At 51.7% G+C, this 70,086-nt stretch overlaps 2 protein-coding genes across 4 annotated transcripts in view; both read left to right on the top strand.

The window, feature by feature from the left end:
* The window catches only part of ALPK3 (alpha kinase 3), a 49,868-nt gene extending 45,126 nt beyond the window's left edge, over positions 1–4,742 (top strand). For both annotated transcript variants that reach the window (XM_073882216.1, XM_025892986.2), the window contains 2 exons: positions 1,110–1,158; positions 1,760–4,742. In XM_073882216.1, coding sequence (XP_073738317.1) covers positions 1,110–1,158; positions 1,760–2,105 — 395 coding nt within the window. In that variant the 3' untranslated portion in view covers positions 2,106–4,742. The remainder of the gene's footprint in view (positions 1–1,109; positions 1,159–1,759) is intronic.
* An 11,107-nt stretch (positions 4,743–15,849) lies between these two features.
* Positions 15,850–64,472, top strand: SLC28A1 (solute carrier family 28 member 1). Of its 2 annotated transcripts, none has more exons than XM_073882215.1 (18): positions 15,850–15,924; positions 17,206–17,317; positions 18,154–18,242; positions 19,485–19,576; positions 23,314–23,497; positions 31,670–31,811; positions 32,510–32,623; positions 33,683–33,760; positions 47,013–47,093; positions 48,427–48,507; positions 50,799–50,924; positions 56,562–56,692; positions 57,778–57,946; positions 58,082–58,279; positions 62,146–62,227; positions 62,932–63,030; positions 63,178–63,289; positions 63,544–64,472. In XM_073882215.1, exons 2-18 carry the CDS (start codon positions 17,222–17,224, stop codon positions 63,614–63,616), a joined length of 1,947 nt encoding a protein of 648 aa, XP_073738316.1. In that variant the 5' UTR covers positions 15,850–15,924; positions 17,206–17,221; the 3' UTR covers positions 63,617–64,472. The 2 variants fall into 2 exon arrangements, with proteins under 2 accessions (XP_073738316.1, XP_025748924.1); XM_025893139.2 differs by lacking the exon at positions 15,850–15,924 and adding an exon at positions 16,104–16,420.
* Positions 64,473–70,086: the final 5,614 nt, after the last annotated feature.

Raw genomic sequence — 70,086 nt, 5'->3', positions numbered from 1 at the left:
TGAGCCTCGCCACATTTTCCCTCCCACGGAGTGACAGTCTCTTCCCTACCTCTCAGACCGGCTGGGAGCACTGAGTGAGGCAGGGGCTGCGAGTGCTTCTGCAGACTAAAATTCTGTGCAAACGCAGGGGACCATGGTTACCGGGGTGCAGAGCGGAAGGTGGAGCCCCCGAGAGAGAAATGACAGGGACTGACGTCTAACTGCTTGACCGCTATGCCTCAGACACTGAGCGAGAGCCCTGCACACCCCGTGAGGCTCTCACCCCCTTGCATTACCCGCCTCTGAGAGCTGAGGGCTGGAGGTGGTTCTCGTAGCCCTTCGCCGCTCGGAGGGGCCGGGGCTGACATCGGCCCACGTGTGCCCGACTCTCATCCGTCGGACCCGGCGCTGAGCCCTGGTCGCGAAAGGCAGGCCCCCAGAAGGATGTGACAGGACAGTTTGAAAGTGGGGAGAGGCTCCCACTCTAATGCGTGGACGCTGGGATGCCGGGGCAGACCAGCCAGGCTGGAGAGGCCAGTCCCCCAGGGCCCGTTTTGCCTGGCTCTGTTCTCCCAACACCGTCACCTGGTCTCGGCTTCTTGAGGTGTGGGCTTGCTGCCTGGGTGAGTCGGTAGAAGCCGGTCTTCCCCACTGTTACTTTTCTGCTGGTCCAGCCTCGTTTACGTTCCCATTCCTACCTGCTCTCCCTTGCCCAGAGAGGAAGGAGCAGATGCCAGCTCAAAGTCAGCGGCCAGCCCAGCCTGTGGCCTAATGTCTCCGGTAGAGCAGGATTGCACAGCTGGAGGGGGTTGGGATCTAGGCGTAAGAACTGAACTTGTACTTTGACTCACAGTGGCCACTGCACATGGTCAGGGCACAGTTAGCAAATGAACGAATGAATGTGACCTTGCTCCGGCCCCTGGCCTCCGAGCCTGTCTCCTCACCTGCAAAAAGGGGTATTATTACTACTAACAGTAGCAAGGCGCCCACACTGCGTGTGAGCCCGGCCGGAAGTGAGGACGTGCCCTGAACCCTGGCACGTTCCCGTCCAGCGATATACCCAGTTTGGAGAGGTGGGGGCCCTGGAACCGACCCGGGCTGCCCCAGCTTCCAGTTTTGTCTCTTTCCAGGGGTGGATTGGAAGATGACCGATGTGCAGATTGCTACGAAACTGGGAGGGTGAGTAGCTCTCGGGGCCAGAAGGCCCTCTGAGAATCTTCTCGGGGTGTAAAATTATCCAAGTTCTTCTGGGTCTCCCTCCTCGAGGTGCTGGGCCTGTGGCCAGATGGGGCCTGGGGCACCGGTGGCCGTGTAGCCATGTCCCGGGGGCCACTGACCTCCACCCACTGTGCCCCTGACCCCAGGGCTGGACCAGCAGTATCGATGCCCCCACACAGGATCACCTGCACCTCTGGGCTCCTCTTCCTTCTGGCTTGAGAAGGCTCGTCATGATGCAGATGAGCAAGGGCCCTGGGAGTAAAGTGGGGACGCAGAGTCTGCTGTAATTTGTACTGACAAGGCAGATCACCCTCACACCAGAGAATGTGGACGTGCTGAATTCCTACACCACTGTGTAATGGGGCTTTGGGGTAGAATTCAGGTTTGGGGTGCTGCTACCTGAGGTAGTTATCCATTCATTCATCCATCCACCCAGCTGGACTCCCCAGCACCCCCAAAAGGATGGGGCATAACACCCTGGCCATGCCCACCCCACCGTAGGCCCCCCCAGGGCTCTCCCTCTGGGTGGGACTCCCGCTCAGCTCTCACTGTTTGGCTGCAGATACCAAGGCCTCAAGGAGAGCTGTTTCCCTGCCCTGCTGGACCAGTTTGCCTCTTCCCACCAGTGCAACCCCTTCTGTGAGATGCTGGGGCTCAAACCCCTCAAGGGCCCTGAGGCTGCCCACCCTCAAGGCAAGGCCAAAGGCTCCAAGAGTCCATCCACTGGCAGGAAGGGCGGCCAGCTGAGTCCTCAGCCCCAGAAGAAAGGCCTCCCCAGTCCCCAGGGCACCCGGAAGAGTACTCCAAGCTCCAAGGCCACCCCTCCAGCCTCAGAGGCACTCGCCACCCAGTTGCTGGGACAGCCTCCTACCCAAGAGGGCGGCTCCAAGGCCCAGGGCCTGCGGTAGCCCCCACAGGAGGCTGGGGGCCTCCACCCAGCAGCAGACCAACAAGGAAGCAGCTCGAGGCGATGGAGACTTTCCAGAACTACGGAACTAACCAGAGAAGGTGCGCTGAGGAGGCGCCAGGAGGGGGGCCTCTCTGAGCAGCCTCTCCTCAATCCACTCCTCATCAGACGGCTTTTGTGCATGGTGGCACCCGGGGGGCTTCTCCTGGTGCCACCGTCAGTCGGGGCTCCCAGGACCCCCCCCGCCACGTGCCTGGTGGCCTAGGCCCTCCTTGAAGTTTACACTGGCCACTGCTGGAGGCTCCCTGAGTCCTCTGCATGAGCTCCACACCCAGCCCCCCGCCCCGCCAGACCCTGCCTTGAATGTCGTACTCTGGGAGCACACCGGCCAGTGGTTACCCTTTACCTTTGCTTGGCCCTGACCTCTCTCTGTCCTTGGGGCTTCGGGCATCCTGCGCTGTGTCTGGCCTGGTGACTCTCAGGGAGCCTTCTCCTTCCAGCTACTTGGCCTCGTGCCTCCCAGCGTGTCCTGCAACTAACCTGTCACTGAGCCCAGATGGGGCTCAGGACACTTCCAGAGCCTGTCTTGTTCTTGTGCAGTGGTCTTTGGTGATGTGTGTTCATGCCCTTCCTTCCCCCAGCACTCAGGCACTCACTCAACCTGCTTCCCACGCTCCCCTGCCCCCCCCATCTCCCATCCCCAGCTTCCAGCCTCCCGGCAGCCTGCTGCCTTTCCTTCGCTGCCTCTCTGCTTGTCCCCTTGCCCAGGCACTTCTCCAGCCTGACTCCGCACCCTGCCCACCAGTCCGCACCCCCCCTGCCTCTCCCAGGCCCTCTGCCCCTGCGGGAGAGACGGCATGAGGGTCGTGTCAGCAGCTGCGGCCAGAGGGCAGGTGTTGGCTCAGAGGGACCTTGTGCTCCTTCCTGGCAAGATGGGCAGTCACAGTGAAGTTCACATCCCCTCTAGACCAGGGATGGAGGAGGGCTAGGCCTGGTCTCCCAAGGGGAGCGCACTGGGGAGGTCGAGGAAGGATGCAGTCCACTCCCGGGCTGGGCTGAGGGTGTCCCTGTGCCCGGGAAGTAGGATGCCTGCCCCAGCCATCAGGTCTTGATCCTGGGGCTCCAGCTCTGGGGCTTCACATACGGGCTCCCAAGGAATTGCTGTGCTCGGCCCAGCACCCTGGGGCCTTCCTGAGAGCCCCTCCTGGAGGCCGGGGACGGGACGGGTCTGGTGCTAGCCTGCTCCCCTTGGAATACAATAAAGGCAGCCACTGTGTACCCTGCTCGCCCTCATCTGGTGTGGTTGTAGGTGTACGGGGTCAGGGCCCCCTCTCCCCAGGCAGGTTCTCCGGGGGTGCCCGACAGCCCCTGGGCCCACGGCAATAAATGAATCCAGGCTTTGGCTCCTGGATGGACAGTCAGTCTCAGCCTTTGTGACCACAGCGACACAGTCTGTGCTGCTTGCCCAGCTGGGCTGATGGGGATCTGGGGACTTAGGTCTTTGGAATTGTTCCTTCATTTGGAAGAGGAACACAAAGGAAGGAACCCAGGAAGGAAGAGCAGAGCTGGAGGCTCTGGGGAAATGTCCAGCGTCTCTGGCTGTCTCCACTGCCCCAAGGCCGGCCCTGGGAACAGCCAGCCTCTGCCTCCCAGCTGCTCACTGGCCCTTTCCTGCTTCCCACGCTGCAGAGGCTTCTTACTCCCCAACAGCCCCATGCCACAACTTCCCTTGCCTGACGTGTATGCCCCTCCGTTTTGACACTTCTGACTTCTCTACCTCCTCTTGTGCTCAGGGGACTCTCCCCACTTTTTCCTCTTGCCCTCATGTACCCCAGTCTGCAGATCCAGATTGCCTTGGTGAACTGGGAGTTGGAATGTTATCCATTCATTCATCCGTCCATTCAGCAGACATATGCTGAGCACCTCCTTCATGCCAGACCCCGTGTTGACAGCTGTGGGAGGCACAGATATATGAGGTGGCCTCAAAAGAGACTTTCAATAAGGTTTCTTGGGCTTTGAGCAACAGAAATGGACTCAGACCCACTTTAGCAGGGAAAAAGGGTTTGTGGGAAGGGTGTTGGGGCAGCTCCCAGAGCCAAAGGAAGAGCTGAACGATTGGGCTTGAGACGGTGGGAGCCAGTGGGGCTCTAGAGCTTGCATTCCGGGAGCTGCTGCTATGGGCTGATCAACAGCAACCAGCCACTGGGACTCCCTTCACTCGAGATTCAAATTCCTGTCCTAGAGCTCAGGGCACTCTGGAGTGGGACAGAGGCAGTTTTCCAAAGGACCGGGATTCTTTCCAGAAGAACGGTGGAGAGGGGGAGGGTAGAAAAGGACTTGGTGGCAGCAGCAAAGAGACCCCCCACACACACACACTGTTCTTCCCACCTGATGTATTACGACTGTCCCACATACAACCAAGAGTAAATCCCACTCTACTTGGGGAGACCATTCAAAGTCACGTCCAATGACTAAGTCCAGGGGCTACCATTTTCCAAAGTCCAGTGTCACGAGTGATACTCTTCCCCCTTCTATCACAATCCCATTTTGAAATTCTGCAACCTGGGGAGTAAAATTAACCATCGTCAACCAACATTCTTTTTTTTTTTTTAAGATTTTTATTTATTTATTTGACAGAGAGAGATATAGCGAGAGAGGGAACACGAGCAGGGGGAGTGGGAGAGGGAGAAGCAGGCTTCCCGCGGAGCAGGGAGCCCGATGCGGGGCTCGATCCCAGGACCCTGGGACCATGACCTGAGCCGAAGGCAGACACTTAACGCCTGAGCCACCCAGGCGCCCCATCAACCAACATTCTTGAACCCAGAAAGAAAGGAAGCACCGGTAAAGGCTGGAGTCCATTTCCAGAACAGGTCATGAGATCTAGTATTTCTGACTAGGGATTTTCTGCCTGTTGGAGTGACCCCAAGTTTCCGTCCTGAAGTGCGGCTCCTCGGTGGCCCTGCCCTGCCCCCTTCAAGCAGCATCAATCAGGTTTTCCCTCGATAGGGTTAACCATCCTACTACTCCATGACCTCTTGTTGTGTGTCACTCAGAGCTATAAGGAGCCAAAACAGCTGGGTGTGCCTCAGCTTCCAATTCACGTATTACTATGACATTTTGAGGATGTGTCTCCTTGGAGACTAACACCTCTACACCAGCCTGGTCCCAACCCTCAGGTGTGTGGGAGGCACTGAGATGGAGAGACAGCTCACCCCTCTCCACCTGCTTCCTAGCCTGTGAGGGCGAACAAACACCGGGAGATGCATGTCAGTTCCGAGCTTGTGCTATATCCTGTGGGTCGGACCCAACCTCTCAAGGTGGTGTTTCTCAGCTGGTGCCCTCACTGAGTTTTCAGCAAACCATCTCACCATATTATCAAGCTGACTGCTCCTGGACTGCTGGCATCCTGACCAGATGAGTGAATGCCACAGGCATCAACCCCTTACTTTACTTCTGCTGTAGAATGCATTCTTTGGTTGGACGCACTATGTGGGGATGCGACAGCGATGTTTACAGCATTTGATAAGTCCACGGATATTGACGGTGGGAGGCATGATGGATAAGGAAAGCAAATCCCAAATCCAGATGATGGGGCCCATGGTGGTCGAGACGGATTTCTGCCCTCTTGAAGTGATAGGTGTAGACTCAGGGGAGGCTCAGCAGCAGGTCAGGAGGAGGGGGCATGGAAGAATGAGTGAGGAATTCACACACATGGCCTACCTGTGCCTTCAGAGCCCTATCCTGGAGCCTCCCCTTGAAGATGGAGTGCTTCTGGCCATGGCTCACTATGGCTGGCTGGATCAGATAACCCCGGTTCATGAGGGGCAGCATGGCCCTCTGCTATGCTGCAGCCAAGCATTTAGGCTCCCCCAGAGCTCAGTGGTAAGCCAGAGCGCCATGTCTCAGAAGGATAGTAGTTACTTGTTGGCCAGAGAATCACTTGGTTGTGAACCCTGAGTTTCCCTGCCATACTTTTCTTATTAGGACTTGCCACAAACTTCATTAGCACTCTGCTATGCCACAGGCCCCCCACGGTTCCCCAATATGCCACAGACAGACAGACACCTCAAGCACCATTGGATCTGCCAGGTCATGGGGCCTGGTAGGAGAACCATTCTCCCAGCTGGAGAAACTTCACTTGCTCTCGGCCCAACCCAAAGCTAGGTGGTCTTCTAGGTCAGTCAGTACATGGTTTGGAACAAGATGCCCTAAATGGCATTTTTGCCTGGAATTGGGTCTTAGTGGTAAGGGATTAAAAATGTGGTAATTTGTTCTACATTATGGAGGAAATATTCTGACCTGATCAGACCCCTCAACCCCCAGGAATTTACCAAGACCCCCCCCTTTCTTTTTGCATTTTCACATGATTTATCTCCCACCTCTGACTCACAGATGTCTTATCAAGGCATCTAGAGAAACTGCTGACTCCAGGCTCGATCAGCATGATGCTGTCAGTGTGAGGGAACACTGTGGTGGCGAGGGCAGTGTCCCTGTGAGCCAGGTGGTGGCACAGAGCTGGTCAGCTATGATATTCAGCTGAAGATGAACTCTTTCTGAAGTTCTTTGTTCATCAAAATAGAAGGAAAAAAATGAATTCACTAGAGCAAAGGATTCATACCAAATGTGAGGAGCTGGATGAATTTGCTTGAGCAAGAAGACCATCTCTGGAACAGCACCTGCAGTTGGAGACATCACTTTTGAAAGCTTACAGCAATCCAGAGACTTCTTGGTGTCTTGCACTGGTCAAGCTGAGCTGTGGTAGGAATCACTATGACTTCACTCTCAAGTCTTTGATGATAGTTACACTGATTTCTACATTCCCCCTAGGAATACGGTTCTACTTTTGATTTACCATTTTGGTGGGGGGCGGGATTCCAATGGCTTGTGCTTGTCCTATCCCACTATGGTCGCTCTCACCCCACACATCAGAGTGCCATTGTGGGAGGGATGTCTCCTTCAAAATATATCCATTTCAACTATTCACTCAAAATACTTCTGGGTTGGCTTTGAGATTCCACTGTCTACTGTGGTGCAAATTTGGTCTATCAATTATCCCCATTGGTTGGGAGACCACATGCTTTTCTTTTGCCCCCAGAAATTGGACTTAGCTTGGAGCCAGTATCCTACAGAACTCCCCTCCCCAAGTTTGGGTATTTTTCTTTTCCTTCTATAGTTCCCAGATAAATGGACACAGATCCCTTTGGGGGAAGGCCAAGGAAGGTTCACGATATGCATTAAGTGTTAAAATAAGGTTTCCCTTCAGAGATATTTGGCTTACTCTCCACTGAAGGTCTGGAAATTAGTGGGAGATTTTGACTCCACCTTGGCAGCTTGAGACAGACCTGTTTGCCCAACCAGAAGTCTTTAGTTATGGTTATAGCTAGGTAATATCTTAGGGACTGTCTGGTCTTCATTCTTGGGACCCAGTGGTTGATTAGCCACAGCTTGAGGTCTGGTTTCCATGCCCATGACCACTGCGATGACTCCTCTACTTTGTTCCTTGTATCTATCTCTGCTGCTGAGATCAGGCTGCTCATTTTCACAGCAGCTCTCCCAACCAGCATTCCAGGCCTAGAGAGGAAAGCCAGCAGAGCCTCACCCATGTATGTCTCATAGCAAGGAGCAAGACCACCGTCTGGGTCCTGTTGGAGGACAGGGAGAGGGTGGATGGGCTGGATGCATGCAAGGGACCCAATAAAGCATTCTTTTCTCCTGAGATCCATGAGTTCCTGCTTTCTTGGGTATTTGGTCTTTTTAATATAATTTAGCATGGGTCAACGTTTGGTCCAGATTTGTACTATCCACCCCCTACCCCGCAATGATTAAAAACTGTATCTAGCTGTTTGAGCTTCCGCATTACATGTAGATCTCCGGTGAGCAAACATATCCATAAATATCACCTGAAGCAAAATTATATTCCACCTATCTTGGTCTGTTTAAACAGCTTTTAAAAATCTTCCACACATTTTCCCTATAGTTTCTGACAATGTGTATTAGCTAGTGCATACCGTTTCTTCCAGGTGTGACTCTTCTTTTTCCTGATCTGATTCTGCCTCTCATCCCCTGAGCTATGTTGGGTGTGGATTCTGGTTATTGGCAGATCAATAGTGTAGTGTGGGACAGGGTCTGGGTCTCAATTTTATGACTTGATGGTGCCAAAACCCTAAAACTCAGGGAGGCTGTCTCTTTCATTAAACTTATGAGAAAATGGGATTTGTGCACCAAAAACCCAACTTACTGATTTTTAATGAGAAATTGAACCATCCAGGAGACTGGACCCGTGTGTTGGCCTGAAAAGCAAATTCTTCCCTTCTTCTGAAAGGAAAAGTTGTTTGGCAAGGTTAGAACAAGGGAGACAAACTTTAGTTCAATCCCAGCTTTCCTAGCCAGAGGAGTTGGAGCTTGCTGCTTAAATTCCCCGAACTGAGCTGCCTCATCATTGTTTAAATCCTTTTGCTAGGATTTATAGACTGCCTATCACATGTAACAATTCTACATTCTGGGTACATACCCATGAACAAAACAGACATAGACTCCTCCCCCAGAGAGCTTACAGTCTAGTGGGGGAGACAAACATTAAACACACACACCAATAAATGTATAATGGCGAATATATGTGTTAAGTACTACAAAGCAGAACAACGGGAGAGAATACCAGCAGGCTGTGGGACTCGAATTAGATTGGGGCTCTCAGGAGCCAACCTGAAGGCATTGATGCTTGAGCTGAGATCAGACGGGTGTTAGAGGAAGGGGAAGAGCGTACCAGGCAGAAGGAACAATCCATGCAAGGGTCTGTGTCAGGCTGTAACAGAGGGATGGAATGAAAGCTCGTGTGGATGGTGCATGGTCAACGAGGGCACTGTGGCATCACACTACGAGGTCCAGAAGGGGGTGAGGCTAGACCATGGAAGGACATTTGCACTGAACCCCAAGAGCAGTGGTGCATCAGTTAGGATCAGTGGTTACTGGAACTGATAGAGGAGCCCTCCCATGATGGTAGTCTAAAGCAAGACAGAGTTATTTCTTCCTCAGGAAGAGGTCTGTAGGCAGTAGGAGATCTGGACATGGCCCACCTGGGGCTGGCATGACAATTCTAGGATGTTGTCAAAAGGAAGGCTCCTCTGGATCTCTGCTCTGTCCTGCCAACCCAAGCAGTAGCAGTTGACCCCAAGTGCAACATCATGAATAGAAGAACTAAAATGGTAATACAGCTGTCAAACAACAGTCAGCTGTATCCTCGTTGTAGAGAGTCAACAGAGAATAGCTGTATCCTCGTTGTAGAGAGTCAACAGAGAATGCCTAACGTTGACAATAAAAAATAGTGTCTATATATTTTTAATCTATCAATCATCTATCTATCCATCCACCCGTCTATTCATCCATTTAGCTATCATTCATTTATTTTATTTACAGAGGTTGCTACCGGAAGTGAATAGACAAGAACGGTCTGTCTGTAGGTGGGGTGGGGGGTGGGTCTGGTCTCTGGTTTTCCTGGTTCTGGTCTCCCTGAGACTGTCCAGGGGTGAGAATCCTTTAAATTTCCTTTGCTGGTCATTTATGTGGCTCTCACTTGAAACAAAAATGCCTACCGAGGGACCCCCAACTCCTTCTGTTTCAGGAACCACCTATCAGGAATTGGGTCATATCCCCTTCACCCAGGCAAATTTGAGCTCCGTTGCTGAATTACAGTGGCAAGCATGAGGATGATGGAACTCAGCCTTTAGCAGTATCTGTCTTCGGGAGGCTGTGGTTGTATGCCTGGAGCTAGCTCAGGGCAGGAGGTCCAGTCCTGGAACCCATGAGGCTCTGTCCTCTGGCCTCAGAACGGATATGGTTCACAAATGGCTCTTTCCTATTATTTCCAAAGGGTAATGAGATACGGCAGCTACTGTACCCTCCTCCTCAGAGGACATGGCACACGTGCGGACAAAGGGACGCTCCTGGCACTTGCCATACCTACCCAGGTGGTAGCGTTACGACAGGAGATGAGTCTATGGATTCCTGGCCTGACTTAATGGTGTAGTCAACTGCTCTGGCCACTGGCTTTTTAATGGCTTGAATAGTACATCCAGGTCCAGGATGGGATACGGCCCTGAGGATTCAACTGGCTGTGGTCATTTCCAACCCAATTCAACACGCTGGTTTCACACTAAACTTCTTTGGTTCTACCAAACCGCCATGAGAATTCTCATTGGAACAAGGCTGCAGACAAAGCCAGGGTCCTGTCTGAGACCCACCTGAGGCAGGCAGAGGACCTATGGAGAAGACTCTGTTTTAGCATGGGCCCAGGCCTAGGGTAGTCCACAGCAGCCAGCACCCTGCTTCCAGCAGCCTGGGAGTGAGGGGTGCCAACAGAGCCAATCACTTCTCACCTGCAGTGGAAGCTTCTGCTGCCCTGCCCAGGCCCCCTCTACCGTGAGGACCCACCTCCCAGGTGCTCTGAGTTTGTTAGCTCACAGCTGTCCCTTATCCGAAGAATTGCCCTGAGTCAAATGGAAGCCGCCTCACCTGGGAGGCAAAACGCTTCCTAATCCCTTCCCTAGTCCTTGGCCCATGACTGACTGGCCGGCCCTGGCCTCAGGGTGTGACTAACCTATGGGCAAGTTTGTGTCTCAGAGTTTCCCTGTGGAATCCAACTAAAGTCAGACTCTAGTCAAGAGCACACTCTTATTTTTACCCCTGCCTTATTCTGTATCCCTTCCTCCCCTTCCGCCAAGAGCACCCCCCTCCCTCATAAATCACTTGCACAAGAATCCCCATCTCAGACTAAGGAGCGTACCTAAGACCCTCAGGTGTCCTGCTGTGTGGACTCTGCCATTGGAAGAGAAATTTCGCTGGGGCTCTTCTTTTCTACCAGGGCAAGATGTATGGTTTTGGAACAGTTGGAGTCAAATTACTCAGGTTATGTGGGTGATTGCCCAGTACATCAGCCCCTGCAGAATAAATTGGTGGTGGGTCTTACTCAGGAAGTTGCTCAGAGACACAGTATCCCAGATTTCACGGGGTCTGACCAGAGAACACAATTCACAGCCATCGGCTTTAAGTGTGGGCCCAGAATCCATCCTGTCTGCCAAGCAGCTGGTGAGGTGGAAACACGGAGTGGGCACCTGAGAGCCAGCTCAGAACTCCCGAATACAAACAGGCAGCACAGTGGCCCATGGTTCTACTTTGGGCTGTTCAACTTCTCCATGGTTGCTCCATTTACGGCGCTGGTCCCCCCATCACACACCTCCATGGAGGAAATGGTGACCAGTATCTACCTCCTTGGGTTATCGTAAGGGTTCAATCGAGACCGCGCAGGTAGAGCTCGTAGCACAACCTGGCACACGCCAAGCTCTGAGACGCTCGGCTCTCAGCTGGTACCATGGTTGTTACCATCTCTTGGAACTAGAGGATCCATCCCAGGGCCACTCACACACGGCTCTTCTCCAAGGTGGGAGACCCTGGTATCTCTCCCTTCCCTCGAGGTGAGGTGGCCAGCACAAATCTCTACCCCTACCCCTGACAGCCATCTTGCCAACTCTCATCCTATGGGAGACAGTCAGCATGGCCTCCTGACCCACAAGCCGGCTGATGTTTAGCTCCTGGGGTGGGGCCAGGCTCTCCCCAAAGCCCCATGGCCATGGAGTGAGGGGAATTGGATGCAGCCTTTGGAACGATGAAACTTGCTTCTACAGGCATAGTGAAATGGGAAGGAAATGTTTGAAAATGAGTCACGGTGTGTAACTGGCAGGTCCACACCGGAAGAACAGTTGGTACGAGTCAGAGATGAGGCTGTGTCTTTCATTCTACAGCACGATGTTATTGGTGGAACTCCACCTGGGTGGAGGGAGGCAAGGTATGCCTGGAAAGAAAGGCCTCAATGTCTAGATGTGACACTCAGAGGTTTTCATTTTTGTTCTTCCTAACAATTGTATGTAATTTGTGATGTCCTACTGATCAGTACCTTTCCTACAGACACTACTGGTCTATGGCAGATTCATCTTATTGGCTGCTCCTAGGAAGCATAACGTCCTCCTTGTGGAAACGTCTATAAAAATATCAGGTTTGGGGCGCCTGATCGGTTGAGCGTCTGACTTTTGATTTTGGCTCAGATCATGATCTCAGGGTCCTGGGATGGAGCCCCGTGTCACACTTCATGCTCAGAGGGAAGGCTGCTAGTCCCTCTCTCTCACTCTCTCTCTCTCTCTCTGCCTCTCACCTCACTCTCTCTCAAATAAATAAATGAAAAATCTTTTTAAAAAAAATATCAGGCTCGGGCGCCTGGGTGGCTCAGTTGGTTAAGCGACTGCCTTCGGCTCAGGTCATGATCCCGGAGTCCCGGGATGGAGTCCCACATCGGGCTCCCGGCTCGGCGGGGAGTCTGCTTCTCCCTCTGACCCTCTTCCCTCTCGTGCTGTTTCTCTCTCTCTCTCTCTCTCTCAAATAAATAAATAAATAAAATCTTTAAAAAAAAATCAGGCTTTGCCCTAAAGCTTAGTGGGTGCCACATGAAACCACTTCTCTGACAGGGGGAGGGGAGGAAACAATGAAGGGCTTATTTTTGCCTAGGTAATTAACCAGGTTCTCAACTGTGACTCAGTGTCAGCTCTGGGCCAACAAGGCAAAGGAGATCCTAATTAGTACCCCCACAGCCCCTGTCGATGGCTTGTGGAAGATGGTACACCTCAGAGGGAGGTACAGCCTTTGGTATAAAACCTACCAAAACCAGGGACGTCATCCTTGAACCCAACAAGATGACGTGAATTATGACCTATCTTGGTTTGTAGAACATCTTAGCTTGATCCAACTGAAAAGGAAACATCTCAATCTCTCATTATATAAGAAGCTGATACGAGCTGGAAGGGCAAGAAGGCTAGAACATAAAAGAACAAGGGAAATAGACTTCACAAAGTAGCAACCAGTTCAATATTTGGAGACAGTGATCTCTTAACTGTTTAGGGAAACTTCCCCCTGCCTGGGTGTGGGACCAGGTGTCCTTATTTAACCAGCCCTTTATTGTTGCTGAGATAGATGAGCCCCAGAGTCATCCTCTTGTTTTCTGTTGGGTAATGGCCATTTGTGCCCATCTGTTCCCAATGAATAGCCAGGGGCAAGGGGTAGACTATATCAGGGGGGCCCTTGGAGAGTCACGCGAAGCCAGCTAGGGTGGTGGTGGGCCGGGATGGTGGGAAGAAGGGTTTTGGTCTTTGGGACATTGGACGTCTTCCTTCCCTTGTGAACACCTGGACGTGCTATACAGCTGCTAGGAAGAACACTGTGCTCTAAGTCTTGGAAGAGTCCATTCCCCAAATTTATAAAATTTATAGGAGTTACAACTAGCCTAAACTATTTCTTCAGCTTTTGTATTTTGCCCGATGTCATCAGAATTTGTATATGCTTTTGGGTTTAGACTATTTCTGCTACGACTATAGGAAGCCCATCTTTCAATGCCCCAAATAAGAAAGGAAACATCGTATGGAATTACTGGATGTCCTTTCTGTCAACCAGTGGAGGATTAAGAGACAGAAGCAGGTTTAGGAGAGAAGGATGACAAGCTCATGTTTATGGACCATGACAGCAAGAGCCTCTCTTGTTGTCTACCGCTTGGGCATGGGAAACCACGTCCAGGAGCCGAGAAGGAGCGTGAGCAAAGTCATGAGAAGAGAGTGAAGAGACTGATGAACACCCCTTCTGATAATATCTGCCTCTGACAGTTCCGAATGGATCACTCACCACCTATACAAACATTCTCTTTCTTCTCTCAGAGCCTGCCAAGGAGAAGGGATTCTCTTCCGCTCTGGCTAAGAATTGCCCCGACACAGGAAGTGGCCCCAGGAAACGGACACCAGAAACTGGTGCGTGGCTGCCTCTGACGAGGGGGATGGGGGTGGGAGAGGTGGAGCAGACCCTTCCGTACAAATCCTTCTAAGTGTTATTTTGTTTTGATTGGAGGGGAAAGTATACATATATAGACTGATACAGGCAAGTAGATAGACACGTAGATATATAGATGTGGTCCTCGCCTCTGCCCTGGACCCAGCGCTCCCCGTCACATTCCCAGCTCAGTCCTGGGCTTCCCTCACCCCCCACCCCCCCTGTGGGTGGGACCTCAGAGACCAGCTCCTCAGGAGGTGGGCACGCAGAGGGTGAGGTGACAGCTGAGGCTGAGCTGGATGGTGCACAACCAGGACCCTTGAGGTCCTCCAGCTCCGGGTCTTTCCCTGGGGGGGTGGGGGGTGGGGTGGAGGTGCTCATCCCAACCCATCCAGCCTCCCAACCGCCAGCCTGGGGCTCTCAGCCAAATTCCACCAAAAAGCATCTGGCTTCTGGGGTCCAGGATCACTTGAGGGGATCTGGGGTCACTCCTTGAGGGGAGGAGCAGGGGAGACAGTCCTCCAGGAGAGCCTGGAGGAGGAGAGTGGTGTCAAGGCATCCCCGAGATGGGCCCTGTGACAGTGGTGACCCCTGACACCGTCGGGCTGGCAGACACCGTCCCTGCCAGACACCTCACCTGCGTTAGCTCCTTGACTCCCCATCAGTATTTATTACGAGGTAGGTACTATTATCCCCCCTGTTAACTTGAAAGAAACAAGTTAACGTTCAGAGTCTTTAGGCTCTGGCTCAGGGTTCAAACCATGACACACCGCCTATGAAATCCATGTTTTAGATCAGGGCACACAAAAATGTCAAGGGTTTAAGGTGAAACATAGGGAATGTTTGGAAGCAAGCTTGGCTGCTGCTGGATGTGCTGTACCCCCTGGCTTTCCTCGGGCACCAGGAGAAACCAAGAGAGGAGGGGAGAGGTGAGGGGGCTGAGGGAAGGGGAGCGAAGGGAAGGGGAGCGAAGGGAAGGGAAGGGGAGGGAAGGGAAGGGGAGGGAAGGGAAGGGGAGGGGGAAGAGGCTAGAAGCAGGGCGAAGCAGAGAAGCAGGTGCAGCCTCACTGGGGCTTGACAAGGCCCTCTGCCAGGACGGCTCCTAGCCCATGGGGGCGGGCGCCCTTTAGGATAAACCAGGTGACACCGTGGACATTGAGTTTACAATCGAGGCCGCACAGAGTGAGTGGGGCAGCGTGCGGATCTCTGCCCCAGATTGCAAAAAAAGCTGGTGTAGTCGGAGCCTCCTTTGTAAAAGGAATAACATAAAGGGAAAGTCTGGAGAACAATTCCACAGACCCAGCGGGTCGTCTCCAGGGGGCTCAGCTTAGCGGGGTTTTTAGCCCGCTGTGTTCTGTATAGCTATCTGTGTACGGTGTTTCACGAAGCACGTGTAATGCTTTGGTAATCAGAGTGACAGACAAAAAAATGTTTTTAAAGACAAGGGGCACCGCCACCCTCCATCCATCATCCTCTCCGGACGTCTAGAACAACCAGTATCTGCAGGCAATCCCACCGCCCATGTTACCAGGAAATGTTTATGCATCACATGGGGTTTTGGCCTGAGTGCGTTATTAATTATTAAAGAGATGTCATCCACCCTGTCAGAACAGTTTAATGTTTAGTTGGAGGACTGAAACATTAAAGTTTGTCCCTTGACTTCGCACACTGTTGCTTAGGCGTCGGCTGAAAAAAGAAGATACGATTACATGGTATGTTAACTAACTGGAATTTAAATAAAAATTTGAAAAAAAAAAAGAAAGAAATTACTTATATGTGGAAGGAGGGAGGGAGGGAGGGAGGGAGGGAGGGGCCGACAGCGAGACTGTGTTCCGTTGTCCTGACGTCACCGAGGCTTGGACATGACCGTCGCTGTTTGTGACAGCTACCTGCTTTCCTTCCCTTCGAGCTCAGGGAAAGGAGGTTGTTGTCATAATCACTGATTCCGTGAGGAAGGGACACTGGTGAGATGCAAGACGAAAACTAACGTGCATGATCCTCCAGCCTGGCTAACCTCCAGGGCCGGTGGAGAAGGAGGCACGGGGCGGGGGCGAACTTAGACAGGGGGAGAATAGTGAAGACAGGCTTCCTGGAAGAGGTGGGCCCATGTGGGAGAGGGGAGAGTAGGGAGCAGGGAACCTCAGAGACGGAAGGCAGATGAAGTTCAAAGGCAGGAGCCCAATGGGCCAGGCCCAGAGTGGGGCCCACTGGCTCTGTTTACCCTTTTCCCTGAGAGAGGTTGGGGTCCCTGCCCCAGCTGCGGCCCTGGGCCCTGGGCCCTGGAGAGGGCGCTGGACTGAGCTGGGTGGGAGGCCCAACCTCCTCCCGCTCTGGACTCTGCCCGGGAATTTGCACTGAAAAGAGAAGACGGGCCAAAGTGCAAGCAGGTTGAAGCCATTTTGTCCCCGTGGAAATACGCGCTTCTGCCCTTCCCAGAGAGTGACTTGTTCACCACAATATGTGAGTAGGACAGGGGTCCTGCCTCTCCCTGGACGGTCGTGCATCTGTGTGTGTGCACAGGTAGCTAGGCGTTCTGGGCTCGGCCTGTGTGTGTACTTGCACACGTCTCCTTGCTCGCGTGTGCACCCATGTGTATGTGCCTCTGAACGCGTGAGTTTAACCAGGCCGGTGTTTGGATGGAGTAGGGTGCTCCCCAAGGGGAAGAAACAGGAGTGGGGAGAGATTTGGTCTTAGCTCAGGCTCTTATTCAGATGAGTTAGGCCTATGAACTTCAGCAAAAAAAGGACTATGTTGTCTTTCAGAATTGAAAGGCCCAGTGGTGGGACTGGTTTCAGGTCTAGCTGGATCCAGGGACTGGAAGGGTCTTTGGGATATTATTTTTCCAGCTTTCAGAGGCGGGACAGTATGATACGGTGAAGGTATCACTTAGTGGCAGTGGCTTTAACCTGCTATGGGAGTGATGCGAGCTAGAGGCTCTTCTACATGGTTCCCTCCTTGCCCTCCCTGTGACGTGGGCAGAATTTGCCCCACTTCTGCTGCCCACCCCCCACCCCCCAGATTTGTAAGGACTTGCGTCCCACGGGCTCAGAAGTGAGTGCAGGAAGGGGCGCCTTCCTCTGTGGCCCCCAGGCCCAAGGAGGGTCGAGCTCTGGGATGATCAAAGCGGCACCAGGCATCTGCTCCCCATTTCCATCCTCTCCCATCCTCCTCCCTTCTCTGGGCCCCCCACCTGGGTCCTGCCTTGCCTTCTGCTTTCAGCTTTGGGCCCCGACTTTGTCTTTCAGCTGGAAGGTCGGGCACATGGAGGCCAAGACACCAAGACAAAGAGAGTCCATCTTGCTCACATCTGTGGCCAATGGTCTGGAGAACATGGGGGCTGAGTGCTTGGAAAGCCTGGTCTGTCTCCTTCCCCTTCCCCGTTTTGGCCCCTTGGGGGGAGGGCCCTTTGTTCACCATCTTCCTTCACCCCTCCCACCTCTTTGCTTGAAAAATTAGCAACTCCCTGCCCTGCAACCGCAACGTGCCCCTTTATTTCACTCATTAACCCTGTGTTGTGTACCTGCGATGTGCCCGGAGCACCTGCCCTAGTCTGAAGGGCTGGAGGGGACGTTTGAGCTGTGATCTACAAAACAAGGAGAGACCACGTGATTGGGGGTGGGGTGGGGGGGATCTCTGGGGAGGCCTCAGCCTTTAAGGAGCTGGCCCTCTTGTCCTTGCTCCGGAATGTCCAAGTGGAGGCCCACCACCCAGAACTTTGGAGCCGAATATGACACCCTTTTCCCTCTCAACCTCCCCTGCCAAAGCCCCCTGCCCCTTCAGCACACTGAGCAACCCCAGGGTGTGCCTTTCACACTGTAATCTCTACCCCGCCGGAACACAACTCCATAGACGAATGGAGGGCAAACGGTGTCCTGGAGCCATGCCACGAGGTGGCCCCGCCTGTGGCTTCCCCAACCAGCCACCGCCAAGGCTCCAGGGTCCCCTCTGCATGCAGCCCATGAGCTCCCTGAGGGTGGGATGTGTCTGGCACTGAGTCCAGCACACAGTGGGCACTCAATGTGCACTTTGCAGAATTTAATGAAGTTGTCCTCTAATGATTTCCTGTGCAAAAGCCCAGCCCCCACCCCAACCCCCTCCCGCCGTGCCCACGGGCACACAGGGAGCAGCCAGGGTCCCTCTCCGCTCTCACTTGGGGCAGGAGGTACACTCTGGCCACTGTCTGGTACCTTTAGGAGGAAGGCCGGACCCCTGGCAACGTCTCAAGCCCTGCAGAGGGTGGGGACAGCTGGACCGAGGCCAGCCCGGGGCCCCTCTCAGGACGGTACGTGGCCTCCAGGAGGGACGTGGGTTGGCCTGGGGGGCAGGGACAGGAACCTGGCCTCCTGACAATAGGGAGGGGGCTCCCAGAACCTTTGTCACCGAAAGGAGCAAGTGTGCTTTAGCCAATGAATGCGCACTGCGGCCTGCTGCCTCAGGGGTGAGCCCCGCCGGAGGCTCCCACCTGGCCTTGAAGCGGCCACAACCAAATCCCCGCAGGAACTGCGCTCCGTACTGTGGGGCTCTTCTGACTGAAGCCGGATGGGGGCCCCGAACCTCCCTGCCTGCCTTCTACCCCACTGGGTCTCTGGGGCACCTCGGGGAACCTCGAGGCTTAGCTGGAAAAACCCTGGCCTGGGCCAGTCCCCTCGTTTCCCGTGGGGAGGCTGAAGCCCCGAGAGGAAGAGAGACCGGCCCCGGTCACACGGGCAGCAAGTGTGAGCCTAGAACTCCGTCTCTTGATGCCCAGGCTCGCTGGGGTCCCCACTGGCCAGATCCTGAGCTGGGGAGAGCACGAGGCGGAGGGGTGTGGAGGGCAGGCAGTCCATCTGTGTGCCTCGGCTGGGAGGCTGGGGAAGAAGGGCTCCCTTAGGAGGTGGGAGGTGGGGACAGGGAGGGGCCGGGTGTCCCTAACACAGCCCCCTCCCAGGGGCCGCCTTTCCTCCAGGGATAGATGGACGGTCAGGTGACCAGGCAAGACTGGCCTGTTTGCACGGGGCCAGGAAGGCGGTGGGGGTGGGGGGCAGGCTGTTCACATGCTGGAGGGGCTGCTGACTCAGGTGGTGAGTCTCCCGTCCCCCGGAGGGAGTCTCCCCTCCCCGCCGAGCTGGGAGCCTCTCCACCTGGCTCTGCAGACAGGTGGAAATGGGACCGGGGTGGGGGGATGGGGGGGTGTGGGGATGGGGGGGGAGGCGAGGCTGCCGTCCTGCTTCGCGCCCTTCTGCGGGTGGGCGGTTCTTCCTCAGCATCCGGGTTAACTCCTTCCCGAGCCCGCAGGCAGAGTTCTCAGGAGGAGGCCCGCTGCCGCTCCAGGCTGAGGCACGGCTGCCGCGGAAGGCATGGGGGGCCCTGAGGCTTTCCTCGGTTTGCTCTGGGGTGGGGTTGCCCCGGTCCTGCGATGTCGAGGCCGGCGCCCGGCTTGGCCCATGTGTCCACTGCACTGGGGATGTGCCTGAGCGGCCTCTACCTGAGGTGGTGACACTAGGAGTCTGGGGCCACTCGCGGACCCCGCCCGTCCTCTCCCCAGGCGGAGCCCGCGGCCGGCCCTGAGGGCCCGACGCTTCTGCAGGGAGCACACACAGCTGTTTCGATGCATCTGCACGGGCCTGCTCTGTACTGGTGAGACTGGGGCCCAGCCCCACCTGGCAGACAGCCATTCCCGGCCCCCACCACCCCGCCATCCATGTCTCAGGGCCTCCACTAATCCAATAATTCAGCAACTGACTCAGGGCCAGCTCCGTGCCAGAAGCTGGGACATCAGAAGGAAGTCAGAGCAGGTCTGATTCCCGGGGTCGTCTCTGATCAGTAAGGGAGAGGGGAGCTAGTATTGGCACGTGATGCAGCCAGCCGTCTAGGAACACCAGGGAAAGATGGGAGTGATCAGGGAGGACTTCCAGGAGGAGGTGACATTCAGGCCCCACCGGTCGAGCAGGAGCCAGCCAGGGAAGCAGCAGGACAATAAGGGGTGAGAAGGCACTCCATGCAGGACCCCAGGAGCGAAGGTGACACCCGGCACGGTGCCGGCTGGAATGTTACGCCAGAGCCAGAGAGAGCCATTGAGGGATTTAACAGGCAAGCGCTGGGGCCGGATCCACACTGTGGGAGCCTGGGAGAGGCAGGCAGGGGTGAGGGGGCATGGCGAGGGCGGCAGTACACGGGTGAGAAGACAAAGTATCGGGACGGAGAGACCCTCGGGAAACTACTCCAGGGACGCGCGGAGAATGAATCGCAAGGGGCGTCAGTGACCGCGGTCTGGGGACCAGCCGCGCAGGGGGCGTTGGCAGGGGGAGCAGGAGGGGGGGCCCGGGGGGGGGGGGGGGGGGGGGGGGTCAGGAGGGGTGAACAGCTCCTGTGCAGTAAGGGGAGCAGCGGAACAGCGACGGAGGAGCGGCCAGGGGATTTAGCGCCAAGCAGGTCACTAGGGAGCAGCGGGTGGAGGGGCTGGATTGAGTGAATGGGAGGTGAGGCAGTGTAGACAGCAAGTGTAGACAGCTCTTTGGAGGGATTTTTTTATGAGGACAGGTGGGAATATTAAGGAGGGTGTGACAGTGTCAGGGAAGGGGTGTGTTGGTGACAGGAGACACTTGGACTGTGTTTGTGAGCTGAGGTGGGGGGTGGGGGTATAGAGAGAAGGGGGAAGGACGAGCAGACAGATGGCAGGTGGAGGGCAGCCCCCTAGGCCCAGGGAGAGAGGGCAAGGGGCCCAGTGGAGGGACGGGTCACCTGGTCCTGCAGGTAGGAGATGGAGAGGGTGTGGGTGTGGATGCAGAGACCACCCCCGCAGGGGGCCAGGCAGGGAGAGGACGCGGAGCACCATGATGGCAATGGCCCTGGTCTCCATGATGAAAGCGAAAGCAGGGCCATCTGCTGAGATGAGCTGGTTCATGGCCCTTCAAAGCTTCCTTCTAGAGATGTCTGAGACGGTGAAGTCTTCCTTTGGCAGGATCTGAGCCCGGTCCTTCTCTGTCCCCCTTGCCTCCACCCTCACTCAGACTCAGACTGGTTCCTCCTGAAGAAATGATTGACGTAGGAGCACCTGGGGGGCTCAGTCAATCATCCAACTCTTGATTTCAGCTCAGGTCATGATCTCAGGGTCGTGAGATGGAGCCCCGTGTGGGGCTCTGCGCTCACCAGGGAGTCTGCTTGAGATTCTCTCCCTCTGCCCCTCCCCCCAATACATAAATCTTAATTTTCATGATCTTCAATCATTTTTTATCTATCTCCTCCTATCTTGCCTTTGTCCTCACTGTCAGTAAACGATCCTTTACAATGGCCAATCTCGATTTTCTCCATGTTTGTGATCTTGCTTTCCTCCAGCTCTTTGATAACTTCACTGTATTGTGTCTTTTATGGTGAGGCCCTTTGCGTACTTTCTGGGAGTAGGTGCGGCAGAACGATGGGGCTCGTGTTCTCAGCACCGTGTGCCTGAGCCATAGCCATGGTGCAAAGATAGCCCTGGCCGCTGACCAACAGAGGGCCTTGGGGTCCCCAGTCTCAGAAGAAGACCCAGATTTCTGGCCAAGTGGCCGAAAGTCTTTGATTGGGTCATGTACCCCTCCCTGGGCTCCCACTGGACCACATGGGCTCAGAGTGGGAGCAGACGAGTCCTGTCACCAGAGGGGTGAGCAGACCCTAGAAGAACACAAATAACCCCAAAGACACGTCTCTCCATGCCCTGTCTGGGGGACTTGTCCACCATGCGTCCTCTCCTGCACAGTGTGCCAGTCCCCGCCCCCCCCCGACCCGAGTCACGGGGCCCCGAAACCGACAGACCAGGCTAGGAATTTTAGCTCAATTCCCTCCCACTGTGAGTCACCCTGCTTCGCCGACCTCAGGTGCCTCGTCTCTAAATGGGGATCAGCACAGACCCGGCTGTGGGTGGTTACAAGCAGGAACCCCGCAAGGGCTGGGAGGCGCTGCGTGCAGCGCCCCTCCCTCGGCCTCCCACTGGCCCTGGGCCTGCATTCCCGGCCCCGCCCTGCAGAGCCACACCTGCGTGCCCCTCCGTGACACCTGTGCAGGTCGGAGGCCCAGCCCGCAAACCTCGGTGTGAGAGGAAGGGAGCTTGCTTTCTCAGAACTCGACTCCTGTTCTGTTTCAATTTCGTCATCCCAGCTGCGTGGTCGGAACTTAGTGTCTGTCAATGTGGAATATTCCTTCACCCCTTTCCCCAGCAGTCTCCCCCGCCCCATATCCGCTATCAGTCCTCAGCTGGGTCCTGACCCGCCCACTTCTGCAGCTGGTCCTAGGTCCTCTGCCCTTGCAGGTAGCCATGGGGACGCCCCCCGTCTCCGTTGGGGGTCTGCTCTGGTCCTTCCCATCTCCTCTTCCGAGCTCCTCACAGAGATCACTCCTGCTGCTTCAGGGCCCGCTCTGCTGTGCAGAACCTCAGAAGCTTTCTACGGCTCTGCCTGCCCACACAGCACAGGCGCTCCTCTCTCTGAAATCTCCCTCCCTGCCTCCCTGGGGCAGGGCTCCTCTGTTCCCAGGAGCCACCAGGCCCTCCAGCTAGTCTGTCCTCCAACCACTGTCCTCAACTAGTCTGTCCTCCAACTAGTCTGTCCTCAACTAGTCTGTCCTCCAGCTAGTCTGTCCTCCAACCACTGTCCTCAACTAGTCTGTCCTCCAGCTAGTCTGTCCTCCAACCACTGTCCTCAACTAGTCTGTCCTCCAATTAGCCTTTTCTCTAACCAGTGTCCCCACGTAGGCTGTCCTCCAGCTAGTCTGGCAGCGGAGGGGTAGGGTAAGACTTAACACTTATTCACAGCGCTGCAGCCCACATTTTTACCGAGTGGAAGAACTGTAAGTCCTTTCCATTCCTCAAGGGCTCTGGCTTCTGGAACTCATAAGGCAGGGAGAGACACTTGCCCCTCTGCCCTCCACTGTCATATTCCTTTCTTGAGGCAGGCGCGGGTTGGCTTAGCTACTCGAAGAGGAGAGGAGCAAGCGGGGAGAAGGAAATTCTAGGAAGACAATGGCCCATATTTTCAGAGCCGGATCCTGGCACACACGAGTGCGCGACCTGTCCCGTCCATCTCTGACCACCATGGAACCTCGTGTGGTCTGGGACAGAGCAGGCCCTCCGCTGACGCTCAGAAGCCCCTCCTTACACATTCATCCCTCACAGCTGGTCAGCAAGTTCAAGGTGTGCAAAGCCCCTCCACATACCTTCCTCAGTTACTCGGACCGACCCTCCAGCACAGCCCGGAATGATTGTCCCCAATTCCAGATGAGGCAGCTGAGGCGCAGAGGTCCCCCGTGCCCTGGATGGGACAAGGTGGAGCTGGGGGCCGGGGGGCCGGCCCGTGTCATTGTCACTGACTCCTCTCTGTTTCATTCCCCCCCCCCGCCCACAGCGTTCGCTGCCTTCGTGCTGACTGCCAGCCTCCTGGATTTCCAGAGGGCCCTGGTGCTCTTTGTTCTCACCTGTGTGTTCCTCACCTTCCTGGCCCACAGCCTGCTCAAGAGGCTGCTGGGACCCACACTGCTGAGGTGTGTCAAGCCTCTGGGGCATTACCGCCTGCGCCTATGGTTTGAGAGGTGAGTGAGCTCACAGCCCCAGGCAGGATGGGCGGGCCGTTGGCTGAGGCCTTTGAGTCGGCTCCGGGGTCACCGCCCGGCCTGGGGGAGGAAGGCCTCAGTCCTTGCCCCACCGGGGGGCTCCCGGGCAATGGGGCACCCTCCCTTCTGTTTGCCCCCTGGGAGCCCCGGGTCACCTGAGAACAAGACTCAACAGTTTCCTGAGCTCAGAGGTTCCAGCCCACCCAAACAGGGAGGGCCCATGTCAGAGCCTCCTATGGGATCAGCGGGGGCGTGAGAGACAGCTGCAGGGGACCACCCCTGGAGTCGGAGTCCGCAGGCTGGATTGGGGTCCCGGTGTCCATGAATTTAGTGAACCCCCAGGGGATTCTCATGCCGCCAGCCATGTTCCTGGACAACAGTTTGGGCTCCCCTGGTTTTCCAAACTGGGTTCCTTAGAGATCTGGAAACCTTGGAGGTGCCATAGGGCGGGAGAGATTGGAGGGGGGACCATCAGACCCCCCTCCCCAAATCCCCATTACAACCAGGAAGCTCTGTTTTATCTGTTTTATAAACTGAAGTTTGCAAAAAATAAAAATAAAAATATAAATAATTAGCTGGAAAAAAAGGTTTCTGTGGCTTAAAAAAAAAATCTGAAGACCCCCAGTCTATTTCAGGGCTCCAGTTTTTTTGATAAAGAAACTGGTGCTCAAGGAGATCCAGTGACTAACCTAGGGAGGTACCACAGCAAAATGATTTGAGCAGGACTATGGATGAGCACATTTTTTCATCTTCTTTATAAATACATGTATAATAAATAGTAATTATTATTCATAATTATAACTTAGAATTTTAAATAAATAAAATTTTTAAAAATTAATAAATTATAGGGCACCTGGGTGGCTCAGTTGGTTAAGCAACTGCCTTCGGCTCAGGTCATGATCCTGGAGTCCCGGGATCGAGTCCCACATCGGGCTCCCTGCTCAGCGGGGAGTCTGCTTCTCCCTCTGACCCTCCCCCCTCTCATGTGCTCTCTCTCTCTCTCTCTCTCTCTCTCTCATTCTCTCTGTCTCAAATAAATAAATAAAATCTTTTAAAAAAATTCATAAATTATATAAACTTTGAATAAAATTTAAAAATTTTATAATTTGTAATAATTAAATTTATAAATAGATTTTTTTTTTTACAATTGGACTTTTTTTAGACTAGTACAGTATTAACTCTAAGTAGATTATGTTATGCTAAGGATGCACATTATAATCCCTGGAGCAGCTAAAAAAACTAAAAAAACACAAAAGGGTGTCATTTAAATAGTAATAAAAGAGTTAAATAGTTTTGTGAAAGGATTTGTTTTTACAATCATCTATCTGTGACTAATCATTGATACTGGCTTTCCATTGGATGTATTGATGTAAGGTTTCCTTTAAAAAATACATGCAGATTAATTAGACTTTATGAAAAGTAAAAACTTTTTGATTCAAAGGATACCATCAAAAGAGTAAAAAGACGACCCACAGAATGGGAGAAAATATTTGCAAATTATGTATCTGATAAAGGACTTGTATCTAGAATTACAGCTCAACAATAAAAAAACAACCAAATTGAAGAATGGGAAAAGGATTTGAATAGACATTTCTCCAAAGATATACAAATAGCCACTACATGAAAACACGCTTAACATCATTAGCCATCATAAAATGCAAATCAAAACCACATGAGATACCACTTCACATTTACTGGGATGATAACAAAAAAGACAGATGATAACAAGTGTTGGCCCAGTTATGGAAGCCTCGAACTCCTCACCCACCACTGGTAGAAATGTGAAATGGTGCAGCTGCTTTAGAAAACATTAGTTTCAGGGACACGTGGTGACTCAATCGGTTAAGCGTCTGCCTTCGGCTCAGCTCATGATTCCAGTGTCCTGGGATTGAGCCCCGCATCGGTCTCCCTGCTCGGCGAGGATATGTAGCAATTCCATCCCTAGGTATATACCTAAGAGAAATGAAAACATACGTCTATTCAAAAACTTGTACACAAATGTTTATAGCAACATTATAACAGCCGAAAGGTGGAAACAACCCAAGCATCCCTCAGCTGATAAGTGGATAAGTCCAATATGTATATCCATATAATGGAATATTATTTGGCCACAGAAGGGAAAGCTACATGCTATAATAATGACAAAGCTTGAAAACATTATGCTAAGTGAAAGAAACTGGTCACAAAGAACCATTGATGTGAAACGTCCAAATTGGCAAATCTATACAGACAGAGAGTAGATTAGTGATTGACTAAGGTTGGGGGGAATGGATGGAAAGATTGGGGGTGATGGCTAGAGGTTCTCAGTTATTCTTTGGGCTGATGAAAATATTCTAAAATTGATTATAGTGATGGTCACACAACTCTGAATATACTGAGGACCCTTACACTATATACTTTATTTTTTTAAAAAAGATTTTATTTATTTATTTGGGGGGGGGGAGAAAGCATGAGCAGGGCGAGCAGCAGGCAGAGGGAGAAGGAGAAGCAGACTCTCAGCTGAGCGGGGAGCCTGATGCGGGACTCAATCCCAGGACCCTGGGATCATGACCTGAGCCGAAGGCAGACGCTTAGCCAACTGAACCACCCAGGCACCCCATACACTGTATACTTAAAATGGGCAAATTGTATGGTATGTGAATTTTGTCTCGATTTAAAAAACACATGTATTTGATATTGGCTTCCAGTCAAGATTGAGTAACAGAGACCACTTGAAACAACTAAAGAACTGGAACAAATATATGAAACAATAGCTCTTAAAATATTGGACATCAGGCAGCAGAAGACAGTGATCCTGGAGATACAGGAAGCAAAGGAGATGAGCCCTGTGATTGCTCCCCCACTTAATGCATTGAGAGAGTTTCCAGGCCACAGTGCCGGGAAAGGGAACCAAGGTGGGCCAGCAGATTTCCTGGGTTGAGGATACAGAGCTGGGAAGCCAGGGAAGCCAAGGCGGTGAGAGTTCACAATGCAGAGTATGAGAGAAGATAGTGGCACAGATAGAGATAGATAGAGAGAAAACTCCAGATATCCACAGAGGGTCCTTTTTGAGTATGCAACTGAGTTCTGATCAGTGAATGCATATGAGAAAACCATCCAAAGCCTAGGAAAGACCCACCTGAAAGGATTAGAGGGAACAGTGCCTGGAAGTCACACAGGGCCAGAAATAGTGTGTTTTCTCAACGGTCAGAGTGGAAACTTCATAATTCCACAGGGAATTGTTTAGAGTACTAAAGATCTTGGGTCAATAGTAGGGAAAAATTAACCATAGAATAAACCCTGCTCAGGCTCTGCCTAACAAATCTTAAAAACAAAACTTGAAAGAGCCCAGCAAAACATCAGTTAACCATGGCACAACTTTAAGTGGGTACATGTACCTTGAGGTCCCAGAGGAGAAAGAGGGAAGAAAAAATTACTTGAAGAAATTGTGTCCAAAATATTCCAATCTGATGAAGATTATAAACCCAAAGAAACTCCATGAACCCCCAGCACAAGAAACAAGAAGAAAACCCCACCAAGGCATATCATAATCAAATTGCTTAAAACTGGTAACAAAACAGAAAATTCTAAAAACAGCTAGAGAAGAAAACATGTGCAGAGGAACAAAGATACAGATGACAACCGATTTCCTCTCAAAAACAATACACATGGAAAAGCAATGGAAGAGTAAAAACAAAACAAAATGTGTCAATCTAGAGCTCTTCACCAGTGAAAGAACATCCTTCCAAAAAAAGGAGAAATAGGACTCTTTTAGATGTACAAAAGCTGAAAGAAGTTTTCAGACATCAAAAGCAAACCTGCACTATAAGAAATGTTGAAGGAAATTTTTCAAACAGAAGGAAACTGAGATCGGAGGGAAATCTAGTGAAGAGCATTGAAATGGCGACTATATGGGTGACTATAACAACTATTTTTATTATTGTTTAAATCTCTTTCAAAGGTAACCAACTTATAAAGCAAGAATAATAGTGTATTGTGGAATTTATATTATGTAGAAGTAAAGAGCAAGGGTTGGGAGGGAAGAAATGAAATTATATTGCTATAAGGTTTTTATACTGAACGTGAAGTAGTGTATCACTTAAAGGTAGATTGGGATAAGTTAAAGATGTATATTATAAATGCTAAAGCAACCACTAAAATAACATCACAAGGAGTTACAGCTAACAAGTTAAAAAAGTGAGTGAGAGAGAGAAAGGAGAATCGTTTTAAGATAAACACTCTGAAAGAAGGCAGAAAAATAGAAAAAGGGAAATGAATAGATGGGACAAAGAGGAAATAAATAGCAAGATGGTAGCCGCAACCCTTCCTCCAAACCAATAATCACATTAAATGTACAGACCAGAATCCCTCATGAATAAAGATGTAAAAATTGTTAACAAAATTTTAGAAAACCAAGTGCAACAATATATAAAAGGGATTTAATATGTGAATGAATGGGGTTTATCCCAGGAATCCAAAGTTGGTTTAACATTAAAAAATTAATGTGATAGGTCATATTAATAGACTAAAAGGGAAAAAAACCCCGTATGTTTATGTCAATAGACTCAGAGAAAGCATGCGACATAATTCAGCATCCATTCCTCATAAGACTTCTGAGGAAAGTAGGGATAAAAAAATAACAAAAATCCACAGCTAACATCGTACTTGACTGTGAAAAACTGAATGCTTTTCCACTGAGATCAAGATGGAAGAATGTCCCTTCTCATCACTTTTATTCAGCATTGTACTGGATGTTGTAGCTTGTGTGATAAGGTAAGAAAAAGAAATGAAAGACATGTGGATTGAAAAAGAAGTAATGCTGTCTTTATTCACAGACAACATGATTGTGTACATAGAAAATCCTATGGAATCTACCAAAAAGAGCTAATAGAACTGATTAGTGAGTTTAACAAGTTGCAGGATACAAGAGCAACATGCAAAAATATATATATATTTAAATATACTAACAATAAACAGCAACAGGTTAAAATTGTAAATGCCATTTAGAATAGCCTGAAACATAAAACACTTAAGGTAAAATCTGATAAAAGATGTGCAGATTTGCACACTGAAACTTACAAAACACTGCTGAGAGAAATTAACGAAAACTTAAATAGTGGGACCAGCTTCATGGATCAAAAGACTCAGTATTGTCAACATTATCAATTCTCCTCAAATTAATCTATAGATTTTTGTAATATCTCAGTCGAAATTAGAGCAGACTTTTGGGGTAGAAACTGATAAGATGATTCTAAAATTCATATAGAAATGCAAAGAAGAACCTAGAATAGCCAAAACACTGAAAAAGATGAACAAGTTTGATGAATTTATACTACCTGTCTTTAAGACTTACTGTAAAGCTACAGTAATCAAGACAGTATGGTATCAGCATTAAAACAGACAAATAGATCAATGGCGCTGAATAGAGTCCAGAAATAGATCTACATATATATATATAGCGGATTGACTTTTGACAAGGGTACTTAAAGCAATTCAATGTAGAAATAATCATCTCAACAAATTATGCTAAAGCAATTGTATATTCATAGTCAAAAAGAAAAAGAAGGGAAACGAAATAATAATATAATTCAGGCCTCACAGGATATGGAAAATTAACTGAAAATAGATTAAAAATGTAAATTGAAAGCCTAAAACTATAAAACTTCTATAAGAAAATGTAGGAGAAAATCTTTGTGACCTTGAGTTAAGTAAATTTCTTAGATACAAAACCAAAATCACAGTACATTAAAAAACTGGACAAATTGAATTTCAGCAGAATTAAGAACTTCTCTTCAAAAGACATGGTTAAGGGAATTAAAAGAGAAGGCATGCTTATGAGAAAAGTTTTGCAAATCACACATTTGACAAAGGCCTTGTATCCAGAATATATTAAGCTCTCCTCAAAACTTGATAAGAAAAACAACCCAATTGAAGAATAGGCTCAAGATGTGAGCAGACATTTCATTAAAGAAGAAATGTAAGTGGTAAATAACCACGTGGAAAGATGCTCAACATCATTAGGTTATTAGGGAAATGCAAACCACAAAGAGATACTACTGCATGTCTCTTAGAATGACTAGAATTTGAAAGATTGACCATATGAAGTGTGGCAAACATACAGAGAAACTGGAACTCTTACTTACTGCTGAATTGTACAATCACTTTGGAAAACAGTTCGGCAATCTCCTAAAAAGCGAGATCTACCATATGACTCACCCATTCCACTTACTGCAGTATTACCCAAGTAGTATTGACCCAAGAAAAATAAAAACGTATATCCATACAAAGACTTGCACATGAAAGTTTGAATGTTCATAGCAGCTTTATCTGTCATAGCCAAACACTGGAAACAACCTAAGTGTGCTTCAGCAGATGAACGGATAAGCCCAATGTGGTGCATCCACCCAATGAGATACTGCTCGGCAATAAAAAGGAATGACTTACTGATACATGCAAAAACATGGAGGAATCTCAAAATAGTTACGAGAGAAAGAAATCACATAAAAAAAGGATATGTATGGTATGATCCCATTTATATAAAATCCTAGAAAATGCAAACTAATCTAGTGACAGAAAACAGATCAGTTGCTGCCTGGGGACAAGGCGGGAGGCCAGGAATTACAGAGGGGCATGAAGAACCTTTTGAGGGTGATGGATATGGTAAGTCCACTGTCTTAATTGTGGTGATGGTCTCCAGGTGAGTATATACATCAAAACTTATCAAATTGTATGCTTTTTTTTTTTTTTTAAAGAAGAGGCGGGTGGCAAGGGGGGGGGGCGTGGCAGAGGGAGAAAGAGAGAGAGAATCTCAAGCAGGCTCCCCGCTGATTGCAGAGCCCGACACAGGGCTTGATCTCATGACTTTGAGAACATGACTTGAGCTGAAATCAAGAGTCGGATGCTCAATCGACTGAGCCACGCGGGCACCCTTCTTTTAAAAATTTTTTTAAATTGTACATTTCAATGTATTCTATTTATTATATGCCAATTATACCTCTGCAGAGCTGTTAAAAACAAATGACAATAACAAAAACCCAGCCCCAAACATGCTTTGTTTTTTTATTTTTTGTTTTTATTTTAAATATTTTTATATTTTTTTGTTATTTTCTTTTATTTCATTTTAAGTAGTCTTCACACTTAATGTGGGGCTTGAACTCATGACCCTGAGACTAAGAGTTGCATGCTCTACAGACTGAGCTAGCCAGGTGCCTCTGCGCTTAAGTTTTTATAAAGTAAGTTAACGTCAGGAGAAATAGCAAGGCAAGTGGCACAGAGACGGGGTGGGAACCGTGCATGTGGACCAGGGGTGTTAGGTGCTTGGAAACATGGGCAGAAGTAAGCAGTGAACTCTAGACGTGGCCTGCCTGAGCTCTGGTCCTGGGTCCGCCTCTTACGAGCTGGTGGCCGTGCACGGAGCTGGTTAAGAGGATAGACTTGCTGCCCGGGTGCCTGGGTTAAAATCTCACATCTGCTACTGTTCAGATGGGGGGGCTGTGGGCAAGTCATTTAAACTGACTGTGCCTCGGTTTCTTCACCTGTAAAATGGGCAGTGACCATACCTCTCCCAGCATCCGGCATAGCTCCTGATATTTAATAGGTGCTCAGTGAACATTAGCTGTTATCAGTAGTTCTGAGTGAGTTGATGACAGGCTCAGGGGCAGATCTCGAGCACCCAATGCCCAGCCCTCCTGGACAAGCCCAACCCAGCCCCAGGGAGGAAAGCATGGCTGTGAAGGTTGCTTCCAGGCCTCGATCTCAGGCGCTTGGCTCACCTGCCGAGACTGACATTATTGCTTCTGGAGAGCAGAGCCCACGGTGCCAACTGCCGCATCCTGGGCCGCACAGGCCTCGCCTCACCCCGGCCTGGTCAGAGGCTGGGCTGAGCATCGCTGCAGCTGTGGCAGTCCTGCCCCTTGATGGAGCCGGGTGCTCGGCACCGCGCGAAGCTCAGTACATGCATTCTCCGCTTTAGTCCTCTCAGCAGCCTGGAGACATGAGGGTCTTTGGCTTCATTTCCCCAATGAGGGCACTAGCCTCAGAGAGGCTGGGCAGTCTGTGTGAGGTCACAGGTCTCTCTCTCCTCCCACCGGCCCTAAGCACCCTTTCCCTGGGGCCGTGGGGCGGGGCGGGGGGAGATGCTGAGAGTGGTAGCTTTCTGCCTCTCCCCTGCAGGGGTCTGGCCCTTGCTGCTTTCCTGGGCTTGGTCTTGTGGCTGGTTCTGGACACCTCCCAGCGACCTGAGCAGCTAGTGTCCTTTGCAGGAATCTGCGTGTTCATCAGCCTCCTCTTTGCCTGCTCAAAGCATCACTGCGCAGTGAGTGCTTAGTGGTCAGGTCTGGGCTGGGCCGCAGCCCCTTCTGTCCCTGCCTCCTTGGACCTTGCAGCCACCCCCTGAAGCCAGGACCCCTCCCTGTTTCACAGTGTGGCCAACGTCCCCCCACAGCCTCCAGCCAAGCCTCGCAGAGATCCTCGTGTACCCCTGAGTTTGGGGATCACTGCTAAGAAATCATTAAATGCTGGGAGGTAGCAGCAACCCTCCGCTGGGGGTGTGGGCATCGAGGGAGTGGGGTCAGGGCAGCTGGGAGCCCTACCTGTGGAGGAGGGATGGGGGGAGGTCCGGGCAGACACCCCAACTCCAGCTCTGCCCACCCAGTGATGACCAGGACCGAGTACCGTGGCAGGCTGGAGGCTGCTCATGACTTGCAGGGGTCCCTAGACCTTTCCCCACCCCTGCCCACTTCCCCAGGCCCGTGGCTGCTAAGAGTGTGACCTGTTCTGACTCCAGTGGAGGTGACCATTGGCAACAGGCCCAGAGTTCTGGCTGGGTCCAGTCTCTGTTCTACAGACAGACTCAAACTCCCACAGCCCGTCAGTAGCACCATGCTCTCTGGCCTTACCCTATTTTTAGATATGAGCTGCAGAAGAGAGAGCACTCTGGCCTTACCCTATGCTGTTCCTCTGCGGATCCTCCCAAGGAGCTGAGCTCACCAGGACCTTTCTTTTGAGTGGCAGGTGTCCTGGAGGGCTGTGTCCTGGGGCCTCGGCCTACAGTTTGCACTTGGACTCTTCGTCATCAGAACAGAACCGGGATTTATCGCATTCCAGTGGATGGGCAACCAGATCCAGGTGTGTATGTGGGGCCCAGAGGCCCATGGCGTCTTGAGCTGCCAGGAAATGGAGGAGAAGCCACTCTGTCGGGGGAAGGTGGGTGGTGAGGTCATAGGGAGGGATTGAGACCGGGATGGTGGGTGTGCCCTGGGCCCCAGACCACGTGAGCGGCTGGGGCTGGGCGGTTTGGCCGCTGCTTCCTTCAGGCCTGGGGCCACCTGCCCAGACAAAGCCGTCCATTCAGAGGTTGGTCTGATGTGGGAGGGAATCTCAAGATGGGGAGTTTCTTAGGGAACCCGGGCACAAGGCAGGTGGTCTTCAGCAGTCACAAGGGATGTGGACCTTATAACAGTTAAAAGTGCTAAAAAAAAAAAAAAAATTTTCCAAATGATTTACTTTGTGTACGTGCGTGTGTACAAATAACGTTGTTTACTGAAGTCCTATTTTTTAAATTCCGTTGTGTATTGTAGTAAATACACATTCCACAAAATTTACCATTTTCATCATCTTTAAGTGTCATGAAGCTCGTTCACATTGTTGTGCAACCAGCATGAGTTACTTTTTAAAGTATATTATCGGGGGCGCGTGGCTAATCCTCTCCGCACCCCGGTCTTGCCAGCTCGGATTTCCATGTGCTGGTCTCCACTGTCACTTTAGAGATGGGACTACTGAGGTCTGGACGAGAGAAGTGACTTGTCCCTGAAGTCGCCAAGCAAGATCAGGACCTAAAACCAGCTTTGCAGAAGGGTGGCCGCAAGGCCAGCAAGGCCACCAGCCTGGGGTGGGCGCAGGATGGCGCTGGGAGGGGAGTAAGCAGGTGCACAAGGCGCCCCCTAGGAGAGTCTTCACACACATGTCTGGCTCACCATCGTCCTAGCTTTCGCAAAGCACACTGCCAGGTGCGGCCCCCGGGGAGGCCCGGGAGCCCCACTGTCTCTCCCTCTGGGCTGCCAGACAGGCCCGTGGCCAGCAGGGTCCCTCCGGCTCACCCAGCCCCGGGCTCCTGGCCACCATTTCTCCCTCCTTGCTTCCTGGCCTCCCTCCAGGCTTTTGCTTTGTTTTATGTTTTGCTTTCAGATCTTCCTGAGCTACACGGATGCCGGCTCCAGCTTCGTGTTTGGGGAGGCGATGGTCAAGGGTGTCTTTGCCTTTCAGGTCAGCTCAACTCTTGGCCCACGAGGCCTTTAGCCGGGGCTGCCCGGTGCCCCCAAGCTAGCGGGGAGTCTGGGTGAGCAGCTGGGCCAGGCCCAGGTGGAGGAGAGGGCTCTTGCGGGTGGAGCCGCGTCCTGGACCTCAGGAAGCGTAAGCGTCGGGGTGTCGAGTGGGGCCCCCACAATGTGTTCACCTGCTGGTATGTTTTCCGTGTGTTTTGTAAAATTTGCAAAGTTTTCCTTAAAAATGAACCCCCAGCTGTTGGAATTGTATGAGGCTGAGGACAAGAAGGGAGGGTAGGGGCAGGGGGCTGGTACCTGCTTTCGCCTTAGCCCCCACCATGCTGCAGGGACCCGAGGCCTGTGAAGGACACTTTCCAGGAACCCTTAGTCGCAAATGACCCTCTCAACCCTCGGGCTGCTTCTACTTCAAGGCCCTCATGGGCCACCTCTGCAGGAAGCTGGCCCTGATTATCCAGCTGCAAGCTAGGACTCCCTCCTCTGGACTCTCCTGGACCTACAGCCCCTCCCTCCCTCTCTCCTTCCCTCCTTCCAGCGGTTTATTGTGTGCCTGTTCCCGTGCAAAGTACTACAGAGGAAACTGACCGAAAGACTCCAGGGCCTTGTTGTGTATGGCAGAGCCCCGACCCTGACCCTGACCCCGACCCTGACTTGACACGGGGCAGCCTGTGCTGAGTTTGCAGGTGCGGCCGCTCCCCTATTCTGTGTCGAAATGTGCTTGTATTTCTTCTTTCTCCCATTGACTGCCCGAGCACCCACGTGCCTCCTCCCATGAGACCTCTGCCTGCCTCACACCGGAGCTGTCTAAAGACCCTGAAGCCCCCTCCAGGCTTAGGTTCCACTTGCAATGCCAGCAGAGAGAGAGAGCGAGAGAGCGAGAGAGAGAGAGAGAGGGAGAGGGAGAGAGAGACTCTGCCATTGTTCCCATGGCACCATGGACGGGATCCCATGCTGCCTACACAAGCATGCCCCAGACCACTGTCACCATGGGGCTGCTGTGCGGGATCCCACGTGTAGGTTCGGGAGGTTTCTGCTTTCTATTACTCTGGCCATTGTTTCTAGAGCCTCCCACCGCGCGGTGGGTGTTGGGCCCTGGAGGCTTCCAGCCTGAGCCATGGGCTCGGCTCTGCACTGCTGGGCTGATGTTGAGCCCAGTGGTGAGTCTGGACATCTCCAGGTCCGCTTCCCCTGCCACTGACTCGTGGTGAGGTCACCTTGTGTCACAGCATCTGTGTGTGCCACCAGCTTTCAGGGAAATGTCCCCTTTAGCCAAGGCATTCGAATAATGCCAGTGCTCGGAGGAAAGAGGGAGGGGACCCGGTTCCTGTCCTCTCAGGAGTCTTGTGTGCCCTGAGACGGGCTGACCCATCACATTCCTCAGAGACCAATTCTGTGTAGAGAGGGGAGGTGGGGGGGCAGCCTCTGTCGGTGCCCCCCAAAGGTCCCCGAACACCATTCCTGTAGGGCAAGGGCGGGGCTGCTCCCTTCACACTTGCATTTCCAAGCAGGGGCCACCCAGGGTTCCAGGGAGAGCCTGGCTGACTTCCTGTGTTCACGGGACAGAGAGACAACAGCCTGCATCCTCTTACTCTTTAAAAGACAAACACTCTACAGCTCGACCTCCCCAGGAAGCCAGGTTCAAGTGCGGTTGGCACAACCGGAAGTGCCCGGGGAGTCCGTTTAGGGAGGGATTGCTTCAACTAGGGACAGTGAGGCTAACACCCCCCGGAGGTGGTGCTTGATGTGCAGGACAAGAAAGGTTTGGAGGTGCAGAGAGGCAAGAAGGGGAAGTTCATGGGATAAGCACGGAGGTGAGAACGTGCAGGTGCGTCTCAAATACAGGGCGGAGTTCCCTCTGCTGACACGGGAGCTATTGGTAGGAAAGTACGGGCTAGGGCACAACCCGGACGTGTGGTGGGGCTGTACCTGGAAGGGTCCTAAATGCCAGGTGGAGGCACCTGGGTTTTGTCCCTAGGAAATGGGAGCTCTTGAAGATTTTTGAGCAGGGAGGGACTTTTTTTTTTGGAGCTTTGGGACAGTTATCGTGTCGATAGTGGGTAGGAAGGGTTGTAGCCAGGATGCTTGGAATAGAGGACCAGAGGAGGCTGGCTCATCCCCACGTGGTGGCCCGGGGCCACCGGACTGCGTGGTGCAGGAGAGAGACCACCTCCGGGGAACGGAGGCTGAGGGGGCCTGCAGGAAGCACGTCACTTAGCTCCACGTGTCGTAGCCGTGTTTGCGTTTAGCTGTTGGAGGTCTTACTCATCCTTGTGACCCTTGACGGACCCTGAGCCCTCCAAAGCCCCTCCCGGTGCCTGGACGCTGCCCTTTGCTGAGCAAATGGTGGTTCTTTGGTGCCTGCACGGGGGACGTCCCTCCGTGCCTGCTGGGAAGTCTGGCTCTGTGAGCCACGGCTGTGGGTCGGGCTCCTCTCCGTGGCCGGGCTGCCATTCCCATGACTGTGTGGTCCTGAGCAGCTCTCCCTTTGGCCTAAGACCAGGGCTGAGCTCTTCTTTCTCCAAACCTCCCCAGCAGAGCCCAGAGCTTCCTGACCCTCTGGAGCTAAGAGCTACACATGGGCTTTGCTGCAAGCTCCAGGGCCACCAGAAACCCCTTTGTCCCCCTCTAGACCCAAGACCTTGGTGGAACAGAGAAGAAAAGCACAGGGAGAAGGAAATCATAATAACAGCCCCTAGGTGTGGAGCCAGAACCACATGCCAGGCACTCACTTTGCTCTCCTAGCCACCCACGGGGGGACTGCTATCATTATCCTCTCTTTCACAGATGAGGATACTGAGGTTCAGAGTGGTTGTGACTTGCAGAAAGTCACAAAGCTAGTGACTGCTGGGATCAAGATTGGAACCCAGATCCAAAGCTCTTGCTTATTAGCTTCTGTGCCTTGATATTAAAGCACTTTCCTTGGTCAGCAGTGGTGACAAAGGGGCCCAGATCTTAGATGTTTGTTTTTCTCTTGGTTTGGAAGAAAAGAGTATCCTTTTTTTTTTTTTTAAGATTTTATTTATTTATTCACAAGAAATAGAGAGAGAGAGAGAGAGAGAGGAAGGAAGCAGAGGGAGAAGCAGGCTCCCTGTGGAGCAGGGAACCCAATGGGGGACTCAATCCCAAGACCCTGAGATCATGACCTGAGCCGAAGGCAGATGCTTAACCGACTGAGCCACCCGGGCACCCAGAAAAGAGTATTCTTGAGGACGATTTGGTTGCAAGTAACAGAGACCCATTTAAAACTTGCTTTAAAGACAGGAGGGACGGAGGGCTGTTTCTTGCCTCACACGCTGGAAGGCGAGGTAGAGCAGGTGCAGGCTGGACCCAGGGCAGTCAGGTTCATGGCCCTCAGCCCCACGTTTCTGCTTCTGCCAGGGCATCAGCTTCGCTCCTGCATACCAGATCTTCCCCTGACCCCCAGCAACATCAGGTGCTCATTCTTACAGCATGTGCCCCCAAACGAGGGAAACTCTTCTCTGCCAGCCCAAGATAGAAAGTCCTGGGGCAGCCTTCAGATTTCTCTGCCTCGGGTCATGTGACCAGTCCTGGACCAATCGCTAAGCCCAGGGCACGGCATACTACAATTGCCGCAACTGGGGTCTTGTGCTCCCGCCCAAAGCCAGGGAGTCGGGTGCTCTGACTGAGTGGACGCCACCCTGAGAAGCTCATCACTGCAAGGAGCATTGCCCAGGAGAGGCGGTACCGTCCCTCCACGATAGAAGACAAGGCAGGCAGCTCCCTGTGGGACCTGTGATTAGCTGCACTTTCAGGGTGTCCTTGTGTTGCAAGGGAGTGTTTGTGGTCTAGTACGGGAGCAGGGCCCCGGGTGAGAGCTATCCTCCCTGCCTGGGAGGAGCAGCAGTAGCATTGACCCTTTGATCTATGGTCCCTCTTGGCCACAATGTGGGGACACATTTGGGAGTCTAGGCTGTATTTCCTGACCAGGGTGCTTAGTTCCTGACTTTTCAGTGGTAAGTGACAGAAACACAACTCAAATGGACTTGAGCCAAAAAAAAAAAAGAAAGAAAGAAAGAAAGAAAGAAAGAAAGAAACAAAGCAGAACTAAAAAATCAAGTTTAGTTTCTGTAACTGAAGAAATCCAGGGCCTTGGATCCTACGGGATCCAGATACTGAGCATCGCGTGGGATCCACCTGGCCTGTGTCCTGCTTCTGTGTTCTTGGTGTTGGCTTTAGACTTAGTCTCGGGTAGGCTCCCTTGAGGTGGTGGCAGAGAGATACCAGGCTTACATCCAACCAACTTAGCAACCTTGCTTAGCAGGGAGAGAGAAAAAGAGAGAGCATGCCTGATTTCCACTAGCTCTAGCAGGAAACCCAGGAGTGGCCCTTCTTGGCCTGGCTTGGAGTATATGTCATCTGCAAATTATAGCCAGGGGGGGATAAGTGACTTGGATCCATCAAACCTGGAGCCCATCGAGTGAGAGTGGAGGAGGGGGTGGTTCCCAAAGGAAAAGAAAACTTTGTCACCAAAAGCCGCAGGGGAAGGGGCACAGGGCCGACCAAGCAGCCTCTGTCCACTGGTATCCCTACCTTGCTTCTCTCCCAGTCTAGCCCTGAAACGATCCCCTGGCTTGCTGCTGTGTCCATCCTCTTGCCAGTGTTAGCTCTGTGCCCTCCCATCCTTTCTCCCTTTCCGGAAGAAGACGCACACACCTGCTCCTTACCCCTCTCCCCAAATCCCCCTGTACAACCATGGCTGCAGAGATGGTTGGGCTGGAAGGGAACTCGTTGATCTTTGGGGCCCCCCCCTTTAATATTACAGATGGTCAAACCACACCCCAGAGAGGAGCGGTGACCTGGGCACAGTCACCCAGTGAGTTAGGGTGGACCCAGGGCTGGAGCGGGGTGACTGGACTACCAGCCAAGTGGTGTTTTCTTCTCGTACTGTTAAGTTGAAGTCAGTGACATCACGTCTGCCTTCCAAATACAAAGAGCAACCTTCACGCCGATAATGTTAAATTTAAAACATGTTAAATGGTTGCTAAAGACTTGGAGTTTGGATGTTCAGCCAAGAGAGAAAAAACAAGGGAGGTAGGTTTATCATTAGCCAGACTCAGCGTTTCCCAGTCAAACACTAACCGGTTCTTGGCCCCTGAGAGGCCCTGTCCTCTGGCCAAACTCGTGGTTAGTGGATTAGCCAGTGGCCTCCTTCACTAAGACAGACCAGATCAGGGAGGATTTAAATATCCTATGGCCATGGAATTCCCTTCTTCACAAGATTCATTAATCACGAAATTTCACCCACCCACCTCACCCCCTCCCTGCATCGCACACACATGCACACAAACACACACACACAATGCACACACACACGCACACAAACACGTGCACACTCACACAAACACGCGCACACACATGCACACAAACGCGCACACTCACACATGCACACAAACACGCACACACACGTGTACACTTGCACACAAATGCACGCACACTCACATGCACACAAACACGCGCACACTCACTCACACAAACACGTGCGCCCACATGCACACAAACGCGCACACTCACACATGCACACAAACACGTGCACACTCAGGCACACAAACACACACACTCACACATGCACGCAAACATGCGCGCACTCACATGCACACAAACACGCGCACACATGCGCACAAACACGTGCACACTCGCACGTGCACACAAACACACGCACACATAGGCACACAAACACACACACTCACACATGCACACAAACACGTGCACACATGCACACAAACATGTGCACACTCACACATGCACACAAACACGTGCACACATGCACACAAACGCGCACACTCACACGTGCACACAAAACACACGTGCACACACATGCACACAAACACGTGCACGCCCACATGCACTCACACATGCACACAAACACGTGCGCACACACATGTACACAAACACGCACACACACACACACAAGCACAAGCCCTTGCTAAGCTTGGGGCTGGTCCTCAAGGTGGGAGTGGTTTTGCTGGTGCTGAGTCGAACGGAAGGCTTAGGAGCTTTCCTTGCCTTCTTTCCATGGATCATGTGGCTGTGGTCCAAGGCCTTTGGCTCCTGATGGCCTGGGGAAGTCTTCTCTGAGCTCACTCAGATGTTCAGAATCCAAGCTGCTTCCTGCTGGGCCATGGTCCAGCTCATCACTTCTCCAGGAAGCTGAGTCTCTGCCCGGGGCTTCTGGGTCCCTCCACCTCCCCTGTCCTAGAGTTCAGCACCGTCGACGTGGCAGCCACCTCTTGGCTGTATCATCTTGATTAGTCATTCCACCTTGGCTCCATCTCCCTTCTGGTAATTTCCCACCCACACAGTGGCCTCACCCGAGGCTCCTGCGTCCTTCCTGGGTCTGGCTGACCCGGTCGCGCATGCTCACTTGTTCCTTCACTGTGGCTCCTGCCTCTGGAACATTCACCCACATACTGAGCTCAGCAGTGCTGCTCACATGTTCCCCCAGAGGAAGAGCGAGGGGAAAGAAAGTGTTTTCATCTCCCAAGGTTTCGGGGTGTCTGCCTGATGCAGCCTTGGCCATCCCCAATGGTCGACAGTGCGACGTTTGGCCAAAACTAAAATCAAATAAGAAAAGGGCTAAAAGGCACTGTGGTTGATTTAATCAAGGTAATCAAGGGGGCCCCGGTAACCTGGTAACCTCAGTGAGCATGATTTTCAGGGGGAGGAGTGGGAAGTAGTGGAAACTGGGGTGGGGTGGTAGAAGGAGGGAGGTGGGCGATTGGACTGGGAGAGATCTTGGGAGAATCTGGTGTTTACAAAGCTCTCTAAAGGAGACTTGGACAGGCTGTTGGGCATGAGGGAGCAGAGTGTTGAGGTCATTTGGGGGGGCGGGAGCAAGAAATCAGGAGGCATGTCCACTTTATGTGGCCATGGAGTAAGCTTCTGCCTTTCTGTAAGGCATAGTGCACCCCCCCACACACATCCGGAAGGATTGTCTAACTTTGCGTTGTTTTGTGTGTGTGTGGCTGGTTTCACACATACGTGTTCTCTTGTTTCTCCCTTTTTTTTCTTTTATTTTTATTGAAGTGTAACTGACATAACATCCTATTAGTTTCAGGTATATATCACAGTGCTGTGATATTTTTAGACATTATGAAATGATCCCCATAATAAGTCATCTTATAAGTCATCTGTCACTGTACAAAGTTATTACAAATTATCGACTGTATTCCCTATGCTGACCATTGCATCCCTGTGACTTATCTACTTTTTAAAATTTTTAAAACTTGTATTTATTTATTTTAAGCAGGCTCCATGCCCAGTGCGGAGCCCAACGTGGGGCTCCATCTCACAAACCTGAGATCATAACCCGAGCTGAGATCAAGAGTCAGACACTTAACCAACTGAGCCACCCAGGTGCCCCTCTTGTTTTTTTGATAATAGCCAATCTGACTAGTGTCAAGGGATCTCTCATTGTGGTTTCGATTTACATTTTCCTGATGATGAGTGATGTTGAGCATCTTTTCATCTGTTGGCCATCTGTATGTCTTCTTTGGGAAAATGTCTATTCAGGTCCTCTGCCCATTTCTTAATTGAGTTTTTTTGGGGGGGCATTAAGTTAATTATGTAAGTTTTCTATATATTTTTGATGTTAACACCTTATCAGATATATGGTTAGCAAATATCTTCTCCCATTCTGTAGGTTGCCTCTCTGTTTTGTTGTTGGTTTCCTTCATTGTGCAGAAACTTTTTAATTGGATGTAATCACATCTGTTTATTTTAGCTTTTGTTGCCCTTGCCTGAGGGTCCTGGCCCAAAAAACATCACTAAGACCCATGTCAGAGAGCTCACTGCCTATGTTTATGGTTTCAGGTCTTGCATTCAAATCTTGAATCCATTTGAATTTATTTTTGTGTCTGGTGTAAGAAAGTGATCCAGTTTCATTCTTCTGCATGTAGCTGTCCGGTTTTCCCAGTGCCATTTATTGAAGACATTGTCTTTTTCCCATTGGATTTTTTTGCCTCCTTGTTGTAGGTTAACTGACCATATAAACAAACATAGGTTTATTTCTGGGCTCTCTATTCCATTCCATTGATCTATGTGTCTGTTTTCGTGCCAGTACCATACTGTTCTGATTACTATAAGCTTGTAGTATAGTTTGAAAGAAGGGAGCATGCTACCTCGGGCTTTGTTCTTCTTTCTCAAGACTGCTTTGGCTGTTCAGGGTCTTTGGTGGTTCTACACAAGTTTTAGAATTATTTGTTCTGGTTCTGTGAAAAATGCCACTGGTATTTTGATGGAGATTGTATAGGATTTGTAGATAATTTTGGGTCATATGGACATTTTAACAATATTAATTCTTCCAATCCATGTGCATGGGATATCTTTGCATTTATTTGTGTCATCTTTAATTTCTTTCACCAGTGTCTTTTTTTAAGATTTATTTATTTGAGAGAGAGAGAGTGAGTGAGCCCGAATGGTGGGGGAGGGGCAGCGGGAGAGGGAGAAGCAGACTCCCCGCTGAGCAGGGAGCCTGACTCTGGACTCGATCTCAGGACCCTGGGATCTGAGGCGAAGGCAGACGCTTAACTGACTGAACCGCCAGGTGCCCCATTTCACCAGTGTCTTATAATTTTCAGAGTACAGGTCTTTCACCTCCTTGGTATTTATTCATAGATATTTTATTCTTTTTGATGCAATTGTAAATGGGATTTTTTTCTCTTAATTTGTCTTTCTGATAGCTCATTATTAGTGTATAGAAACACAACTGATTTGTGTATGTTAATTTTATATCCTGCAACTTTACTGATTCATTTATTCTAATAATCGTTTGGTGGAGTCTTTAGGGATTTTTTAATAGATAGTATCATGTTATCTACAAATAGTGACAGTTTTACTTCTTCCTTTCCAATTTGGGTACCTTTTATTTCTTTTTTCTTGACTAATTGCTCTGGCTAGAACTTCTATGTCGAATAGCAGTGGTGAGAGTGGACATCCTTGTCTTGTTCCTGACCTTAGAGGAAAAGCTCTCATCCCTTCACCACTGAGTATGGTGTTAGCTATGGGTTTGTCATATGTGGCCTTTATTATGTTGAGGTATATTCCTTCTACATCCACGTTGCTGAGAGTTTTTATCATGAATGGGTGTTGAATTTTGTCAAATGCTTTTTCTGCATTTGTTGAGATGATCGTGTATTTTTATCCTTTGTTTTGTTAATGTGGTGTATCATGTTGATTGACTTGCAGATGTTGAAGCGTCCTTGCATCCCTAGAATAAATCCCAAATGATGATGGTGTATGATCCTTTTATTTATTTTTTATTTTTTTAAAGATTTTATTTATTTATTTGACAGAGAGAGCGAGAGCAGAAACACAAGCAGGGGGTAGTGGGAGAGGGAGAAGCAGGCTCCCCGCTGAGCAGGGAACCTGATGCGGGCCTCGATCCAGGACCCCGAGATCATGACCTGAGCCGAAGGCAGACGCCCAACGACTGAGCCACCCAGGGGCCCCGGTGTATGATCCTTTTAATGTATTGTTGACTGACTTTGGATTTTGTGGTTTGGGATTTTTGTGGGGTTTTGTGGGGCTGGCGACAGGGACCTGTCTGCAGTGCTTAGGCCTTTGGGGCTGGGGGTGTGGGGGTTCATCATCAGGAAGTCATCAAGCTGACTCAGCTTCCTCCACGAAGAGGCAGCATCGTGGCCATGTCCTCAGTGGGTTTAGTCCCACCTTCAGAGCCTGCTTCTTGGTAAAAAGTTGACATTTGCTCGGAGCGTATGGTCTACACTCTAGACCAGTGGTTCTCAGACTGTGGCATCCAGGCCAGCGGCACCAGCAGCATCTGGCAATGCTCAGGCCCAAATCCTCAGCCCCTCCCCAGACCTACAGAATCTGAAACTCTGGGGATGGGGCTCAACATTGGCGTTTCTAGCAAAATCTCAGGTGCTACTCCTGGTGCAGCGACCGTACTTTGAGAACCACTGGCCTAGGCAAGCTAGAAGTCCCCTCCCCGTTCAGGGATGGCTCAGCATTGGCACTAGAGAGACCAGCTGGCAATGGTCAGGACTTACAAGAAGCTCTCTCTCTGGGAGGAGATAAATGCTTCTCCTGAGACAGAGAAATGAGGCGCCAGGGCAAACCTCCTCAGGGTCATGGCAGGGCCTTGGCAACCTGCGTGGAGTGACCAGGAAGGTCTCTGTCTTTTTGCAGGTGGGTGACCCTGGGCAGGTGCCCCACGTCTCACCCTCTCAGCGTGCCCATTGGGGAAGTGGCTTTACGTCTACCTCAGTTGGTTTGAGGACTGAGGAGTCACCACACGCTGGCATAGGTAGGGCTGCCCATAGACACATAGTAGGGCTGCATGTACGCCCCTCTCCCTGACCACGGCAACACCGGCTTCCACTGCCTGCCCCGTCTCCTGCCACCTCATACACGATATAGGCCCCAAAGTTGTTCCCTAGGCTGGGAGATCACATGGGCCTCAGGGACCTCGTTTGGTATGAAATGTCCCACCTGAGAAATGTGGAGGTCACCCCTCTTCTCTTGCATTTATCTCCCCTCCCAAGACCATCTCCATTTAATGCAAAACACAGCCTCTCTTCCACCCAAAACCCACGTCGGCTGGGTAGAAAATGTCTCTCGCTTGCTGCCAGGAGAAAGTCCCAAATCTGCAGCCAGGTCCTGCCGGCCCCGAGCTCTCTCCGCCCTGGCGTGGGGGCCCTGTGTGCGGCCCTGCCAGGCCGCCGCCGCCAGGCAGTCCCTCTCATGATAAATTGGACCAGCAGTCTAGACAGTACGTGATTGTCTCTGTGTCTCCCCGCGAGGGAGGGCAGATGACGTCAGCGGCCTTGTGTTGGGGGTGGGCCCGGTACCAGGCAGCCAGGGCCAGTCACGAGTCACGGGACAGGAGGAAGCCTCTTCCACCCACAGCCAGCGTTCCCTGTCGGGTGACATCCCCCTCTGCAGGGAGGCTGGTGACGGGGATGGGGCGTGGAGCTGGCCCCGAGAGAAAACCGCAGTATCCATCTGGCCAGGGGAAGGGACGACACCCCAGCAGGGCCTGTTTCTCGCCTCCAGGGGAGCTGCCTGGGATAGAGCTTCTGTCTTCATCTGGGGCCATTCTGCCGTCCTGATTCACTGTGAACCAGGGCCTGAGGGTGATTACACCAGACTCCCCTTTTTAAAAAACAAAAACAGCTCCCCCCTTAACCCCTCACCTGTCCTGAGAGCCTTCCTTCCGACACAGCTGGGCTTCTCAAAAGAGCTGCCTGTTCTCGCTGTCTTCAGCAGGGACCCCTGAATTGCAGGGACCCCTGAATTGCTAGCTGTCAAGGGTCCGTGTCCCTCCTCACCTTCCTGGAGTGCTCGGACACGTCTGGCACAGCTGACCGACTGTCTCAGTTTCCATCCCACGCCTGGCCTTCCTCCAGCCTCTCTACTTCTTCCCTGTCCCCTCCCTGCTCCCCTCCTTCCCTCCCCCCTTCTGTGCCGGGGCTCCAGCGCCCTGTTGTTTCCTCACTGCTCTTCTCGCTCAGGGCGATGTCCTCGGGGAATTACATCTGTCCCCTGGCCTCCACCTACACTCTTGGGCACACAGGTCCCAACCAGGCCTGGCGCGGACCTCTCCTCTGAGCTCCTGACCTTTTTAGCCGGCTGCCCACTCAGCACTCCCCTGGGCTGTTCCACAGGCACCTCAAACCCAGCACGCTGAAAACCGAGCTGATGAGCTGCCCCAAACCTCCCCTCTGCCCATGCTCCCCTCCCTTGAGAGGTGTCCACCGATTACAGAAAATTATAGGAGCAGGTGAGAAACTGGAAATACAGAAAAAAGAACTCAAATTTCCATAGTCCCAGCACACAGAGCAGCTACTTGCTGTCTGGATGCACTGACTTCTAGTCTTTCTATGCTTTTAATATCTGGTTTCCCCACCTAACATTTTAACATAAGGATGCGCCTGCTATTACCAATTCTGCGTAACTTACTTTAAAATTGTTTGGAGGGGCGCCTGGGTGGCTCAGTCAGTTAAGCGTCTGCCTTCGGCTCAGGTCATGATCCCAGGGTCCTGGGATCGAGTCCCGCGTCGGGCTCCCTGCTCAGCGGGGAGCCTGCTTCTCCCTCTCGCTCTGCTGCTCCCCTCCCCTGCTCGTGCTCTCTCTCTCTCTCTCTCAAATAAATAAATAAAATCTTCAAAAAAAGAAAACATTAAAATTTAAAAAATAAAACAGTTTGGAACAGATAACACCTTCTAATAATACAAAAGGGGACATTGTAGAAAGGAAGTCTGCCTCCCACACCGACCCCTGCCAACTGGTTCCTGCCCCAAGGCCACTGCCCTCCTTTGCAGAGCCTTTTAACAATACTTTGTGCCCACACAATGCCATTCCCACCCTTCCCTGCACGTAGCCAGCACAGCATACACCTGTCGGCACCTGCCCCTTTCCCATTTGAGAAGCTGCCTTGGAAATCATTCCCTCACGGCCCATGCGAGCCTCCTCCCTCTCGTTTCCAGGCTCTCCATGCACTGCTCCCTGGTCATCCGTGGTTAGGAAACTGGTGGTCCCCTGACAGACGTCTGAGTGGTTGGCTGTCATTGCTATTGTCCTTCAGACTGTAGTGGAGATGCGCTGGAGCGGGGGCCCCAGGGCCCCGGCCAGGAGGAAGGGATGTGAGGACAGTTTTGAAGGAAGAATCGATGAGGCCTGGAGTAGGCAGAGAGGTGACAAGCCTGGTAACAGGAAACCAGGTGACAGGACTGCAGGGCCCCCATGAGTCTAGTTCTGAGCTCATTGGTCCTGAGTGGGGGTGCAATACTAGAGAGATGCAGGCCCAAACCTTCGGGGGGGAGGTTAAGGCCAGAGGCCTGGGCTTGGGACTGAGCTCAGGAAGGAGGAGCAACGCTGTGCAAGGTGCTAGGCCCTGAGCCAGCTCCTTTACTCCTCACAGTGATGTGAGAAGTCGGCATTATCCCCACTTTACAGACGAGGGGATAAAAAGTGATGGGCTCCAGTCCTGCATCTCTGCCAAGGCACAGGCCTCCTCTGTGGGCTGGAGGAGACAGGGGGAGACAGCTGGGTGGGTGGGCAACAGAGGAGACAAAAGTGCCTCCAAAGAGGCCCCGTTTGTGACCTCAGGCACTGAATTCAGAGCTTCTTTCTTGACCCGGTCAGGTCTCTGCGTGGCAAGGCCTTGGACGACGTGGGCTGTCTGGGGTCTGCTGGGCCCTGGGTACCCTGCCGGCTACCTGCCTCTAACCCGGGCCTTTGCTCTTCCCCGGCAGGTTCTGCCCATCATCATCTTCTTCAGCTGCGTCATGTCCACTCTGTACTATGTGGGCCTCATGCAGTGGGTGATCCAGAAGGTGAGTTACCAATGCCGTGGCCTCTGGGCTCTCGGGGAGCTACCTACCCTTAGGGCTCCTGCTCTCCCAGAAGGCCTTGCACCCAGAGCCCAAACCCTCCCTCACTCCCCAGCTCTGAGAGCCTGAACCTTCCCAGGATCCTGCTCCCGGGGTCTACACTTCCCGCTCAGAGTCTACTGTTCACCAAACGTCTTCCACAGAGTCTCCTGTCATGATACTAAGGGGAGATGGCACCAAACGCAATGTGGTCTTTGTGTAAGGGAAGTTGGCAGAATTGAGGCTGCTTTGAGAAGAAATGTCAGGGGAAGAAATCATTTATACCAAAAAGATCTTGAGAGACTGGAGCAGTGGGCCAGACTTAGCTGGTGTACGTGTCAAATCCTGTGCTTATGTTCGTAAAATGTGCCGCACGAAACCAGGATGCAGGAGGTGGCATTGGGCAGCAATTGGACCTGGCCATGAGGATGTCTGAGGTTTTAGTCTATCGAGCTCAGAATAAACCAGGGGCAGCAGGGGGCCACCAGAAAGACAAAACCACCTGTGTTACGTAAGGAGTACCCAGCGTAGGGCAGGAGGGAGGCAGTTCTCTCCAAACCTGGAGCGTGTGTTCAGCCAAGGGGCTTTGGCAACTGAAGCCTCAGGGGCCCAGTGGCCAGGCCCAACACCATGCCCTCCACAGCATGGTTGCAGGAAGTAGGGCTGCTGAGCCTGGAAAAGAGGCTAGGGTGGAGGAGGTGAGGGTAGGAAAGCTGTCTCCAAATGCCTATAAAAGAGCAGCCAGGGAGGTTCCTGCAGCGGGGAGAAATTCCAGGGAAGCAGACTTCATCTTGATTGAAAGGAAGAACTTTCTAACACAATGTTTCCCAAAGCCTTTTTCACAAAACTCCAGCTCCATGGAGAGTTAACACATGTTACTAGGTAAAGGGATCCCGTGGTCAAATACTTTTGTGCAGCTGGGCTAGACAAATTCGAACAAGTGTTTTGTGCAGGACTTCTCAGAGCCTTTTTCTAAGCTATGTATTTGGTAACCTCCAAGGTGTGTGTGTACAGAAATTCTCAAGTATATTGGGCCAGGGAACCCTTTTGTATGGAGACAGAAAACATGCCTTTGAGAAGCCCTGTTGTAATGATTGGAGCTATCCTAAGGTGGAGTCGGGGGGTCTTGGGGAGTGGTAAGCCCCCATGAATGGAGGTGTGGAGGGAGAAATGTAGGTGAGGTTTTCCTATGCTGGGCTGGAAGTTGGAAGGAAGACTTACCAGGTGCTTCTACCCCGCCCCGGACTCTCTTCGACTCTGGGGTTTGCCTGCCCACAAAGAGCTCTCTGCCTCCTAGATCAGCTGGCTGATGCAGGCCACCATGGGCACCATGGCCACTGAGACCCTGAGTGTGGCTGGAAACATCTTCGTGAGCCAGGTGGGTACTGCAGCCCCTGCCCTCATGCTCAGCAGCAGCACCCCTGGGGGGTCCTGAGTCCCCAGAGCTCTGATTCAATCAGCGGAAGAGACACTCGGACCTTCTCCCAGGGTCACCAAAGGCCGCTGCCCCGGAGATGCTCTGTTTGGGGATGCACTCTGCCTGAGTCGTGCCAGGGAGGGTGGCCTCTGTCTGGCGCCTCCTGCCACTCTAGGCCCTGGAGGTCTTCATCCGCTTAGAGACTCACAGATCCTACAGGTGGTGTCCACCTTTCGCCCTTCCTGTAGGAACAGGCTCGAGGGTGGGAACAGCTTGCCAGGACCCCACAATATAAGTCAGGACTTAGAATCCACCTGTTCCCTTTCCTGGGCAGTGTTCCTTACATGACATCATTTTGTCTTCTTTTTTCCCCTCCTTCTTTCTGAAATGTATTGCCCAAAGTAAATATGACTCTAAAGGCCCATGTCAGCCCTGAGCCCCTTTCAGAAGGCCCGGTCCTCCTGTGGGTGAGACTCTGGAGCCTGTTCCAGGGACCCTAGCCCATCGGAACAACATTGGGGTCACCAAAAGTCATATTTGCCACAGAAAGCCATATTTCGCCGGACAGTTTAGGAAACTGGAGAATATTTGCATCTTTTTGGCAATAGTACCACTGTGTTGATTTCAAAGGGTTTTTTTAAGCCAATGAAGACAGATGTGCTCTTAGATAAATTGTCTCAATTCCCTTCAGATGTTTAAAATGAAGCAAAAGAGAAATACTGAAATACAAAAGCATGCGTTTAAATGAAATGTGGCAAATGTGCTCCATGGTTTTTGCTGAGAAAATACAAATTTTAGGTGAATGGGATTTGGGTGATGTGAAGAGCTCCCCAAGTGAACTGACTTTGGACCAGTTGGTGGGCACATTGACCTAGACCCCTGGGTCTTTGCCTCGCTTCCCCCAAGGGAAGGGCATGCGAAGCCTCTGAAGATCAGCAGCATCATCTTAGCCCTGATGTTGGAGGCCTGGGTCCTCTTCTCTGGCCACACTCTGTCCCTGGGGCGTTGCACCAGCCCCATGGCTTAACCACTTTAAGTGTCACCCCAGACCCTAGCTCTAGCGTGACCCACCCAACTGCCCCTTGACCTTCCACTTGGGTACCTAAAGGGCATCTCAGATTCACCACACCAAGTCCAAGCAGGTTAACCCCGATTCCCTCTTCAACACAACTGCACGCTTCCAAGTCTTTCTCTTCTCAGGAAAGGGTACTTCCTGTAGCATCTTCCACGAAGTTGATCAGACAAAACTCCAGGAGTCTTCCTTCCTATCTCGGCTTCCCTAGCTCCCAGCAGCCTCCAGCCCACCTGCCCCTCCTCCTTCAGCTCCAGCGCCCCACCCCCACCACCTCTGCCGCAGGCACACTGGCCTGCTCTCGGGTCCTCAAAAAAGCTAAGCTCAAATCTGCCCCAGGGCCCTTGCTGTTCACTCTGCTTGCAATGCTGTGCTACCAAATCCAACCGATGGCCCCTGTGGTCTTAGCTCCAATGTCACCTCCTCAGACAGCCCTTGCTTGTTAATTCTAAACATCCTGCAACCACCAGGCATTCACCAGCACATACCTTCATAGCTTTAGCACCGTCTACAAGACACTGTTTATCTACTTGGTTCCTTGCTGGGTTATCCATTTCTTCCCATAACCCACCCCTTTCCACTGCTCCCAGGATAAAAACTCTGCGCAGTCAGGGGTTCTATCTTGTTTACCCCCAGCCCCTATTCTATAGAAGAGTCTGGAACATAGGAGGTGCTCAATAACTGTTCATTAAATGAATAAATGAATGGCTCCAGGCTTCCCCAGATGCCCTGAAGTAAACACACCACTGAATGCCCATCTCCTTTCTTTCTGGCAACCCCTATGGCTTCATTAAAAGCTCAGGCCTGGAGTTCCATCCACATCTGGCCCTTTGCATGAACAGAGGTAATTCTCTGAACCTCTCTGATTCTCTGTTTGCTCTCCTGGAAAAGGGGGATGACCACTTCTTTCTCAGAAGGTCATGAGTGATGAATGTGAGGTCCAGGACCTAGTGGGCACTTGACCCAGGGGAGCATCCTCAGGCCAAGAGGAAGGGCTGGGGGTCCTTCCGTAGAGCCAGGCCAATGCCGAGGTCCAGGGAGGCCCAGCCCAGTACCGACTATGGTCCCAACCCTGCCTTGCTGACTCTGCCCCTGGGATCCCCGGGACCCTCTGCGACTTGTGCCCACTCCCGGGGGAAGGGGGAACACCCTGGCCGTCTGACATCCTTCTCGTTTGCAGACGGAGGCTCCTCTGCTGATCCGGCCGTACCTGGCTGACATGACTCTGTCCGAAATCCACGCCGTCATGACCGGAGGCTACGCCACCATTGCCGGCAGCCTGCTGGGCGCCTACATCTCCTTTGGGGTACGTTGAGCTCTCCCTGTGCTTGCTGAAAACCTCCAGAACCTGAAACCCTCCTTTGGTGGGAGCTGCACACAGCTTGTGGCCAGAGCAACCTAGAGTCTTTTGTCGTGGGCTGTGTCGGGAAGGCTGGCCGCTGTGATGCTTCTGAATAAGGCGGACCGGGTGGGCTGGACCATTCGGGCTTCCCACGTGGCCACTGGGGGCAAGAGTTCCCAGTGTTCCTCCTACTGGGCACCTCTCATGTACCAGGCAAAGGGCTAGGTGTCTCGACATTCCCATTTTACAGATGAGGAAGTTGAGACTCAGAGAATAGGCGAGATGCCCCAGCCAGGATTCGAGCCCACATCTGTCTCACTCTAAGACTCATACACACAGTCCCTCACCTGGGCTGTCCCTGGAGATCTGTCCTACCCCCCACCCCGCCCTCCTTTTCCCCACACCCTTGCTGGGCACAAGTCCTTCCCCTGCTCCTAAATTATTGCTTGAGCAGCTTTTGGGCACAATACATTTCTAGGTCAATTTCCAACGGTGTGACTCAAGCCCTTACACCAATCCCGATCCTGCGTGGCAAGCGGAGATGACTCTCCCCGTATGTCCCCTACAAAGTGCCTGGTAATAGCGCTCTGCATTTGTAAAACACTCTGTACTTCTTTGTGCTTCCACATGCAAGTCTTTAAAGATCTTAATGTTTTTCTTAACTATCAAAGAAATTCTTGCTTCTTGCAGAAGCGAGGAAAGTAAAAAAGAAAAGAAAAGAACTTCTTCAAACACATTACTCAAGGGAACTGCTTTTACTAGGTTAGAAGATTAGAACAGCAGTTCTCTGACTGGGAACTTGTTAGAAATGCAAATTCTTGGGCCCCGAATCAGAAATGCTAGGGATGGGGCCCATATCCTGTATTATAACAAGCCTTCCAGATGACTCTAGTGCTCAATTTGAGAACCACTGACTTAAGATTCATCATTCCAGATCTGTCTGTGTCGTCATTTAAGTATATATACCTGAATACACACATACTCGCTTTCTTTTTTTACTAAAAATGAGGTAATTCTACCCTTGGTTTTCAGCAGTTTGCCGTTTTCTTGCAAAATCTGAGCATGACATGAAATCCAGAAGTAAAAAGGAAAAGGTTGGCAGAGCTACTCATAAAAATGAAAAATGTCTGTATGGTGAGAGTCACAATTTTTAATAAATGATTGATCAGGTGAAAATTGTTCATAAATCATAAAAAGATATTCCAGCTCACTGATAGTCAAAGAAATTAAAACAATAATAACTTGTTTCTTCCAGAAGATGTGCATTTTACATGCTTCTATTTTTTAAAAAATACTTTATTTATTTGCCAGAGAGAGAGAGAGAGAGAGCGCGCACAAGCAGGGGGAGTGGCAGGAAGAGGGAGAGGGAGAAGCAGACTCCCCGCTGAGCAGGGAGCCTGACAGGGGCTTGGGGCTCGATCCCAGACCCCTGAGATCAGGATCTGAGCTGAAGATAGACACTTAACCGACTGAGCCACCCAGGCGTCCATTTACGTGCCTCTAAATGGCAGGGCTATAGGGCGCTCTTGACGGGAGTGTAATTGGCTGTCACCTTTTGGGAGAACATCTGTCAGTCAGTTTAAATACTCTTTCCCCGGGCGCCTGGGTGGCTCCGTCAGTTAAGCGTCTGCCTTCGGCTCAGATCATGATCCCAGGGTCCTGGGATTGGGCTCCCTGCTTGGCGGGGAGCCTGCTTCTCCCTGTCCCTCTATCTCTCTCCCTCTGCCCCTCACCCCTGCTCCTGCTCTCTCTCACACTCCCTTTCAAATAAATAAATAAAATCTCTAAAAAAAAAAATACTCTTTCCCTTTGATCCAGTTAGGAATATTATGATACGGAAATATTTTCATAAGTGGTCAAAAAATGCCAAATTCCAACGTTATTTGTAATAAGAAAAGGAAAGAAAGAAAGAAAGAAAGAAAGGGAGAGAGAGAGAGAGAGAGAGAAAGAAAGAAAGGCGAGCAACAACCTAAATGTCATCCATATCATGCACGGTTGCTCAGCCCCTAGAGTGAGGTGGGCCTCCTGGTGCAGATGGAGAGTGTGGCCTGCCTTTCGCTGCCTGCAGGGTCGAGAGAGAGAGAGAGAGAGAGAGAGAGAGAGAGAGAGAGAGAGTGTATGTAGGGGGGGGATGCTAAAATAACCCACCCTGTCCCCTCCCCTGGTCCTGAATTCCACCTGTCTTTCTCATCTCTGTTCTTGGGGGTGGGCAAGGGGATGAGCCAACCTGCCCTCGGGGCACATGGACCACACTGGTAAGCTCAGCTGCCCGCAGAACTCCCCGGGCAGAGCAGATGCTGTGTGACTTTCCCAAAAGGCCCCTTGTGCTCTGGCGCTTTGGTCTTCTGGGCTTGGCACCCTCCGGACGAGAATTTTAGAGATCATCTCGTTCACCAAGGCCTAGAGAGAGCCCACCACCCTGAGCTGATTTTGGAAGGAATTTGATGTTTCAAAAATGGAAACTCACAACTTTGTTCCTGAAACTTTTTTCATGGCGGTGTGTTGGGGGCGGAGGGGCACCGTTTGTTGGGACTTAGGGCTTTTACGTGTCTTTACACTGCTCCGGGTTCCATAGTCAGTTAAAAGAAGGGTATTCCCACCGCGTGAGCCTTGCTGTTATTACTTCAGATTAAAATACCAGGAGCACGCTCCCTACTCCTCAGTCTGCCTTGCCACTCAGCTTCCTTTCCTTCCCGTCTCAGGCCAGAGTCCAGGCCCAGCCCCAGGCAGTCGGGCCTCCCACTGAAGGGACCTGGGTGCCCACTTCCTTTTGGCTCAACAGAATGTGCAGAGGCCGCCAAATCTCCACGCACAGGCTCTGGTACAAAGCCCCAGTCCCCATTGCTGGCCCAGGTGAAAGGCACCCCACAGACCTTCCTTCCCTCCTTCCTTCCCTCCCTGCTCTGGACAGGCCTTTAGTCTGGAATCCGAGAAGCTCTCTTCTGCCCCCACCTGGCACTTGGCTGCCACTGCAGCAGCCCCAGGGCCTTCTCCCACAGCCGGGCATTCCCACCCTCTTCCTTCACCTTTCACTCCCGCCCCCGGCAGCTCCTCACTGTGTCTTTGACTCAGCCCTCAGCCCCTGAATTCCAGAAAGGTCCCTGCGCACTCCTCCTTTCTCTTTGTCGCTCAACGGGCTCCCTTTGCCCTGCTCTCCTCCTATTGGATCTTTCTACCCCTGTGCCGTCTGATGCACTGACCACTAGCCACACGTGGCTATTGAGCCCTTGAAATGTGGCTGGTCTGAAATGAGATGTGCCTTGAGACCTCGTACGGAAAAAAACGGATATATTTTTTGAATAAGTTTTATACTGATTACATGAATGGAAAGATAATGATTTGGAAATGTTGGGTTAAGTAAAATGCATTACCGAAAATAATTTCACCTGTTTCTCTTTACTTTTTTCATTGGCTACTAGAGAATTTAAAATCACAGACATGGTTCTCATTACATTTGTATTGGACGGCACTGGTCTAGACCTCCTCTCCTGCTCTGAGGTCCCAGGGCTCCCTTGACTGAATTCTTTCATTGTGATCTCCATTTTCTTCTCTTTTAAGAGTTTTTATTTATTTATTTGTGAGAGAGAGAGAGAGAGAGAGAGAACACAAACAGGGGGAGCTGCAGGCAGAGAGAGAAGCAAACTCCCCGCTGAGCAGGGAGCCCGATGTGGGGCTTGATCCCAGCACCCTGGGATCAGGACCTGAGCCGAAGGCGGACTCTTAACCAACTGAGCCACCCAGGCGCCCCAGTAAAGTTATTTTTGATGGAGGGTGCACACCCTCAATCCCTTTCCACATGGGACCCCCTTTGGGTAGAGAGAGGAAAGCCCTGAGCAGAAGTAGGCCCTGGGATGCTGGGGCAGAAGATGTTCCTGACGGGGCGCCTGCAGGCAGGACCGGGGCTGTCACAGCCTGAGGAGTCCCTGGCAGTGGGGAGGACTGACCCGGTGCCCCAGGGAGGCCAGTCTGGGCAGAACTCACCCCTTTCCAAGCTGTAATGACCAGCTGGAGCCCTTGAGGCTCTGGTCAGGCTTGGCGCACTCAGACAGTGTCCAGGAATGTGACGTGGGTAGGATATGTACCCTGCTCAAGTTGGCAAAGGAGAGGTGACCTCCAAAGTGGGGGAAGGGGGAGGGTCCTGGCTGATGGAGGGGAAAGCCCCAGGTCCCTGGTTTGGCACCGTCCCCATGGGATCTGGGCAGCTCTGCAGAGGCAGGTGACGTCCCAAAGCCCAGCCTGGAGCATCCAGGTTCTGGTTTCTTCCGGCAAGGAGCAGGGCCTGCACACCGAGGGCCTAGGATAGGGTGTGCAGGACGTGGGCGTTGGTGCTGATACTCATGTTAAAGGGTTTCTACTCCCAACTGAAAAGAAACGAAGGGGGTTTAAAAGAAGAAGGAAGGGCACCGGGGTGGCTCAGTCGGTTAAGTGTCCGACTCTTGGCGTCAGCTCGGGTCATGACCTCAGATGGAGCCCCCCCATGGTGGCTTGACGATGCTTAGCCGTTCCCTTGTTGTTAGATGTTTGGGTTGGTTCTAATTTTTCCACTTGGTAAATAATACACTGTTGGAAAAATATCCCATTCATCTCTGGGGCAGAAAACAGGGAAGCAGGGGTGCCTGGATGACTCAGTTGGTTAAGTGTCTGCCTTTGGGTGAGTTCACGATCTTGGGGTCCTGGGATTGAGCCCCTCATTGGGCTCCCCGCTCAGCAAGGAGTCTGTTTCTTCCTCTCCCTCTGCTCATGCTCTCTCTCTCTCAAATAAATAGATAAAACCTTAAAAACAAACACATCAACAACAACAACAACAACAAAAAAAAAACAGGGAAGCAAAGGGTTTGAGGCCATAGTAAGGATAATAATTCAGGAAGGATGAGTCCCTGGGGCCCAGGTTGCTCTGCCATCCTGCTGGGAAGGAATTCTGTAGCGTGGCTCCTGCAGACAGACCCAGGGCCAAAGGGTGGCTGTTTTGGTGGCAGATTTCCTAAGGGCTCTCTGACCACAGCAGTGGATGTGATGGGCTGCCTTGAAATGGTGAGCTCCCTGTCACAGTAAGTATACAAGGCGGGAATCCTATAGAGGAAGGGCATTCCTATATTATGAGGTCAAATGAGGTCACCACTTGGATCCATCCCAGCTCTTGTTCTGTGAGCTTTGAAACCATCACAAACCCTTCAGCCAGTGGAGGACCAGCCCTCAGATGACGGGCCAAAGGAAGACAGCCCAGAAGGGGAGGAAGAACTCTGAACTTGGAGCCAAAAGACATGAAGGTTCTAATTCCTTCTCTGACTTCATTTTGGGCAGGTCACATTTAATCTTGGGGGGGCCTCAGTTTCCTTGTCTGCACCGTGGGCTAACACTACTTGCTCGGTCTCACTGACAGAAGTACTGCAGGGAAAGAGGACATTCTGTGCATCCAGCCTGTGACCCTTTATCCAGAAAGGTATCATTACTGTCAGCAACGAGGACAGCAGTACTGAGCACGAGGACACACCCAGTGAGGCAGAGCGCCCATGTCCCCTGCTGCCCTGGGCTGCACTCCTGGCCCCAACGTTTCCTCTGTCTCCCTCTGTCTCTCGGTAAGCCTCACTCCCATTCCTGCAGATCGATGCTGCCTCCCTGATGGCCGCCTCCGTGATGGCCGCCCCTTGTGCCTTGGCCCTCTCCAAGCTGGTCTACCCGGAGGTGGAGGAGTCCAAGTTTAAGGGCACAGAAGGGGTGAAACTGACTGGAGGGTGAGTACAGAGGGAGGGCGGCCTGGGGGGGGGGGGGGGGGGGGGGGGGGGGCACAGGAGGAGGGGCGCGGGAGGGGAGCTGGAGGGGAGGGAGGTTGCAGGGAGCAGGGGGCTCTGGTGGGAGCAGAGGGTGAGGGGTGGGGAGGGCTTTGTGGGAGGGGAGGGGGAGGGCGGTGGGGGTACGGAGCAGGAGAGGGCGGGGTGGGAGCAGAGGGGTCTGGTTCTCTCTGCCCAACCCCAGGCCCTCTCCTCCTTCACTGCCCGGGCTCCTGGCTTCGCGTCTTAATTTCCAGTCTCAGACCGGAGGGAAAGGCCTGGCAGGTCACATGGGACAGCGGCCTGTTGTGTGCTGGGGAGGGTCCTGAAAAGGCCCCAGGCCACCTGTTCCCGGTGCCTTGAGCTCCTGCACCAGGGTGTCAGTCACATGTGACTCAGCGCCATCCCTGATTACCTCACCTGCCCACACCTCCTCCTCAAGGCCTAACAACCACCGTGTAACACTGGCTTTGGTGCTGAGAAGGCTCCACTTGTAGCCAGGGTGCTTGGGGTACGGTGGGCAGACCCAGAGCTGCACCGCCCTCTAGAAATGGAGTGTGGGCCACATCTAGAAGTTTAAGTTTTCTAATAGTTGTGGTTTTTAAAAAGTCAAAAGAAACGGGTGATTTTATTAACATATTTTTTAATCCAGTATGTCCAAAATATTGTCATTTCCAACATGTAATCCATATAAAACATTATTAATGAGCTTTTTCATGTTCTTTTTTTTTTTTTTTTTTGTCCCAAATCTCTGAAATCTGGTCTGTGCTTATGCTTACAACATACCTCGGTGCTGACCAGCCTCCTCCCAAGTGCTCCAAAGCCACAGGGCCGGTGGCTCCCACATGTGGGCACAGCACCGTGCCGGCAGTCCGGGCCTTATCCTAATGCTCAGACCGGCCCCCCTCTCCCCGCTGGGTCTCAGAAACAAAGCAAGGACCCTCAGTGCCAAAATACTTTGTCCAAGCTTCTACTCTGAGCCTACAGGTTGCGGATCCCCACTGTTTGTGGGGACAGGCCAATCATGGTGGTTCTTGGTCCCAAAACAGAGACGCTCAGAACCTCTTAGAAGCAGCCAGCAGTGGGGCCACTGTCTCCGTGAAGCTGGTGGGAAACATCGGAGCCAACCTGATTGCTTTCCTGGCATTGCTGGCCTTTGTCAACGCGGCCCTCTCCTGGCTGGGAGCCATGGTGGGTGCCCAGGAGCTCAGCTTCCAGGTACCGTTGGGCTGCCCACTTGGCCCGCGAGGGGCGGCCCGGGGCTGGGGAGTGGGCGGAAGTGGGTGGACACCCAGCAGATCCATGGCCAGCCTTGGTCCTGGTCCCAGCAGCTGCCCTTGCCTTGTGCCGCAGCTCATCTGCTCCTACGCCCTGCAGCCTGTGGCCTTCTTAATGGGGGTGGCCTGGGAGGACTGCCCGGTGGTGGCGGAGCTCCTGGGGATGAAGCTGTTCCTGAACGAGTTCGTGGCCTATCAGGAGCTCTCCCGGTACAAGCAGCGCCGCCTCGCAGGAGCTGAGGAGTGGGTTGGCGCCAAGAAGCAGTGGATCTCCGTGAGTGTCCCGGTCCCCTCCCTGCGGCAGGGGTGTCATGCCGCTGCTCCTGGGCCCCCTGGCAGGTGCTGTCCCGGCTCCTGGACAGGCAGGGGACACACGGAGGTGGCACCCAGCCTCCCGATCCTTCTGCCCTGGGCGACAAGATGGCCTCGGGTTTCACTGCCTCTTTCCCGAAACCTCTTAGGAGGCTGAGCTGCAGGAAAGAGCCTCTTTGGGAACACCTGAGATCTTGCCGTAGATGGGCCACCATCCTGTGTGGCTTTGGGACTGCCACAGAGCCTCGCCTCTCCTACTGGAAAGTGGTGTGATTTGTGCCACGGCTGCGCCCAGAGGGACATATGTGAGCATCCAGTGAGCAGAGGGAGCGAGATAGGGAGGCCCCGCCACATTCACAGCCAGCATATTGGATTCAGTTCCCCTGATGGCTTTTTCTGTGAAAATCTATTACTAAAAACTCTAGGGGTGCATGGGTGGCTCGGTCGGTTAAGCATCTGACTCTTGATTTCTGCTCGGGTGATGATCTCAGGTTCGTGAGATCGAGCCCCGTGTTGGGCTCCACGCTCAGCAGGGAGTCTGCTTGGGATGCTCTCTCCCTCTCCCTCTGCTCCTCTCCACCCCTGAGCAAGCACAGGCTCTCTCTCATTCCCTCTAGCGTAAAAAAACCAAAACTCGAAAAGCTCTATAAAATGAATGTTTCTAAATAAAAACTCTATGTAGCATCACTGAGAGTAAAACCATTACCTGTCACCTCGCCATCCTAAAATAACAGCTAGTGTTGTTTTATGCATTCTCTCCTATTCTTTTTTCAAGGGAGAGTTTACCTAGTCATTATAGCATCCATCCTGTATGGGAGCCAGCTTTCCCCGCACCAACTGTTATGACGGAAACATCATATTTGTTGTATGCATCCTGACATATTTAACCAATCCCTTGCTGTTGGGCCCCCCTGGGTTCATTGCCTTGTTTGGCTATTTTGCACAGTGCTGAAATGAACAGCTTTGTGCACAGAGCCTTTCCCTCCTCTCGGATCATTTCCTCCGGAGCTTTCCCAGATGTGGGATGACTGAATCACATGGCATGAATCCTTGTGTGGTTGCTCCCAGTAACTTTCCCAAAGGGTGGTAGCATCGGAAACGGCCCCCAGCTGGTCTGTGAGTGCTGACTTTACTACACACCAAGCAGCACTGAGCAACCTCCTTAAAAAAAGTTGTGCTTACTCTAACAGGCAATAGCTCATTGTTTTAATTTGCATCTCTTGAGTTACTAGGCACTTTGAAGGGGAAATATTTTTTCTTCTTCAATTGTGTTTTAAATTGTAAGGGAATGTAGCCTTCAGTTAAAAAAATAAATAAATTGTGTGAGATCAAAAGCACAGGGGCGCCTGGGTGGCTCAGTTGGTTAAGCGACTGCCTTCGGCTCAGGTCATGATCCTGGAGTCTCGGGACCGAGTCCCACATCGGGCTCCCTGCTCAGCAGGGAGTCTGCTTCTCCCTCTGACCCTCTTCCCTCTCGTGCTCTCTATCTCTCATTCTCTCTCTCAAATAAATAAATAAAATCTTTAAAAAAAAAACAAAAACAAAAAACAAAAGCACAGATTTCCCTGCCCTTGTCCTCAGCCCCAGTCTGTCTCTTCTCTAGAGATAATGGATAGGATGCTCCTTTAGGATCTTTTTTTTTTTTTTTTAGGATCTTTTTTTACTTTCTTCCTTTAGTAAGTATTGGTTGAGACCCCCAGGGTACCAGGCACCCTACGAGGCACCAGAAATTAAAAGAGGAAGTAGACAGACATGGTCCCTGATGTCATGGAATGTATGCCTAGTGAAAAGCACAAGGAAGTGAAGGAATAAAAAGTAAACCATGATTTGAATGAAGTTCTACGAAGGAAACAAGAAGTGGAAACAGAAGGGTCTTCCTTGGCTGGGCCAGTCAGAATATGCTCCCCGAGGTGTAGCATTTAGGCCTAGACTTGGAGGGAGCAGAAGGGGCCAGGTGAAGCTGGGAAGAGCATTCCAGACAAAGACAAGACTCGTGCAAAGGCCCTGAGGTTGAACAGCACTTGTTTGGAGAAACAAAAGGAAAGAAGCACAGTTAGAGCAGTGGTAATTGTAGAAGAGACTGGCTGAGGAGATATCCTGAAGATTTGACATTTTACATTTTAAGATTACATGAGCTGCTGTAGAGAGGGTGATGGTAGGTGAGCAAGACAGATGCAGGAGCCTTAATATTTTTCCATCCATTTGTGTAAACTCTTTATGTTATAAGGACATTAACCATTTTCTTTTTTTATTTTTAAAGATTTTATTTATTTATTTGACAGAGAGAGAGAGAGCACAAGTAGGCAGAGAGGCAGGCAGAGGGAGAGGGAGAAGCAGGCTCCCCGCTGAGCAGGGAGCCTGACATGGGGCTCGATCCCAGGACCCTGGGATCATGACCTGAGCTGAAGGCAGCCGCTTAACTGACTGAGCCACCCAGGCGCCCCTAACCATTTTCTATTATATTTTATACATATATACTTCCTAGTCTTTTTTTCTCCATCTTGTATTCGGGGATTTTTCTTTTAACCGATTTTACACCAAATCTTTTCCTTTGTGATTTCTTCTATTATTTCTAAACTTAGAAAGTTATCTCCATTCCAGAAATCTGATAGGTATTAAATTCCTGAGACAATATGGTGAAATATTTATTTTTTTTAAAGATTTTTATTTATTTATTGAGAGAGAGAGAGAGAGAGAATGGTAGGTAGAGAGAGAGCAGGAGAGGGAAGAAGGTCAGAGGGAGAAGCAGACTCCCCGCCAAGCAGGGAGCCCGATGTGGGACTCGATCCCGGGACTCCAGGATCATGACCTGAGCCAAAGGCAGTCGCTTAACTGACTGAGCCACCCAGGCGCCCCAATATGGTGAAATATTTAAAAGCTTGAGTTTTGCAGTCAGGCAGAACTGAATTCCAATTCTTACAATGCTACCTTCTGGCTGTGTGAACCAGTTCCTCAGTTACTCAACCTCTCTGAGCCTCCGTTTGCTCCTCTCCAAAATGAGAGAGTAATAATGCTACCTTGTAAGTATAATTATTATTTGCCTATATTTTCTATTATTTGCTGTTTAAAATATCAGTATTTATCTGCTTCAGTGCTCTAGAATTGATTTTTTTTATATGGTGTGAGGTATGATCTAAGCCAATTTTTTTTATTCCAAATTGTTCCATTTGGCTCTTCACACCTCTTTCTGGGAAATTAAACAACTGTATAATTGGGAGGGGAAGGAGAATTACTTTGCTTAAATACCTGGTACTTCCCCTACGGTGTGACCCTTACAACAGCCCTCAGGCAGGTGCTATTATTCCCACCCTGCAGATGGAGACACTGAAATGTAAAGAGGCTACTGACTTGCTCAATCTGGTCATAGGTGGGGACACGTGTGGAGCCCCACTGGCTGGGCTCCCGGTTCCTCACTGTCTTCAGGAGGCTGTCCTCGGTCCTCTTGCAGCCTGAGAGCCCCTGCAGGAAAACAAACTCCAGTCTATAGTGTTGGGAAGGGCCATTCACCAAGTGCCCCCGGGGCACAGAGCTTAGGAGGGCCAACGCCAGAGGGCATAACAAGCCTGAATCAGACTGGGAAAGGGTGGCAATTAAGATAAGGGGACTGAAGGCCACTGGAAGGGGGCTGTTTCTCAGGTGGTGCGGCCTGAACTGACCTAGAGGCCATTGTGCAAGGCCTGGGGTGGGGGGGGGGTCAAGCACTGAGAGCTTCAAAGGTCAAAAACACACCTGAAGTGGATGCAACTAGGGCTGGGGAGCCAGGGTGGTGTGGGAGTGCCCCGCCCCATGCAAGGGAAGCCCCTCCTCACTCATCTTCTGTCTTTTCAGGTCAGAGCAGAAATCCTCACGACGTTTGCCCTCTGTGGATTTGCCAACTTCAGTTCCATTGGGATCATGCTGGGAGGACTGAGTGAGTCCTGGGGGCCTCCCCAGCACCCTGGGCGGTTGGGGGCCTGGCTCTGAAACAACTTCCTGGGATCCTTAGGCCTCAGTCTTCCCATATGTCCAGGGCAGGGCCTGAGCAAGATGGCTGAGGAGGTTCCTCCGAGCCCTAGGACTTCTCTGCTGCCGGCTGGGCGTGGGGGGGGGGCGCGCCCCAGGGGTTAGCACCCGGCTCAGGAATCTAGGGAGGGAGGGAAGATGCAGTGCTGGCCTGTCCCCTGAGGCTTTGGACACCCACGGTGGACAGGTGGCCCTGGCGAGGAAGGAGGAGGGCCCTGCATGGTTCTGAGCAGCTCCTCACAGACCCCCTGCCTGGTGGTGTAACCGTCCCATTTTACAGAGAAGGAAACTGAATCGTGGAGAAGGGAAGTAATGGTCCCAGTCGCTCAGCTACTTAGTGGCTGACCCTGTGTTTGATCCCAGGTCTGCCTGACGGCAAACTCACCTTCTTTTCCTACATCTGCCTGTGAGGATGGCAGGTGTGGGGCGTTACCTGGGGCCCCAAGTCAGGCCAAGGAGGACTCCCGAACTCAGTAAGCGCTCAGGAGGACAACATCTATCCATCCGTCTGCCCGGAAGGGGAAGGGGAGTAGGCAGAGGCATCCAGAGGTGCGGCGTATGGGCAGAAGGGGAGAGGGCCTCCTGGCGCTCAGCACCCCGGTCTCCTTGCAGCCTCCATGGCCCCCCAGCGGAAGAGCGACTTCTCCCAGGTAGTGCTGCGGGCGCTCTGCACCGGGACCTGTGTGTCGCTGGTGAATGCCTGCGTGGCAGGTGAGTGCCAGCCTGGCAGAGTCCTGATTTTCTAGCCCCATCCAGGGCCGGACACCGGGGCTGTGGCCCTTCTGGAAGTTCCGGCAGGGGTGGGGAGTAGCGGGGGTGGAACGCAGACCCTGCCCACCAGCTGCCTTCCCTGATTAGGGATCCTCTATGTGCCCCGGGGGGCTGCGGTCAACTGCACGACCTTCCTGAACACAACCATGGACGGCAGCAGCTTCGAGGTGTACCAGTGCTGCCGCGGGGCCTTCCAGAGGTGAGGCCCGGGCCGGCGAGGGGCTCGGGGGCCCTGCAGTGATGGGGTGCAGAGGGCCCAAGTGCCTTAGGGGAGCCTCTGGCTCTGGGGTGAGGGGTAGAAATGTTATGGCCGTGGCCGATGTGGGGCTTGGAGACCAGACGGGGAGGAAGGGTGGACCAGAGGCATGGAGTAGCTTTCCCAGGGTCGAACACCCTTCAGAGGCCAGCAGAGCCAGGCCCGGAGCCCAGACCGCAGCCTTTGCTTCTTTTCAGCCCCAGCCCAGAGGTCCACCGAGAGGCCCTGGACGTCTGCTGTCGATTTTACAACCACACGATCTGTGCGTAGCGGGGGCAGCACGTCTCCGGCCTCCTGGGGGCTGCTCGTCCCCATGACGTGGCTGTCCCCACCCTTCTCTCTCCAGGCTCCTCCTGGGGGGGAAGCCACGGGGCCCAGACTCACCTCGGTCACACGGTTGGGGAGGAGCGATGGGGCGAGCGGGCAGAGAGTGGGTGGTGTGGAAGTGAGGGATGCCCCCCAATCCTTGCCCCCTTCCTGCTGCCTCCCGAAATGTGAATTCTCAGGGTCACCTCTGCCTCCTTTTCTCTCCCCTCCACATCCAAACAGCACTCTGGTCCTCTTTGTCTCCCCACCGTGGGTCTCTCATGTGCACCCTTCCCTTCAGTTATGGGGTCCCGCGCCCTGGGCTTTGCAGCCGCCTCCCTCCTTCCCCCTCTGGCACTGGAATCTTGCTGTGGCTTGCCTGGGCCAGACCCTTCCTCTACTTTCAGAGGCTCCCCTGCAGCCTTTGCCCATAGCATTCCCAAACTGTGGTGTCCCGTGGAACACTGTCCCACGAGGTATTAGAAGGTTCCGTGATCCACCAGGCTTGGAAAACACCGGGCTAAATAAAGTTACACAGGTTTTGCTTTGGGATTTTTGTTTTACTATGGACTCGCCAAGTCTTGATCCAGATATGACAGGAGACATTTTCCAGATTTTCTCGACCATAAGAACCTTTGGGATGGGAGCATCCCTTAGTTGAGGACCCCACAGAACACAGTTCAGGAAATAGTGGTTCATGTTCGAGCTGCTTTACATAATTGTAGCACTCACAACTGTTTACATAGCACTGCCTGCCAGGCACTGTTCTGGATGCTTCAGACATTCTCTCAACCCTGACAACAACCTGAATGAGGTCAGGTTCTATTATTATCCCTGGTTGAGGAGTCAGAGGCCCAGAGAAGTTAAGTGACTTGCCCAAAGCCACACAGCTTGGAAGAGGAAGAGGTGGGATTTGAACCCAGGCCGTCCAGCCTCGCAAGCAGCGTTGACTCCGCGAGGCTGCCGGCATCAAAAGGACTTGGTTGGGTGACTTGCGCTGACCTCCTCCCCAGTGCACGCTTGCTGCTCTAGGGACCAGGCTTCTGAGGTGCTTTACGTGCCTCTGCGCCTTCGTTCCTGGGGTCCCCAACACCCAGCAGGCCCTGTCCCTCTCCCTTTGGCCCTGGGCTGCTCCTGCCGACTTCCCATTCCCCAGCGGCTTGGGCGGAGTGACCTGCGATGCACGGACTGCTGCTCCGTCCGTCACTCACCTGTGTCACCTCCAGCTTCCCAGTTGCAGCCCGTCCTGGGCCAAGGCAGAGGACGTGCTCTCAGCTCAGCACTGCTCTGATCGTGGGACAGGCACAGAAGTGAGAGCTCCTCAGTCATCAGACCTTCCCTCCACCCCCGTGCTCCGTCCTCCTCACTGGACACCCGCAGAAGTCGGGAGCCCCTTGCGGCGGGGGAGGAGCTGCAGACATCTGCTGGTGCCGGAAGCCCGTGCATAACTGCATCCCAGGCAGCAGCTCTAAGTCAAGATTGGCACAGACCCCTCCACTTGCCCCTTAAACAGCCGTGACAGACATTGCTAATCGATCACAGCACTCCCCACATTGAATCCAGAAGGGCCTCCAGAATCCCCATCAGTATGGTGCTGGAGGACCCCACTGCCAAGGGATTCAGGCTACCTTTTCGGGAGAGAACGATTTGCTGCCCCTGTGCTAAGAAATAGACACTAAGAACCCAAACTGCCATTGATTTTATGTCCCTGGACTGGGAAGGGCTGGGGTTTCTGGAAAAGACTCTAGAAATGAAGGGTGTTGAAGCAGAGAGGAATTCTTGCAAAGAATGAGGCCCGTGCCCTCTGTCCTCTCCAGGATTATGCACTGCTCGTTGATTCAGTCAAGGAATAATCCATGGAGCACCTGCTTTATTAGCTCGGGCTGCCATCACACAATACCACAGACTGGGTGGCTTGAACAACAGAAATTAATTCTGTCATAGTTTTGGAGGCCGGAAGCTCAAGATAAGGGTGCTAGCATGATCATTTCTAGTGATGTCTCTCTTGCTAGGGTGCAGATGGCCTCACACGGCAGAGAGAGAGAGAGGGAGACAGCAGGTTCTCCGGTGTTTCTTCTTGTAAGGGCACTAATCCCACTATGGGAACCCTCCTCACCTCATGTGACCCCACTTACATTCCCGAGGCCCCATCTCCAAATACCATCACCTTGGAGGTGAGAGCTTCAACGTAAATTTTGGGGGGGGGGGATGCAATTCAGTCTGAAATACCTACTACGTGCCAGGTTCTGAGCTAGACGGGAACAGCAGGGAACCAAGCTCCGATGAGCTAAAGAACTGGCATCTGGCTTCGAGAAGAGGGTTGGCTGGGAAGGGAAGTCCCTCCCGAGACGGGGTGGCTCCCAGGAAGATGACCTTGATAGGAGGGAAGGGCAAAGGATTTTCAGCAGGCTCCTCAGGGGTCCTTAGGGGGCCTGGCCGACGGCATTTTTCCGGGCTCTTTATAGTGGAAAGTGAAAATGATGCCAGAATAGGATTACACAAATTACAATTTATATTGTCATATATTTTAACACAGAACACACTGTAATATTATATTGTCCCCAAGATAATGATAGGATTTATTTTCAACTAAAGCCCAACTGAAGAATCTAAGAAGCCATTTTTATTAATCTAAAAAATTTCACTGTGATTGCCTGTTTTTATACATTAGGTTTCTTGAAATCTAGATTCTGTGCCCTTCTGTACTTAGTGTAATTGCAATCAACATATAAGATATAGTTATTAGGTTAAATTAAGTCCTGGTGGGGTGGTCTGCTGATGAAGATTTTTCAGCCAACATGACTATATGAATGACCTAATTTGGAGATGTGAACAGAAGTCTACATTCAGCAAACGTACAATTCCTCTGTGAAGTTGTATAAGCCTTCTGAATGTCACTTTCAGTGTCTATTACATGATTACAGAGCTATAAACACATGTGGGCCATACTCTGAATAGCATTGTCCTCTAGTATTTTCTGTTGATGAAAATTTGTCAGAATTGTCTACTCACATGATTTGTCCTGAATGTCAACTTCTCTAAGGAGACATGGGAAAAGGCAGCAGGACTCTGGTTGGAATCTAGGACACCTGTCTTTCATATGAGAGAATGTACGCAAAATCGCACAGACAGAGGCACCTAGGTTAAGCGTCCACCTTCGGCTTAGGTCATGATCCCAGAGTCTAGGGCTCGAGTCCCGTGTTGGGCTCCCTGCTCAGCGGAGAAACTGCTTCTCTCTCTGCCCTTCCCCTGGCTCGGGCTCTCTCTCAAATAAATAAATAAAATCTTTTTTAAAAAATTGCACAGACAGTAGAATTCCAAATAATTTATGCAATACTTCCCTTAAGAGGTGGAGCAGAGCCTCCTACCCCGTAAGTGTGGGCTATGCTTAGTGACTTGCTTCCAGAGAGTACAGTATAGAAATGGGGGGAAATAAGAAAGTAACTTTGCTGTAGAGAAACCTGGTAAACACTTCCTTAGCCAGGTGATCATGGTTAACATCATCAGTGACAAATCCAGGTGATAACACATGCCCTTGATATATTGTGTTGAGAACAACACTTCACTTCTGTGGTCTTTCTCTCCAAAGCCCATAACCCTGGTCTAACCATGAGAAAAACATCAGACAAACTCAAATTGAGAGACAGTCTACAAAACACCTAACCAGGAATCCTCAAAGCTGTCAGGGTAATGAGAAGCAAAGAAAACCCGAGAAACTGCCACAGTCCCAAGCAGCTTAAGGAGACATGATGACTCAGTGTAATGTGGTATTACAGTGGGTGAATTGTGTCCCCCTCCAAAAGATAAGTCCAAGTCCCAGCTTCCAGTACCTGTGATTGTGACCTTAGGTGGAAATAGGGTCTTACTTAACTTTATTAACTTTATTATTTAACTTAATTAAGGTAAAGATCTCAAGAGGAGATTATCCTGAATTTAGGATGGGCCCTAAATCCAATGACTGGTGTCTTTATAAGAGAAAGGAGAGGGAAATTTGAAATACACCAAGGAGTCCATGTGAAGACGTAGGCGGAGACTGGAGTCATCCCTCGGAAGACACAGCCCCCACCATGGTCACAAGCCAAGGAACAACTGGAGCCACCAGAAGCTAGAAGAAGCGGCAAGGATTCTTCCTTGGAGCCTGCAGAGTACACATGCCCTATAGATTTAGGACTTCCAGCTTCAACATGTTGTTGCTGTTTGAAATCACCAGGTTTGTGGAGATTTGTTGTGGCCACCCCAGGAAATGAATACAGGTGTCGTGGAGTTTAGATAAAAACACATTAACCTCAGCTCGTGAGTTGTGACACCGTGCTCTAGTAATGGAAGAGGTTAGCGAGACGGGACACGGGACTGGCTGTATAGGGGGCTCTGTGCTGTTTGTGCAGCCTCTCTATACATCTAAAACTATTCGAAAAATTTAGAAGTTTATTTTAAAAAACGGCATCAACACAAGTGCAAGGTGACTTATAATTCAGCCTGTGGGCGGCTCTGATCCAGATGAGGCATATCCCAGCAGGCAGCCCACCCAGCGCTGCGAGGTGACCCTGGGGCATTTCTTCCTTTTCCACAGCTTCTCCCCATGGCCCTGCTGTCACCTCTGCCGCCCCCCTCCCCATAGGTCTGGCTCATGGCTTTGGCTGAAGATGAACTAGGCCTGCCCTCTTTACAGCCACAGTAAAGAACATCGTCTGCTTGGAATTACTTTTGACTCCGAATCAGTGAGCGCTGAGTTTGGACGGGACCCTGAAGATCACTTGGAGGGTGTCTGCCCTCCCAACTTTTCTGAGAACTTTAACACCCTCTGCATGGATGGTCTCTGTCACCATGATTTTATGTTCACATCATGAGACTCCACCCCCATGACCACCTCTGATTGACCAAGGACTGAACACCTGACTCAGCGGAAGTCAAACCCATAGTCTTGCCAATGGCCCTTCAGATTCTCGGGAAAGAATTTAAACTAAAAAAAAATCCAGAAACAGAGCTGGGAGCTGAGTCACCGCAGTGGCATTGGCTCCGAGCTGATCTCATTCCTATCCGTCCAGCAGCCTGGTTGCTCAGCTCTCCCTCACCGTTGATGAGAGCTGAATTCTTTATACAAAAATCCCCTCTAGGGGCACCTGGGTGGCTCAGTCGTTAAGCTTCTGCCTTCGGCTCAGGTCATGGTCCCAGGGTCCTGGGATCGAGCCCCGCGTCGGACTCCCTGCTCCGCGGGAAGCCTGCTTCTCCCTCTCCCACTCCCCTTGCTTGTGTTCCCTCTCTCGCTGTGTCTCTCGCTGTCAAATAAATAAATAAAATCTTTAAAAAAAAAAATCCCCTCTAAACTGAGCTGATGTGAGAAGGTTCCTTTTACTTTGTCATCAAAAGATCCTGCCCAGGCCAGCCACTTTGTTAAACTCCTCCTTCTGCTTGGAGTCAAGTGGTTATTATTGCTTGAATACCGCCAAAACCAGACTCTCACTATCTGCCCGGGCAACCCATTTCACATTGGACAACTCCACTTCTTACAAGGTCCTTTTTGATGTTGCCTCAAAAAGTGTTTCCCTCAGATCCCAGTTTTGCCATTCTGGGCCATTCAGAACAAGTCCTATCTCATGGATATATCTTTATTGTTTGTTTGTTTGTTTGTTTGTTTAATTTTAGATTTATTTGCCAAAGGAATAACTTGCTCATGGGCTTTAAAAGTCAAATCTTGGGTGCCTGGGTGGCTCAGATGGTTGGGCGTCTGCCTTTGGCTTGGGTCATGATCCCAGGGTCCTGGGATCGAGTCCTGCATCGGGCTCCCTGCTCCTTGGGAACCTGCTTCTCCCTCTGCTTCTCTCTCTCTCTGTCTCTCATGAATAAATAAATAAAATCTTAAAAAAAATAAAAAGTCAAATCTTACAGAAACCTTATAGACGTGTTCTAATCCCTTTTCTGCATGGCAGTTCTTCAGCGGTTGGAAGATGGCGAGCATCCAGGCTTTCCTTTTCCGAGCTGGGACCCTTAGTCCTTTCACTTGTTCCTCACATAGCATCTCATGGTTTCAAAATTTGCCCCAGACCTGATTCTTAGCTGTTCTGCACTTAGATGCAGACAGTGCGTGCCTCATGAGCCAGTTCTAGATTGAAGCCAGAACACAGGGTGATAAATAGGATCCCATGGGTGTAACCACAATGATGGGATGGGATTAGAGATTGGATGTAGCCGAGGGAGGATATTTAAGAGAGGCAGACCTATAAGGAGAGTGTTAAGAAGCTACGTGTAGGCTCCGGAAACACTCCAAGCCGAGCGCTGGCGTGTTGAGGGTGAAATGTCATGGAGGGAGGAGAGAATAGGAGAAAGTCCTGTCCCAGAGCACAAATGGGACCAGAGATAGGATAGGAATGGGGTGGGTGGGACCTTGCCTATTGGGACATCCCCTAGGACTCCTACTTACCTACCATCAAGGGTGC

Source organism: Callorhinus ursinus, unplaced genomic scaffold (genome assembly GCF_003265705.2).
Source record: "Callorhinus ursinus isolate GAN/ISIS: 27379988/994484 unplaced genomic scaffold, GSC_fseal_2.0 scaffold45, whole genome shotgun sequence".
Classification (NCBI taxonomy): domain Eukaryota; kingdom Metazoa; phylum Chordata; class Mammalia; order Carnivora; family Otariidae; genus Callorhinus; species Callorhinus ursinus.
This window is presented reverse-complemented; position numbering and strand designations above follow the sequence as displayed.

What these genes read in the sequence shown, in the direction of transcription:
- SLC28A1 (XM_073882215.1), top strand. Translation starts at nt 17,222, where the DNA reads ATGGAGGCCAAGACACCAAGACAAAGAGAGTCCATCTTGCTCACATCT. An exon ending in GGTGAATGCCTGCGTGGCAG is followed by an intron (nt 63,031 to 63,177) that starts GTGAGTGCCAGC and finishes TTCCCTGATTAG; the next exon opens with GGATCCTCTATGTGCCCCGG. An exon ending in TGCCGCGGGGCCTTCCAGAG is followed by an intron (nt 63,290 to 63,543) that starts GTGAGGCCCGGG and finishes GCTTCTTTTCAG; the next exon opens with CCCCAGCCCAGAGGTCCACC.